Below are 66,301 nucleotides of genomic sequence, written 5' to 3' on the forward strand. Positions count from 1 at the left end.
GAAGAAGAAAAGACTGGAAGGTCACCAGGAAGTCTGCAGGAATATTAATAGAAATCATTTACATATCATAAACCCAGAAAGTGTAGCTGTAAAAAGCTGTTTACCACCAATAGGTAAAGAAATTAGAGGCTTGCATAAATATTCACACCCACTGAGCTTTTTCTTATTTACACAACACACTTTGATACTGGATTTTTAAAATTATTATTAAACCTTTATTTAACCAGAAAAAAAACCTTGATGTCAAGAAAAGCAACAGCACATCATAGACTAGACAAGTAAACAGAAATAACAAAAATACACATTAGAAATATATAAATGCCAACAATTTGACAATAAAAGGCAGTAGTTGTGACAATACTAATTTAAAAATCAATGGCATTTTAAGATTTAAAACACAGGCATTGTTGACAGGATATTGGTTGTCGGTTATTTAAAATTTTGCAAAAAGCATTTTGTATTTGCAATCAACCTTTTTTCATCTTAAATGCTGGAATTCATATAAGATTATCTTTAATTTCTCATTATTATAAGTCCTTAAGTGTCATTTCACTTATTTAGTGTGATTCCACATACAACCGCAAGGGGGCGCCGGTCTCACTGGTCACATAGGGAAGGTTGGGCACACAGAAGAAGAATAAGCTTTCCCGTTGGATGCTAATGGAAGCTCAACTGTGTCTCAACTTTTCTGCATCACAGGTCGGTAAAATGTATTTTGATGCGTATATATTGGTATCCTTTACGAAGTGAAGAGAGTTTTTGAATCGAGTGTCAACTCGTGAGTCACGTTATTCAGTTTTTGATTTGTATTGTGAAGAAAACGGGTCATATTTCTGGAGGCTAATTAATGCTAGTGCTAGCGGACTTTGTTTATGAGCTCGCTGAGAAACAGCTGAAGGACTACTGAATTCACTTTGAATTTATTGTATTTTACACATTTTGAAACGGTTTTCAGACGAATGATATTGTTTTGGTCTCTTTATTTATGGACATTTTGTAATGGGTTATTGGAAAAACATAAGAACCCATTTTATGACGTTTTGTCATAATAGATGTGGTTGTGTTGATTAATGGATTTCACAGATCTGCAATAAATCTCTCCCGTTGGCCATGGCAGTGGGAATCCGAGTCCTGCGTGTTATTTTATATATTTTATGAGTTTGTCACTTTTAATTCTCTGATACTTCACACAAACAGAGCAACGCATAACAGTTTGGAGTCTCAGGAAAATGACGTCATTATGATAAAAATGCTTTGTTTGGTCTGAAGTGTTAATTTGAATAAATAACTGGCTGGTAAGCTAAGTTAGCAGAGACTTTGGTGATGAAAACCTTTGGCAGTTTATGTTATGCTTTTAAAATTGAATCTTTTCCTTAGTTTTAGTAATTTTTTTGCTTTTGCTCTGTACTTTAGTATTTTATTTTGTATTTTATGTTCTGCTGTGTTGCAGATCAATCTCGGACAGCAGTTATTAAGCTCCCTACTTTGTTTTGCCGTTTAGATCTTCCTCTTTTTCTCACTACTGTTTCCCTGTGTTCCTCATAGCATGATCTTTTTTATGTCGGTGATTAAAACAGTGATGCTAGTTGTTAGTATTTAACAGTATTTTTCCCTGAAACTCCTGTCTGTAATTTCACATGACAAAGAATGATCTAAAGTCATTAAAGTGATACTGATACTGTGAATAAGTGACATTCAGTTCAAAATGTTAATTCATCAGCTTCTGAGAAGTTTGTTAGGACAAAGTTTGATCTGACATGACTTCAGAGTCTTTTACATTTGAAATACATTCATAAGTAAATCATCTGTTGAAAACATCAGTTCAAAGTCTTTATTATCCGCCCTAAACAAAACTGTTACTCTGTACAACCTGCCTGTTATCTTATGTCAGTTTTTTTTTTTTTTTTTTTTTTTTTTTGACACAGTCAGAGTACAGAGAATAAAACCCCACATAAAACCCCACACAGTTCTTGGATAGAAAAAGGTCAAGCTACAGGCGCTGCTCTGCAGAAAAAATACTGACATTTAATCAGGATGCGGTTGTTGGTTTTTCTAGAAAAGGATTTATGTATTTAGTCTAGTTCAATCCTGTACAACCAAAATCACTGAAGATTTAAATAACATAATTAGTCGCTCTTTAAAAAATAGGGGATTTTTGTGAACATTTGTCCGTCTTCTGCTTGTTCTGTGCAGAGTATCAGGAATTAGAGGGAACTAGGAAGGAAACAGGTATTTCTCAGTTGAATGAGCCTGCTTCAATGACGTGATATAATCAATGAGTTTTTACTACTAATACAGAGAAGAAATCTGTGGTTTGGTTGATAGTTTCACTGGGGGCAGACCTATTATTTGTAGAAAAGAATAAAAACCTCGGTGTGATATTCAACCACAGAACTGTCTTTCTGCAGGTTGAATTAAATGTCCTTGTATTTGGCAAAACATAAAGAGAGTTGTGAGGTTATTAGCACACTTTTTTCTTGTCAGTAAAACTCTTCCTCCATGCTGACCTAAGAACTTTGTAAGCGAACCAGTAAGCGATGTGTTCTCCATTGTTTGTGACACCCAGTTCCACCTTAATTTTACCAGAATGAGCAGCAGCATCTGCCAACCCTGAATGAGATAATGACTGATATTATTCTGATATCTGACCGACTGTCAGGCTGAGAGACGGCTGCAGATTGGAGTTCAAGTAGGTGTTCAGCTGTCTGCTGCTGATTCTTTTCTGCAACTAAATATTTAGCTGCAAACAAAATATTTAGCTAGGTAGCTTTAGCTTAAATCTAAATATTTAGTTAGGAATGAAAATATTTTGCTAGGAAGCTAAATATTTAGTTAGCCTGCTAAATGGATAGTTTGCAGTTACATATTTGCTAATTAAATATTTAGCTCAGTTCTAAATATTTAGCTCGCTAGCTAAATATTTGGTTGCTATCTAAACACTTACAGTAGTTTGGAGCTAAATATTTAGTTTACACGCTAAATATTAAACAAAACTATTTATCTAAGTATCCTGTTAGAAGCTAAGTGTTTAGTTTGATGCTAAATATTTAGTTTTCTAACTAAATATATATTCTAACTACATATTTAATTTGGAGCTAACTATTTTGTTTGTTAAAAGTAATAAATGTCACAGTTGAATAATATAGTTATAATATTACTTTGAACAATTCTAAATAACCCAAATCATTTCTGTTAATTTCAGTGTAACTTCACAAATGGTTCCCAATATTATAATTATATATGTATATCAATATGTTTGAAATTAAACATACAGTCATGGCCAAATGTTTTGAGAATGATTCAAATGTTAATATTTACAAAGTCTACTGCTTCAGTTTTTATAACGGCAATTTGCATATACTCCAGAATGTTATAAAGAGTGATCAGCGTAACAGCAATTAATTTCAAAGTCAATATTTGCCTAGAAAATGAACTTTATCCCCCAAAACACATTTCAACTTCATTGCAGCCCTGCCTTAAAAGGACCAGCTAACATTGTTTCAGTGATTGCTCCATTAACACAGGTGTGGGTGGTGATGAGGACAGGGCTGGAGATCAATCTGTCATGATTAAGTAAGAATGACACCACTGGACACTTTGAAAAGAGGCTGGTGCTTGGCATCATTGTTTCTCTTCTGTGAACCATGGTTACCTCGAAAGAAACACGTGCAGTCATCATTGCACTGCACATAAATGGCCTAACAGGAAAGAAAATCGCAGCTAGAAAGATTGCACCTCAGTCAACAATCTATCGCATCATCAAGAACTTCAAGGAGAGAGGTTCCATTGTTGCCAAAAAGGCTCCAGGGCGCCCAAGAAAGACCAGCAAGCGCCAGGACCGTCTCTTAAAAGTGTTTCAGCTGCGGGATCGGGCTACCAGCAGTGCAGAGCTTGCTCAGGAATGGCAGCAGGCAGGTGTGAGTGCATCTGCACGCACTGTGAGGAGGAGACTCTTGGAGCAAGGCCTGGTCTCAAGGAGGGCAGCAAAGAAGCCACTTCTCTCCAGGAAAAACATCAGGGACAGACTGATGTTCTGTAAAAGGTACAGGGCACTCCCTGTACCTTTCAGCAGTGGACTGCTGAGGACTGGGGTAAAGTCATTTTCTCTGATGAATCCCCTTTCCGATTGTTTGGGACATCTGGAAAACAGCTTGTTCGGAGAAGACGAGGTGAGCGCTACCACCAGTCTTGTCTCATGCCAACTGTAAAGCATCCTGAAACCATTCATGTGTGGGGTTGCTTCTCAGCCAAGGGAGTCGGCTCTCTCACAGTCTTACCTAAAAACACAGCCATGAATAAAGAATGGTACCAGAATGTCCTCCGAGAGCAACTTCTCCCAACCGTCCAAGAGCAGTTTGGTGATGAACAATGCCTTTTCCAGCATGATGGAGCACCTTGCCATAAAGCAAAGGTGATATCTAACTGGCTCAGGGAACAAAACATAGAGATTTTGGGTCCATGGCCTGGAAACTCCCCTGATCTTAATCCCATTGAAAACTTGTGGTCAATCATCAAGAGACGGGTGGACAAACGAAAACCTAGGAATTCTGACAAAATGCAAGCATTGATTGTGCAAGAATGGACTGCTATCAGTCAGGATTTGGTCCAGAAAGTGATTGAGAGCATGCCAGGGAGAATTGCAGAGGTCCTGAAGAAGAGGGGTCAACACTGCAAATATTGACTTGCTGCATTAACTCATTCTAACTGTCATTAAAAGCTTTTGTTACTCATAATATGATTGCAATTGTATTTCTGTATGTGATGACAACATCTGACATACACACATGAAAACCAGAGGGCAGCAGATCATGTGAAAATATATTTGTGTCATTCTCAATACTTTTGGCCATGACTGTACACGGTCAATCACTATATGTATAAGAACCAAACATGATTTAGAATAATCCATTTTGGCATAGTTTGGAAATTTTTGATTTCATTAATCTTTATTTAAGCTCTTCTTTCATTACCTGCTGCTAAAAGTAAAATGATTTTCTGTTTTGTTTCACACTGCAAAAGATGGTCAGTTAAAATGAACACAATTGATTGTTTACCCAAACCAAACATTAAAATGATGGAAACACCAAACACTCAAAGCTTTTGCTGCATGAATCTGACTGAAGTTTTGCACGACTTTGAAAATAGAGCAACAACCACTGCAGCTCACCTTTCCCCCCTCTGTTGTTCTTTGGTAAGCGTGATGGGGCACATTTACCATCTTTCAGGCATGTGACTCATAGCTGAATCTGTGTGGGAGGGAGATGGACTCTCATTTGGAAATTTTACTGCATTTAGGGACAAAAATTAGGGTACTGATAATCTGCAGATCGCTTAACTGTCATAATGTCATTCTCTGCAGAGACAGTCTCATGCATTGCTTTGATTTTATCTTGCAGAGACAACATGGTTAGCAATGTTCATTTGCTGAGCTTACATTTATTTCTCAGTGCTATAAAAAATACCTAAACTTTGACTGAAAATGTTAATCCCCAACATGATTCCAATTCAGTGCCGGTATTCAGTCCAACAGGACTTGCATGCTGCATTTCCTCGACTCCCTGAAACGTGTTTTTCTGGGCATGTTGGTGGGGAAAAGCCTCCACTGCATCAAAAGCTGGGGAAATTTATGTGGGTGCCACCTGATAACCAGATAAATGAGCTGAAAAGTGAGACATGGTACTTGACGCCCACCCTTCACCCTTTCATTTGCCCCTCAGTGATTGTATAAGTCCAACCACAAGATCTGAATGTCAACTGGTTTTTCAGCTGATGCTTGTGACTGCTAACCGTTTTTATTTCCGCTGCCACCGAGCATGAAAGTTGATCTTGTGGTGACTTCATCCTGCCCACATTCACACCTAACAGTTTCCTCTTACTTTCACTTTCCCTCAAATCTTTTATGTATGTGCTTCACTATGATAGTGGATTGTCCAGTAATTCTAAAAATAGTTAGAAAAATGGCTTTGTGACCCTAACATTGATTACTGCATCGATTACTGCTCGCGTTCTCACTAAAACCAGGAAGATAGAGCACATAAGACCAGTTTTAAAGTCCCTCCACTGGCTCCCTGGAGCTCAAAGAATAGACTTTAAAATACTGTTGTTAATTTATAAATCACTGAACAGCTTAGAACCACAATACATTAAAGATCTGCTTTTATTGTATCAACCTTCCAGACCTCTCAGTTCTTCTGGTTCTGCTCTGCATCCCCAGAACCAGAACCAAACGAGGAGAAGCAGCATTCAGCATCTATGCACCACAAATTTGGAACAAACTTCCAGAAAACTGTAAAACAGCTGAAACATTGAGTGCCTTTAAATTTTGACTAAAAACCCACCTTGATTACTTTTAGAGTTGTATTTGAAACATAATCACGGAGCCCCGTGCAGGAAGAAAAATGGCGAGTGGCTGAGGGTCACTGCGCGTAATGGAAACCCTGTAAATTCTAGACACTAACAGGTTCCATAGAATTGCACAAAAATCCGTGAGGGTCGGCGGAGTCCCTGCTCAAAATTCTGTGAAAAACCAGAATTTTTTGTCAGAAGCCCATTGAAATGCTGTCTACGTCATTTTAAACTGTGTGAGTGGGAATAAAAATAGCAACAGGTATTTTGTTCCATATAACGCAGTAGGAGTGTAACAGGTAAACCTTCTATGGATGCAAACTCGACTAAAAACCCACCTGTTTAGGATTGTATTTGAAACGTAATCAATTACAAATTTATTGATGGAACCTGAATTAATGTCGTGTTTTGATTGTTGATTCTATGTTGCTTTGTGTTTCTGTGTTTGTTACGATGTAAAGCACTTTGAAATGCCTGCTGCTTAAATGTGCTATACAATATGATTGATTGATTGATTTAATTGAACATACTATCTGGACTAGATAAATAATATCTTGAGAATAAAAAGTGAAGAAAAGTCCAACTAAGCGCACAGAAAAGCATCATAATTTTCTTGGTCTTCTTCTGTAATCCCAGTTTTCATCCTAAAGTGAGAATTGGAAATCATGTTGGAGTGTAAATCTCGTTATCTCTGACATCTCAAGGGATTTTTCATAAATTTGGCCATGATAGTTCTGGGTTTAAATTTCTGCGTTCTCCTTGTGAATATAAGAATTTTCTCCTCCTACGGTCCAAAAACATGACTGGTATTTGATCTAAATTTCCTTTAACTGTGAATTCATGTTTATGGTTGTTTGGCTCATGATGAACTGAGCCAAATGCTGCATCTTAAAAAAAATCAATAACAGCAAAACAATAACTTTGACATTTCACATTTTCTTCTTGCATGTTAAAAGAGTAGATGACAAAATAACCTGAGATACAACTCAGTTTAGCAACTACTTTACCGCTTTTTTTTTTTTTTTTTTTTACCTATTTACACCTCCAGTTTCAAAAGAATATAATTTTTTTATTGCAAAAGAACAAAAAGAGGCAAAATGGATACACTTTAGTTTTACTGTGCCATAATCAATCTGCATCCTGTTATTTTTGTATTAATTTGATTTGTGGTTTTACTTTATTTATGTGAATCTGTTTGACTTTCCCATATTTTAAAAATAAAATACAATTTATAATTTTTTCCTGCATCTAAGAATTTTCAAATTCAGTTAATATAGAAAATGTTTTTAGAATATATACTGTATGTGTTGTGTTGTTTTTTATCCTGAAATTTGTAAAGTTATAGATATTAAAAGGGCTTATATGTCTATTTGTCTCTCATTACTCAATGATCCTAGACTTTTTCATTTTTGTGTTTGCTGATATTTTTTGATAGAAATTTCTTTACCCTGGCTTCTTTCTGCTTCAAGTTTGCATGTTCTTCCCATGCATGCTTGTGCCTCTTTTGGTTACATTTGATTTCCAGATGTTTGCTTTTTCAGTTTTTGATTGGATAGTTTTGAAGTGGCATAAATTTGAAATGAATTAAAAATTGTTCTAAAATATGCAGAAAATAAAACAAAAAGGGAAAAAAGGAAAGGAGACATTGTGTTTTCTGTACTTTATTGAATATTAGGCTGGTTTTTTTTACAAGAAAATGTGCATAATGGAGATAAATGTGGTTATTGCTACTCCATCTTATATATTTGGTAGCACATCATTCTCCTTTTTCTGCTGTAAACAAAGTGAGAATCTCTTAAATGTCTAAACAGGAGATTCACATGTTAATTCAACATTCAGCTGCAGATATATTCAGGACATTAATGTGAAAGTGCCTGATGAAAGCAATAGAAAATATGGCAAAGATGAAGACATCAGTGATGCTTTAAAAGTTCAAAGTCCCTTAGTGAAATTAAGTGAGACATAATTCAACTTCTAGATCCGTCATTTTGGACGCTGTGCAAAAAGAATACATGGCATAAAAATGAGGGAGAAACCGTTTTCTGCCTAAATTTAAAGGTTTAGCAGTACATTACCATTTCTTACCCTTTTTACATCAAACATATAGCAGAAATTCAAATTCCTTCATCTGAAGCCAAGAACACTTTCAGCCTGTTCTGACTAGATTAAATGGAGTCAGAGTAAACTCAACATTTGCATTGGATGGTACAAATAAAAATAAAGTTTCCTATGAGTCCACACTAAAATATTTCAACACTGGCAAAAATATATTGAAAATAATGCATCAGAAAGCTATTGTTACCTATAAACTCTGATAAATGATTCGTTCTTTTCCTTTAGCTGAAGTAAAAAAGCAGTCTGTTGCCAAGAACAAGTGTAACCTTCACATTCTCAGACAGGTCACAGATACCCTGCAGGTCTATTACAATCTTTTTGCTTCTACCAGCTAAAGGTAATTCAGCTACTTTTTTACAAATGCATACTGATAAGTTTCACCAGGGATGGGAAACATGGCAGGTTTGTTGACTTGCATTGAGAATCAATGCAACGACTTGCATTGAGCCCTTGAGGCCTCAATAAAAGCCTCAATGGCTTTCAGTGGGGAAATGAAAGCCATTTTCCTCTAAATGAACAAACAGAAGAAGTTTTCATCCTTCTGACTTCAGAGAATGGTCGGGAACATCTGCAGGACGTTCCTTGGACAGCAACACAGGAACGACTCCCTGAGCGGTCTTGTTGAGGATGCAGTAGTCGTTACAGTGACTGGCCATCGGGATCTCATCCACAGGACTGCATGGCAAGCTGCACTCTGGGCTTTGGGTCAGATCCTCGCAGCTGCAACCAGAATCAGAACGGCTTATCTCTAGGAAACCTTTTGGATCGGAGCAGACAACCTCTACGTTTTGGATGCAGGGACCCCAAACGGAGCAGGGGAGCTGAGTGTACGGCGTGTCTCCTGGACAGGGAGGAGCGGAGGCTTTCTCCATCCCTGGAAAGCCAACGTAGAAGGTGTGACTCAGAGGGAAGACCAGCTGCGTTCCTGGAGCGACGAGGAAGACTTGATTCTCCTCTAAATCCTCTGGGCTGGACTTTGGCACAACAGTCACGGCATCGGTGATCAGGTCCTCCTCGGTTTTGTATTTCAGAACATACTTGCCATGAGGAGAGAGCCACTCCTACAAGTTCAACAGAAGAGTGTGATGAGGTGGTGTGTCTTTAGGAGCTGGGTCTCTTTAAATGGTTTTTCTGTTTGCTCCTTCAACTTTTTTCTCAAAGGTTTATTCCTGATGATAAACTATTTTGCCCTCTGATATAACCTGGTAGATGTTCATGAAGAGCACTCTAAGTTGATACAATAATCTTAAATTGTTCTCTGAAATAAGCCAAAAGTCAGTAGCTGTGTTTTCATTCACTATATAATTGCGCAATTTGACATTTCGAAAATAAATTTGCTGAATGGAAACGCACCAATTTTGATCAAAGGTTTTGGTGCTATGATGTTTTGATTGGTTGATTTCACAAAAATTCAATGGAAACCCTTTTTTGCATCACATGATCAATAACCAGATGTTGCCACTGGCGCAAACCATGAAGAAGAAGATGACAGGAAGTAGTTGGAGGATGATGGCGCAGCATGTTTTTTCACGACTTATTATGTGAACAAACTTATTTACGTGCAGGTTTCTTTGCATTTCTTATTTACACTGCAACTGCGAAATAATTTTTTCGACATTAGTGTAATGTTGATAAAAGTTTTTCACACATTTGTATTGGAAATGCAACATCTGATTAATTTATTATCTCAATTTTTTTGCCTCATAATTTTGTGTACTGTGTGACAGATTATGTCTTGGTCCTTAAATTGGTCTCTTTTATATTGTAGTCAATTAGCTAGCTGCCATTTCTTTGGGTCTACTAACTCTTGCATATTGTATTGATCCTTTTAGATAATTGCACTTGCTTATAATTCAAATATTATTTTCCTTTTATGTCTCCTCAGCTAAGGCGCCATAGCGACCAGGTATACTGTTGTAGAGGTACTGCTTTGCAAACATACTCTTACACACAGAAATGTACTAACTGGATAGTGATATTGATATTTTAAAAAGCTGTTTTAAAAGTGTGAAAACATCAAATTATTGAAACTTAAATTATTAGCTATAATTGTAGACACATAATATAGATAACAAAAATAACATAAAAATACATCGATTTTAATATGGGTCACTTTTCACTCGCTATTGAAGGACTCAGGTATGTAAGGCTAAATATATTACAAACAGTAGAGGCACCAAAACAGAGCCTTGATGTACACCAAAATAAACTATATTTAAATATTTCCAATAATTATGGAGGAAGGTCTGAATGATCTAGAACATATATTTTTTCCAAATGATTTTCTTTTCTATATAATATAAATTGTGGGATTCCTATCATTTCTTACCAGAAACATTTCCTACCATGCAAACAAATAAAACTGTCATGTGTAAATTCTCTGAAGTTAAGAGAGGCAGAATGAGACATTTCACAGTTAAAAAGTCATCTGAAGATCTCACCTGTAGATTTCCGTCATGTTGCTGAAACAGAGGCTTAAAGAAAGGGGCTGGTGTTGGTGTGTGGCCCAGAGTTTTTATCTTCATTCTGTCAGGTCAAAATACATTCAGATACATATTCTGAGGTAATTAAATATTCTGACATGTAATTGGAGGAACAGCTGAGTTACCTTGTAGCAGGATTGTAGAAAACAAACAGGAGGATTCCAATAATTAAACAGATGGGGCCCAGAGATTTGAGTAAAATAGGAACTATGTGTTCTTGTTCTGAGAAGATTTGTGAAATAAGACAGAGTTAGTGAGTCAGGCTGAAAGTGCACAAGGTGGCTGATGTCTGAATTATCTGCACAGTTCTGCGTAAGCTGTGGGGGAAATGTCTGACACTCATACTTCAGCTGATAATACAGTCTGATGTGTGTTTCTATGTCGAATAAATCTTTATCTAAATTGCAAAACAGGAAAAAAATCTTTGACTAATAACTTTTAAAACCTTAGAATTCAGTGAGTTACTGTTTGTCATCTTTTTGATTGTGTGCAAAAGTTAAAAACGTAAAAATTGTCAGTTTACCTCTCATTTGTTCATTTGTCCAACATACTGGTTCACCCCACTCACTCCAAGTAGAGCGCAATTTCTGTTCGTCTGTAACCTTAAATCTGGCTTTCACGCAGTACTCTGTGTTTTGTTTGAGCAATGATTTACTATGAACTGCATGAACATTTCCAAATGTGAGGCGAAACGTCTGAGGAAAAACACAGTGTTAGCAGTTAGCACCTGGAGGTCAGAAGTGATTATGGATTATATTATGATTGTTCATATTAATGGGTCTTACTATGTTCCAGCTGCTGTGGGATTCTTGAAGCAAAGCTTCATATACGAGTTTCTTTGAAAAGTACATGTGTGTTTTATACCTGTTACTCTTACAGGTTATGTTGATATAATCTGTTAATTTTTGGAGATCCACTACAGGAGGCGGGGTCAGCTTAACTGTTCAGAAAAATGGTCTCAATCAGATTTTCAAATGTACTTTTACATTCTTTAAAGACGTATTTTAAAACATGTTTTACATGACAATAACAATAGCAAACAAACCAAGTCAAGAGAAATGTGGATTATAGAGCAATTATTTCACACTTACTGCTTAATTTTGGTGTGAAGTTGCTTTGGAGAACTTCGCAGAAAGATGCCTTACAAAGATTTATTTCATATTTGTGATAGGATGCCATATGTGAATCTGAAACTTGACAGTTACAGAAGTAACCCTGATCGGTCGCCACGAGCGGACACGTGTTTCTGCTAAAAAACAAAAACAGCAAAAAAACCATTAAACTTTCTTATAGATTTATTGAAAATACACACATTTAGGAACAGCCCAGTGCTTTTATGTGCAGATAGTTCAGTTCAGAATACATTATTTGTCCTAAAATTGTTATTCATTTTCGTAGCTCGTCTATATAATACGACATATTTGTTCACATTAGATGTTATAAAACAACAACCATTCAGTTCACTGCATAACGACTGCTAGAGACAATGGGTCAAATGCACTTTACATTCTCACAGCTACATGCTGATGTATTTTATTTTTTACACTTTCATATTCTTTTTTTTAACTTATCACTGATGGCAGCAGTGCAATTTAGTTATGTTTAGCAACATAACAATGAAAAATCTTGTGTTTTATTCACACACTCCATTGCACATCGCTTTATGATTTTATGTCTGTGAAAAGCACTTTATAAGTAAACTTTACTTACTTACACACACACACACACATGCCTTTTTCTTAAAGTGAACATTTCTTTATAAGTATACTTTACTTACACACACACACACACACACATACCTTTCTCTAGAAGTGAACTTCAGGCTGTAGTTGTCAGGATTGATGTTGTTCACCACACAGGTTATGTTTTGGATGTAGTCACTCACACATGAAACTGAACAAGCAAAATTGAGAAGAAAAACATTCATATACAAAAAAAAATTCAATTTGAAGTAAAAGGAACAACTGAATTAAACCAAAGAACTGCCTGAGAACTGCTGCTGCTGATTTTGTTTGCATTTATATCCAGTTATTTTTCATACAGATATATATTTTTAATCTGGTGGTATTATGGATGTTTATGTGAGACTATGTTGTAATTTACCTAATCTGACACTTAATCTCTCATAGCGATTAAATATAAACAGTTACAGATCTTTACAAATGTCTTGTGTTTCTTAACACAAGCAGCGAAACCTTCCAGTTTTCTCTTAAAAGTTTCTTGATCTGAAGGTCTGTCGATGTAATGTTCTTTTAATTTACCTGTTTTTTGTCCTGACTAATGTTTAGTCCAGTTTCATCAGAAAATAACAGAAAGCTCAACAAGAATATTTCCATACTGGGAACCTTCCACAAAAATAACCAAAGCAACAAAAACATGTTTCCTTTGCTTTGGTTGAATCTATGGAAAACACCTCATTTTAATGAGTCTTAAAAATGTTTTTTAAAGCTGGAAACTATAAATAGACTAATTATGAACTAAGCAGTCATAGCTTTAGGTGATTTCTGTTCAGAAAAGTGTAAATTACCATGTAACTGTACTTCAGTGAATTGTTCATTCATATCAAAACCAGATGAGTCTCACATGTGAAAGAAACAAAACGATAACACACACACGTGATATAAAACACAGATAATATAAGTTTTTGACATTTCAACACATTAAAATCTGTGGTTGATGACTGGAATGTGGTACGTAAAGGTTATCTGTAGTCATCTCTTTAATTCATCTTGAGAGGAGCAGTGATATGATGTATGAACTCCACTTAAAGCTGCATTTTGTGTCCATGGATCTGAACGGTACCTGTGATGCTGCGGGCCGCTGCCAGGATGCTGAAGCACCAGAGCACAAACAGGAGCCGCCCTCTCATCATGGCTTATTGGATCATAAGCATCACTCTGTCAGCATCAACAAGACATTCAAATACAAAAACATTAAAGGATTTATTCCGTAGACTATCAAAATTTAAAATTACAGACACATTTAACTATGGAGACATAAAATGAGACCGATTTGTTATAGAATGAATGAGCAGTTGTTGGCGTAGAGGAAAGTCTTATTACCTCAGAGCTGCGGTGCTGCTGATGTCTCAGTGTGTGAATGAGAAGTCTCTCTGAGGTTTGAACTATCAATCATCACCTAAACAGGAAGTGACGGGGCTTTCTTTTACCTTTTTGATTTGGTTTTGTCTGTTTCTCTCCTTCAAACACCTTCGTAATGTTCCACTATATTTAGCTCCGTTTGTGTATTTTTTTAAAACTTTGAACAAGGTGCTTAAAACTGTTTTAATTTCAAAATTTCTTCCTTGACATATATGGCCATAAATGTAATTATGTAAATGAAAAAACAAGTTTAAAACAAAAAATATCAAACATTTTAATAGCGTCCATATGTTGTACACAGACTCGTATCCCAGCCGAGTCGCAGGGTTTTGATGCTTTCGTTCAGCGGCTGCCAATAAAAGACTTTCACTACAGCCAGAGTAAATGATTTCTCTAATTTCTACATCAATCATAATTAACTAAAGCTGTGGATTTCTTCTGTTCTGATTCATATTTTTCAACAACAAAAATGTGAGAAATGCTTTAATTTACTGTTGATTTGGCTAATATATATTTACAATCATGATTTTAGAAAAATAGAACATAAATATCTCCCAACTGGACATTTTTGATGCAATAACAGCAAAGCAAGTTGGTTCAGGTAAGAAAATAAAAACGGAATACAGAATAGAATACAGTATGGGTATAATTTCAACATAAAAACTGTGTTGTTGTTAAAATTATTGTATCCTGGTCCAAAGGAATGTGCAGCTGACGAGGTACACTGAGCATTAAGACAAACTATTTCCATAAATGTCAATAAAACCTTTGCAACAGCAGAGCTGTGCAGATACCAATGGAAATGTCTAAAATGAGATAAAACTTTACATCTAGGTCTGCCCTGAGAACAACACATTCATTCAGAACTGTGACACAATCGCTATTAATAAGTTACAACCACTTATTAATTTATTCAAACTGTCAGATTTCTCAGATAGATAATAATGCATTTCACAATCATTCTTACCTTCAACCCAGAATGAGGTTAACCAGAGCTGAGCTCCTCTTTCTGTAAAGAGCAGTTCATTAATCTGTCATTTAATCTGAGGGGAGAATAAAACTTAGTCTCACTTTTCAGACGTAAATGCTCTCCACACAGTCACATGATGTTTGGTGTCTTCAGGTTTTCTTTCTACTTGTAGGTAGGTAGGTTTGATGCTCTACAGTATATTCTCCAAAATATCACAAATACAAATGATACCATAGCAAGCATTTGTTTAAAAAAAATCCAAAACCGTAGCACCGTGATTGTGCAGCAGTGAAGTGCGCTGTTCGTAAACGGAGACCTTAGTCCTCAACGAGTCATCACAAGTTCAAACAACAAATACTGAACAAAAGTCAGTATAATATCAGAACTAATGTAACAAACAAAGCTGCTCCAACATGCTGCCAGCAGAGCTGTGCTACTCTAGAAAAGCATAATATATTTAATGGGTTGTTCTGCTTCTCTACATGACCATAAATCATCTTTTTTGTACTTCATAGTACAAAAATGATTGTACTATTTTTTCCCCAGGATTATCTGTCCCTTACCATATTGTCACCATATAGTGACAATTGTAACAAATATGTAAAGAAAATATTTTTCTAGATGCAGCTTTAACAGTGTAAACCTTTGAAAGGATGACATGTTTTTTTTCCTGTTTTTTTTAAACCAAATGCTGTGTCTGTCAGTCCTCAAAGATTCAACATTGAGTTAAAATTCTTTTGTTTTACACCAAGCAGAATTTGACTGAGGGTGGAAGCTGACAAACATCAGATTACATCAGAGTAGATATTCACATCCAGCCTGTATTTACTGTTTTTATCTCTTGGTTAACCTAAAACCGTTTGCTCTTTTGCATTTCTGAGGAAAATGCCATGCATGCTAATGAACCTTAGTGAAAAAAAAACGACCAAAGTCAGTGTGAGGCTCCATTGCTGCTCTGGTGCAACCAAAAGGGATTCTGTGTAGACTTTCTGTACTGTAAAGACTGCGACAAACTGTACCAAAATATGACTAATATGACTTTGTTCTTATTCTGTTGTATGTTTTTAACTTCTTTGTACAAGCACTTTGAATTGTCTTTGGCTGAAAGGTGCTATATAAATAAAGTTACCTTACCTTACCTAAATGTATCACTTTTTTCATGCCTGAAATTAAGATTAGAATCAACTGACACAGTGGTAACTGTTAGGGAAACTGTGGACTAATCTTGAAAAGTAAATGAACATCCCCCTCCCACAACATATACCACCAGAATCCCTTTTTAAGAAAACACGCCACCCTCACACACCAAAAGATTCGAGAGGAAATGAGTAAATCCAGTGAAAACCTGCAGTTTGGTGCATAAAATGTTTTCAATTTCACGTTTACATACCAAGTTTAACACTAAAGGTTTTAGAGTTGGTTTTTTACAAAGATGTGGAAAAAATATTTGGTGATACTGACGTTTAGAAATCCCAAAACTAGCAAGATTTTCCTTTTCATACAAAAGTTAAAAAAGGAAACACATTAATGCAGAATGGCTTCTGCTCTGGACTATGCTTTAGTCATAAATCTTCCACAAAATCAAGTGCTCTTCATTTTGGTCTAATATCTTCAAGTTAGCATTACTTATGGAGTTCCACAAGGATCAAGTCTGGGTCCTCTGCTCATTTTGTATATTCTACTCATCCGGTTTTAAACCTTTAACATATCTGCTCTCCTTTATTCTGATTATCCACACTTATACATTTAGGTTTCCTGGAAATCTCAACTTCTCAATGATTTTATCCAATGCATCACTGATGTTAAAAGAAAAACAGAATGTCTAAAACTTGCTGACTCAGTATGCTGTGCAACAGTTCACTGTGATTTTATGTGAACCTCTTTAATGGACTCAACACTCGGGGAGCGACAAATGACTGAAAAGTGAAAATATTGTTTTCTGCCACTTGGAGTGAACCCAATACACGAGATGCGATGGTAACGACAGCAACAAAAATTGCTGCATACTTACCATCTTTAACATTTAATCTGCTGAGTCTAAAATGCTCAATAATTCATTTGGTTCAAGTCTTGATGTTCAGATGAATCATCAAAAAAAATGGCTTCTGGAGTTCTCCAGGGATCAGTTCTTGTCCTGCTTCGGTTTACCTGCTTCCACATGGAATCAAACATATATTTTGGTAATGTATGCAGCCGTTCAAATATTGATGATACCAGATCATTTTCTTGCTGAATGATCCAACGACTCATCTTGAGTCTATTCCACCTGATATTTTATTAAAATGTCCTGCTAGGTGATTCAGGCCCACACCATCACAGGCCCACTCAGTGTTTTTTCACTCATTCGTTATTTATTTAACATCAGAGCCACATCAAGTCTTTGTTTTCAAAATCCTGAATATTAGGCTCATTTAAGAAAACATAGTTCCAGGGAAAGTTGAGCAATTTCCATGTGTTAATGTTTCTTTGGTCGGAGAGAAGAGTTTTCTCCTGTCATGGCTCTGATCCTAACTTTGGGGATCCATGACTTAATTAACTTTATTAGTTAGATCTGATGTGGGTGTTGTTGAGGAAAATGATTATTCTTAGTGTTTAATACAGTTAATCTCACGGCATGTGGAAAAAAGGTATATTTGACACTCTTATTTTGAATCAGACAAACAGGGGTAAAAATGCAGATCACTCAAATGGGGCCTCTCGCTGAGGCCAGAGCACAGAGCCATAAAATTAGCATTCTTGCAGGCAGTGGGGGAGACCTGCCAGAGGCCAGCATTTGGGATGGTGTAAAATTAATGCAAAATAGAAGATTGAAACCCCTAACATTTAATTTCTAAATATTAATACCATGTTTTTACTGAAGATTGTATTATTCCATTTTTAAACTACAAAATGATGAATGTATTTGAAAACTGTATTATCTGTGACAATATTAGAAGCAAATGGAAATTGTTACAATGAAATGTTTTGTTTACTATTAGAAAATTGCTCAGGATTTATGCTAAATGGGGTTTTGTGAAGATAACCTTTCCTTGAACCAAATTACTGGATTTAAGTTTGTCCTGAGAATTTATGTAAGGAGAGATAACGGGAGAGACTCCGGATTCCACAGGTATCTGTGAAATCTTATCTTATGTTTTTCTTTACCCAAATGACCGTAGAAACCAGGAGGCCAGGATGCAGCTGTTGGCTCTTTTGTTGAACCAGAGAGCAAATGGCCTTTGATCTTTGGCGTAAATTAGGGGGAGTTCTAAGTTTTTCTGAGTGTCCAAGGTAGCTTCCAGTTGGTCAACCAGAGGTACGCCTTCTTTGCATATATTAAAGTAAGGAAACACCCACTCAGTATAAAATTTCAAGTAGCGCTAAAAAATAGAGAGAGCGGGGCCCCTATTTTTTGCCTTTTTGTCTGTGTTTCGTGTTTTGTCTGTCTTCCCCTTGTCTGTCTTTATTTTTATGAGAAAAATGCATATCTTTGTATCTCTGCAGCTTTGTTAACTGATTCATGCGTTGTTTGTATGGATTAAACTCTGTGATCTGTGACGTCAATGCGCTTTGTTATGGTTTTACTTTCTAGCTGCAGCGCGGCTTGCCGAGAGGACCCGGGTTTTAAGGAAGAGACGAGCCAAACGTTTTGTTCAAAGTTAATAATAATATTTCTTCCTTTACAGTGTTTTCACTTTCCCTGGAACAAATTAGTTTTCTTATCTCATTTCTAGAAGATCTCTGTCATCAGTCTGTTTATTCAAATGCCTGAGTTTCCTGGCATGTTTTGCTTTTTCATATATTTGGGGTTACATAGCTCTATATCTATATCACTGATTTAACTCTGGCTTCCTTCAAAAACATAAGTGATAGGCAAATTTGTTGCTCTCTGACAATAATGTGTGTGCCTGGCTGTTTTGTCCTGTTTGTGGTTTTGTTACTCTGATGAACTGGAGATCTGTCCAGGTTGTACCCACCACTCCCCCAATGACTGCTGGAGATAGTGTTGGGCCTCCAACCATCTGAACTACAGCAAACAAAGACTGACATAAGAACTATTAATTACACAATGCATGGCATTAGCGTACCAAAAGCGATCCATTAAAGAAAGTCTGTGTCTTTGGCGTCCCATCCTGGATAAGGGTAACGTTGGAGACGGCTTGTGGGCTCCTCCCTCTGTCTTGCTGGAGAAAGGACGACTGCTTCCTACCAGAAGGCCTGGATGCAAATATAAATACAGTCTGCTGTCTGTCTATCTGGTGTCTGCATACCGGATAAAGGAATAAACCTTGACCTTGGCTTATAATTCTGCAGGAGGAATCTGAATTACAGATTCTCCAAAACAAGATGTCTCTGTTGTTGCTGCTATCATTCTTCTGAACGCCATGCTTGCTCCAGTCCTGAGAAGAAGCACATCCTTCCCCCATGTTGGCTGCACGAGTACTCTATAGAATATTTTTATGATTATCCAAGAAATCGGATCTCTCTCTCTCTCTCTCAGCGCCATTCCTACCGTTCGCTCCAAAACCGTGACGACACCATTCCGACGCCACAACAGCTGTCGTAGTCCAACCATCACAACGCAAAATTCTACAATCCTTATTCCTCCCCAAACCCTTGCAAAACCCGCACAGTTCAACGCCAAGCTGCTAGCACTTCAGAACAACTCCTGGGCGGAAGTAAGAGCGCTGCCCACCACAAATAATGATCCGGCCGGAACACCGTGCGCTACATAATTTAACGAAGCTTCGAGGCAGATCAATTTTCCTCGAGGAATTTTAATAATCGAAGTAATCGAATCATTCGAGGAATTGTTTCAGCCCTCGTGCCAATCAAGCTGACGGCCATGACAGGAGGAACCACAAGTACGCCGTTAGCTGAAGCTACTTTCCCCTTTTATTTATTCCAGCCGCCAATCACACTTCGTTTCCCTTTTGCTGTCGCTGCCGTCCTGATTGAGACCGAATCGCAGCGACCTGATTGCATCATTTTATTGGTTCCCTTCTTATTTGTACATTTTTACTGGTTTACATTTAGTAGTTTATTCGTTTTGTTTCATCTTTTACTTGGTAGGTTTGTTGATTAAAGTATTTTAACTGGAAGGTGGAATTATTTTGCTAATTAACTTTTGTCTGTTGTAGAAAAGTTGTGTTTATTCCATATGTCTGTAATGCCTTGCTGTTCAAAAGCACCTAACAAAAACAACTGAGCCTCATCAGACAGGTACTTGGAAACAATAACTGAGACTAAATTGTTTGGCTATTATTTTGCTAATAATCAGGTTGAGTCCCAATTTAGTAGTTTTGACTTAAATTACTAGTTTAAAAAAATTGCCAAAGTTATTGTTGCACAACAATGGAAATGGACAACGGGTTCCTTCAGGTATAAGCGGATGGATGGATAATCTTTTCTAATAATTCCATTATTTAAAGCATTAAATAATGGTTGAGAATAAGAGAATAAGTTCAGATTTGTGTTGGTTGGGAGCAGTTTTATGGAGTTGACCTGGTCATGAATTGCTACATAAACAAACTGGTTGCTGAGTTTGCTGAATATTAGAAATATTTCCAATGCATAGTTTGTGTCAGATGTTAATCAGTTAAATTTTTTTCCACCTGACTGTTTGACCTGCAGCTTAAATTCACATATTTACCCAAATATGTGAGTAAATATTTGAGTAATATTTTTACTCAAATATTTTTGAGTGCATTCTGTATTCTGTACAGTTCAGAATTATCCTTTCACATGCCAACATCTATAGTTTCTATAGAATAGCCAAACATGGGAAGAAACTAAGTGGACTGCATGCAACAATTGCCTTTATATGGAAATATCAGCATCAAAAATCAAGTTAGCCTTTTTGCTATTTTGCTTTTTTTTCATGTACACTGCACAAACAGGACGGTTGGTTACAGTGGTTACAGAAAAATGTGCAAACGCAAGGAAATAAGCATTATCAGACATCTTGATAAGGGAGCCTACATGCTGTTGCTACAACTGTAGCATGCATGACCTTAACACCTGAGCAAGATGGAGGCAGAGTCACTGAACAGAACTGCTAAAACACACCAACATGTTTCATTTGACTTGTCCAGGGTTGTTTGCTGTCTTCATACATTGGCTTTGTGGATCAGAAGGTTACTGATGTATCTTAGCATCTTTATGCTCATGACACCATTTTATTATTTTTTTATTGTTGTGCAAACTTAGCTGCCCTGCTCCTTTATCTTCTACAGTTTGTATCTGATGTTTCTCGGTTGCATTTTTTTCCTCCTGTTTGACCTGCAGCTTAAATTCACATCAAATACGTCTTATAAAATCGCCTTATGAAAGGGTTTTTTAATATTGATCCATTTACTTACATATATACATATTTAAACATTTGCATTCTGTACAGTTAAGAACAGATCTTTATTGAGACAAACTACATCTTATTACCTGTACAAATAAAGGTGAAGCTAAAAAAAGTGTCTCATTCAAATCATACAAGAATCTCAGTTCCATTAAATTAACAATAAACAGACATCAGTAAAACTCTTTTTAGTAGAGAGATTTTAAAAAAATAAACGTTTACTTGGCTCATTCAAAATAACAAATACGTGAGGATGCACATATTGTTCATGCAGCATTATGATTCTTCCTCTGTTTGCAGTTATTGTGGCTGTGAGTCAGAAGCTGCAGTCACCGTCTCATCGAGTTCATTGTTCACAGTGCTGGTGTCTTCCTGAATTGTGCTACATATCATCCATTGCTTGACATAGTTTGAATTGAAGTGTTTTTCCTCAGGAAATGAGTTAGAGTTTGAGTCTGAGGCTCCAGGGCTGCCGCACTCTCCGAAGCCGCTGTCGATGGTGTCCAAGTCCACATGAGGGTATCCGTCCTCCGACTGTTCATTTGATGCGAACGAGTTGAGCGACACCCGCTCTGCCTCGTTGAACTCGCCATCCGGCAGAAAGTTTTGGTTCTCCAGTATCAAATCATTGGCGATCTGGTTTTCCCGTAGTGATATCCCACTGTGCCGCTCCATCCGGGACGCATGCGATTCCCCCAAATTGTAAGCAACGCGCTCCCTGTTGTCGTCGTCAAACGAGCCAAAGCTTTCTGCGTCCTGGAAGCTCTTCAGCGAGCTCTGTGACGTCACGTCCGCCTCGAACTCCTCTCCGGACAGGGTGACGGTGTGGATGGAGATGTGTCCCGTGGAGTGGATGGTGCCCTGCGAGGTGCTGCTGTCCTGAAACGTCATCAGCAGGCTGTTGGGAAGCTGCTGGGCTTGCAGGAAGTCGTCAGCAGCTTTCACCTCGGTGACCTCGCTGTAGCTCTGCTTCTCGTTGCTCCAGTTGAGGATTTCGCTCTGCTTCTCGCTCAGCATGACGCAGGTGGTGATCTTTAGGTAATCGTACTCGTTGAACACCGGCTTCACCCACTCCTACGGGAAAAAAGCAGAAAAACATCACATTAGATTACTGCAGACAGTTACTGTGTCATATAAGCTGCTGTTAGCATGTTCAGCCATGAAAGAAACTGCATTTTAATTCTGAACACAAATTTAAATTCTAAGATTAAAAAAAAAAGTGTGACATTTCGCCCACTTTGTACCAGTTTGTGTGAAATCAGAGCATCTTTTACCAAGTATCCCTACAATGGCAAAGAAAAACAAAATGTAGCCCATGACTTGTACGCAACGTTCAGCAGCAATAACTCGATATTGAGCTTCATCATTGTGGAGGAATTTTCATCCACCTTAATTTACATCTTTGATAACTTAGTGGCTATCAGGTGACCAGATCCTGTGGCTGAAAAACAAAATGTTTTTTCTCTTTTGAATAATCTTTCTCCATGTTCGATAATGGATTTTAAATATTTTGGAAATGGCATTGCAACCCAGCAGGAACAGTTTCAGGCCACTGCTGATGGATTAAAGCAGCAAAATGACAAATCATCTGCAATTCAGTGGAAGCAGCCAGGATTTATTGATATACAGATCATGCTGAGATGTGCGTCACATTAGCACAACATTTCTTTGAAATGTCCACCTAATCTCAAGAGTTATATCTGTCATTTATTCTGTAAAAATATACATTTTTAGATTTCCTCTTTTACTTTCTCTCAAATCATTGTAAGAAAATAAAAAAAAAGTTTGAGAAACTTTCTGCATTTTAGAGGAATCTCTGATTCAACATAAAACCACGTTCTTGGTGCAGGTTATGATAATCAGTGACTTCCTTTGCAGCGGCTCTTCAGGTGACACGTCATCTCTGTATATTATCCACTTATCTTGTTTTTGAGTCTCTGTTGCTGCCAGCAAGGCCAGAATATAATCGGTTACTTTCACAATCTCGGATCAGATTGTTCTCATTTTTCATTGTTAAGTTATGGCATGTTTTTCCACATGTGCAGAGGTGCTCCTCTAATCTGACAGAGAAAGATTTCATGTCGCATCCAGACTCTCTATATCTCCAGATTTGGACTAAATGGTATTTGTTACTTACTGCATGCAACAAGTCTTCCTAATCTGAAGAATATTACTCTATTTCCTTGAAGAAGTTGATGCTAATTTTAAATGTGCAGATATCAATCTGTAGTGTCCAAATGTGACTCTGACGACTATTTGAAAGAAATGTGATATTCACTTTGATTTAGTGCACAGACGTTCATCTAATTGACGGGTTTTAAAGCAGTTGAAAGACTTCAGAGAAGAGTAAAAAATGTGCAGCCACCTAAAGCCTGAGATGTCCAGATAAGCTTGAATCATGAGCTTTGACGCCCAGGCCACCACATCCTGTCTACAAAGCTCCTGAACGGAACCTGTAAATCGAGAAAGACGCAAGCAGTCTGCACCACAAGGACGTGAGATACTGCAGGAGAACAGAAGCCGCTTCGCAAAGAGAGCTGCGCCGCAGGCGGTGGGAAGTCACCAAACTAAAGAAAGCAGCACCTAAAATATACGAGCAGTTTCACTTCTACACCCTTACATGCTGGCCAACTGGCAAAGGATTCTGTTCTGGTTTAAAAAACGTATTTTATTTTTTTTAAACTAAAAGTAGTTTAAAGTTAATAGATTTTCCAAGTTTCTTTACTAATTTAATCACTTTCCAAAACTTTGCTCTTAAGATCCTCACAAACACCTGAGGTGACAAAGTAAATCTTTTCTTCATTCCTTTTTTACATCTGCGTCACTTCCTTCAAGGCGACGCTTCAGTACTCATAAATACTCCAGTAGCGCCCTCTGCTGTAGAAGGTATGTAATTGCATGTTAATCTCAAAAATCCTTCAAAAGGAAAACATTTTTTTTTCTCTGACTGAACTAAATTTTAACTTTGACTAATACAATGGCGTCACAACCAATAAAAACAACGAGTCACATTCTTAAAAAGTCTAAAGAAAAACGGCTAAGGGTGATTTTATTCACTCAGTCATAAAATCCTTTATAAGTTCCTATTTGATAGATGATTTTTCTGATCAGTTTGGGACACATTGGGGTTTTTCTTTCATAGCAATCTAACTAATTATGACCAAAGATAACAAAGTCATAAGTTTTAGTGTGAAATTTTTTTATCTTTGTGGAAATGCAAAGCCTTGCAGTGAAGTAATTATTCTGGCTCACATGATGGCTGGATTTAATCCTGTTTATGCAACATAATTAGAATGTCTATGTCTACCTGCTCAATCTACTCTTTGTGGGAACATTTTGAGCATTCTGTCCCACCTGGATGCAAAAAAAGAGCTAGACTAGGATTTCCTGGATGTAATTTCATCTAATTAAAAAGACGTAGTTCCTCTCCACTGTTGCTGTTTGTTTGATCATGTGTAAAGTGGAGAGATAGCGCCATCTGCTGGGATTGATAGCATTTTAACAAGTTTAGTGACAGTTTGAGATGAACTCAATCTGAATTTTGTTGCATTAAATAGGTTTGGATCGCCTTGAGTCCTGACCTACAGATTAAGTGCTCCAGACTCGATTAATTCTTGTTGCTATATATCTATCTTTTCTGAAAATGTCTTCACCTTTTATTTGTTTGAAGGACACGACAATGGAAGGAAATAATTTTGGTCTTTGTGTTTAGAGCAGCTTTTCTGCATCTTCTTCAATTCAAAGAACTACAACATGAAATTTGGCAAGAGCTGCAAAAAACGATTTTCTAAATATGTGTGAAATGCTTTGTTATAAAAACTAACAAAAATTAACCTAAATTTTATTCCTATTGTCAGATTTTAGAAGTGAATCCTCTATTACAAAAGAAAAAAAAATAATTTCATAGAATGAGGTGAAAGTTATTTTTTTTGTATATATATATCTGGAAAATGATGAAAGTCTGTTGTTATTAAAAGCAGATTTTGCACAATAACTTGCGTATTAACTCCTAAAATGACAATTTCTTGTTGCATCCTTTATTAAAACATTTTCTTTTTGGTTTGGAGCAACAAGCAGGTTGCAGAACAAATCTAAACTTGTTGCTTAACAACTTTTCCAGGTGCAGCTACAGTATTTTCACGTGATTCATTAAAATTCATATGTGACGCTGGATGTGGTTATGTTCTGCTGTATGCCGTAAAACCTTTCATACGGTTGTTGAATGACTATCATTGATGGAAATGGAGTCTAAAACGATTTGGAGATTGCTGCCTGCACAAACATGATCTGTGCTAAAAATAGCAGATATGAGAAGAGTAAATTTACATTAGGGGAAAAGACAAATGCTGAAAAAGACAAAGGGCAGAGAGAAACCGTGCAACATTTGTGAAAGAATTTAAACAAAATACGAAAACCGTAAACCACAACGTTCTCATTATGTGTCTCCATCAGGTAGAAAACAGGCCGTTTTTACTGTGACACCATGGCAAATCAAAGAGCTGAAACAACCTCTGGGGTGATTTCCACCGAGGTGGAACAGGTCTGCCTGACTGAGACAAATATCCTCCCACAGCATGTGAGGCTCGTGAAGCCCCTGCTGACTGAGTCATGAACATCAGAGTCCCTTCAGTCTGCCGTCAAAGGGAAAGTCCCAGCCGGCAGAGCCAGCAGGGTCCAGATGTGACGTGAGTCCCCTCTTCTGCAGCACCTGCTGGCCCGAGTTGGAAACTACAAACAATGCGAAAAGCTACTTTTGCTTTCTCTTACCTTAAAGTTCCCACCGTGGCTGTGGTAGAGCGGCTTGAAATAGTCGTTGGGTCTGGGGATGAACGTCATCATTTTGAGTTTTTTCTGCCAGGACCTGAAAGAAAAGCAGAATAAAAGTCAGGAGAGGCAGAAGACAGAAACAGTGACCTTTAGTCAGTGTGTGGCGGCAACAGCCAACCTGTAGAGCAGAGGTCTTCAACATGTGCTGATGGGGACATTTTTAGCTCCCTAGAATGATTGTGTGTCAATTTACTGCAAACTCTTAAAAAAGTCATTGTAATCTAGCTTCTAGTGCAAATATCTAAATACTCTTCAAATAAGACTAAACTAACTTACAAGAAACTGTTTAGCAAGAAATAGGATCTTGTTTTAAGTCCATAATTCCTTAATAATGAGGAAAACTAGTTCCACTGGTAGATTATCTCACTGTTGTAAGTGAACAGTCTTCCAGTGGAATTAGTCATTTTTCATCAATTTTAAGGTGTAAAACAAGCTCCTATTTCTTGCTAAAAAGTTTCTTGTAAGCTAGTTTTGTCTTATTTCAAGTGATCTAAGATATTTCCACTAGAAACTAGACCAAGAATACTTGGTAAGATTTGTGTTTGGGACATTGCAGAAAGAGCGACCCGTTTCCTGTTCATGTCGCTGAGAATAACCGAAGACAACTAACCCAAACATTTTAGAAATTAGACATTTTTTTAAATTAAATACGTTGACAGACCTTAACTATTTAACATAAAAAACATTCAAAATTACATTAGTTAATTCATTATTGATCATGTTTATTAAAAAATAAAAATTGTCAGGCCTGCAAGAATTTTTACATTTTAAAACGTTTGGACATCCTGGTTTGTGGCTTCGCCTGCTGAATCAGCAGCTTGTTAGCTGCTCCCTGCAAACACAACAAACTGTTGTTCTCTTGTCTGTTTTTGCACATAAAAGTACAGATTTATTTTAAAATATTTTTTACACTTACATTTTTTGCAATAAGTATCTGCTATTTTTCATAGCTTTCTAGATGTTTTATGTTGTATGTTTAGGTTTTGCCACTACTAGCATAGCTTATCTGTATGTACTTCCATTAGTTTCTTACTGCTAATTTTCCCAATAGAGGTAGAATAAAGGATGTTTCTATTCTTTGCTCATGTTTTTATCTGGATCGTTGCTGATTTACGGTAGATGAGCTGAGCAGAGGCGAAGCTTTGACCTGAAATCAAAGGTTTTAAGATCATAACCAGTAATCCTGGTAAAACAACACGGCTTTCATGTGAATGATTACGCAGCAATTTACTGAATTATTGAGTCAAAGCTTGATCTTAGCTTTTGATAATAAAAGATCCCACGCTGCGACTCTCAGAACAGAAGGATTATTTTCATCATGAGGAGACAGTGATTGACAACAAAACTTCTCAACTGGAGGTTGTTTCAGAAAAACTTTGCTGCGTCTAAATACTTTAACACTGAGACTCTTTTAATTCATAGCAGCTGAATGAATCTTGAATTTAAAAAACAATAAAAATATTTTCAGATTTGGTTCATCTCTGGCTTTTTTCAAAGAAAAAGAGAAAAAAAACTCTTTCAGTTCAGGTTATTCCTTAAATTACTCTTATATTGTCCTCAACATAAAAACCTAAATTCATTCTGGTTTGAACTCTGATTCATGCTGGTTTTAACACAGAACATGTGAAAAACGGCTCTTTTTAACACTCTGAGATGAGTCATAATGGCTGCTGTTAAGCAGGTTAATTCAAATCAAACCAAGAATTAAAAGGAAAAACTGAATTTAACCATCTCATTTGAATAAAACCATAGAGAAAAGGTGAGAAAACCTTTATGATTTGTGTGTTCTGTGATACCACTGGTGTTTCCTTCACTTTAAAATGACTTTAGAAACAAACCATGCAGTTAATTATCTAAATTAACAACTTAAAACATGACAAACATGAAAAAAATAAAACAGCTTTGTGGAGTTAATGTTGGTCTGTCTGATGAAACAGACAGAATACAACATTTGTTCAGGTGAAATACTGACTGCTAAAAACCTATGGATGACAATAATAGTAGTAATAATGACAACTGTAAATAACCGTTTTTAAATCTCTACACAAGAATTATTGCCTGGAAACAAGTTTATAAATGTTGCTGAAAAGTTATTTTTAAGTTTTGTCTTATTTCAGGTGTTCTAAGATATTTGCATTTATCGTATCGTTTATCATTTATTGGAATAAATTTCTGATTTATCATATCCAAACTGTTACCTAAAAAAGTAAGTTCTTATTCTCACTTTTATTGTTAAATCCAAATTGCTCACTAGAACTTGGACTAGAAACCAAAACCACTTGGTGATATTTTGGGTTTTTGCAGTGAATTAGGCTTCGTGTGTCAACCGCCAGTGAGAATACCAAAACTAAAACTTCTGTTCACACATTAGACGTGTTACATCATCCTTCAGCAGCGACAGCAGAGTGTCTGATGGGTTAATCTTGTGTTTTCTTGCTGAAACCGTGGAGACCTACAGGGAGCTGTTCTCAGCTCTCTGACGCTCTGCTGCAGGACTTCCTATGCCTGTGAGCCATTCAGTGCACAGCGCTGCTGCATGTACTGCTGCCGTGGTTTCTACATATGTAGGAGGTGATGCCAGGAATCAACAGATGCGGTGAGTTGTGTTGCTAATCATTTACTGGAAGGCAGCATGATGGTGACCTTCAACCCTTCACTCCTCTTTATCAGCTTAGGTTTACTGACTGGTTAATTGGGATGGGATTGAACAAGGAGTAAAAAGTTCAGTAAAGTTGTTTAGCCTCTTTGTTTTGGTAATAACTAAAATCAGGTCTGAGTTGATGGGAAAATCCAGTTTAAAACAGGAAAGTGAGATGTTGGAAAATACTCACGGTTTTTGTAGGTATCCCAGTAACAGGAGGGCGAGGATGAGGATGATGGGCGTCGAGATGTAAAGCCAGTAAAAATTCACTCCTGGAAAAGCGACAAAGATCAGATGAATATGATTTGAACTGTGAATATTTATGAACATCCAGGTTTATTGGGCATGTTATGTGATCCCACCTTTTTCATCTGGAGGGTCAGCCGGTGAGCTCCACTCAGCATCGGAGCTCCATTCACTCCACGGACCCACAATGAACTCATCGTCACAGATTTTTGCCTGAACGTTCACAACGTAGGAAGCACCGGGCCGCAGCTTTTTCTGATCCAGCTCAAAGTACATCCGGTTTGGTAAAAGCTTAAAGATTAAATCCTGTTTCGAAGAAATGAGAAAATACAACTTATCAGCAAAAAGTGGTTAACAGTTACAGTCTCGTTCATGTTTCTGTGACAACTCAGCATTACCTCAGATGGCTTTTTTGTATTTCTTATGCGGACTTTGTTTATGACGCAGGACGTGTATTCACTTTTGTTTCTCCAGGCGATGTTGTAGATTCCAGCAGCCTTTTTCACTGTGACATTATGAGGAGCTTCAAGTTTTACTGTAAAAAAAAGTCAAGAGGAGTCAGAGCAGGCATGAGCTTTATTCCAGCAAAGGAGACACGTGGTTGGAGTGAACTCTGCACTTTTCATTAAAAACCCTAAACACTCTCTAACTGCCAGAGTGCTGACCTTAAAGCAGCTCTCAGTTGCATTTTTTGTGCGTGGTTTTTACGTCAGCCGGTCAGATATGAAACTGAAATGAGAGATTATATGTTGAACCTACCCACAGAATAGAGCTCCCATTGGTGTGACTCACTGAGAACCACCGGGCCTCGGCCGCCAGGCTGGCTGGCGGTGGCGTTGCACAGCGTTTCGGTGGATGCGACGTAGGTGAGGTCCGTTTTGATTATGCACCAGGACTGAGGCGGTTCGGTCTCACAGCTCACAGTAAGATGTGTGTCCTCAGAGCTGGAACAGAATCATTTGGTGTTATGATGAATGAAAAGACTTTAAAGACAAATCATATTTCTGCATTTTGGTAAGAACAATGAAAAACATGGTCCCTGATAATGTTCTCCAATGTTCAAATAGCACAAGAAATTATTGTAAAAACACATTTTCAGATGTTTACGTTTTCAAGCCTCATTGTGACAAAAACATTTTTATATGCAAATAGCTCATTCATTTAATGTTTCTTTAATTTTTAACCCACTTTTGGGTTTTTAAACATGCCATCTTATTTTGAGATGCATTATGGGTAGGTTAGTTATTGCATTTTAGGGCCACTTATGAATATAGCCATTAAGATAATTTCATATTTATACAGTTTTGGTGTAATAAACTAAGCAATCAAGCATCATGATGCCAAACAATGCAGAGTTTAGATTTAAATTAAATAAAAATAGTTTCAGTTGCAACAAACTTGGGTCCTCTAAGTGAGTTATTTGCAAACTTTTCAGATTCCTCATATGAAAACATTTAAAAATTACAGCATTTTACCAGTATAACAACATTTTTATCCTTGTCATTTAGACTTCTTTCTGTCTGAATTGTGACTGTGATGTTGGGAACTATTATCTGTAGGCTGTTTTCACACATGAAATATGGAATAAGCAGCTTGTCTGTTTATGTGAATGATGCAAAGAGGAACTGAGGGAATTCATAAATACATCTTTCACTCTTTTAGAAGGAGTTAACTCTACTGCAGACTGTTTTATTCATTACTTCAAATAAAAAGTTAAATAATATAATGCAAAGACATAATTATATTTCATGTTAAAAATATAATTCTTGAGGAAAAGATTAAAATGCCCCTGCTTATGCAGTAGCGTGATAAAGACATTTATCAATTTAGTAACAATGACAGGACAACTTTTACCTGCAAGCCACAGTGAGACGAACAGGAAGTGTTGGCACAGAGCCTTGGCAGGAGCAGTTTAGCATCTTTACATAGTCAGTGGTGCAGGTGACATTGCAGACAGATGCAGCTGCTGCAGAGGAGAAAAAAGAGGTCAGCTGCAAAGGCTGCACTATCTAGAGTTTCTAATCCTGAATGTCAACTTCAATGACTGTTGACTCAAAAAGACGTTTCACTTGATTTTAAGAAGCAAAAACCAAATTATAAAATTTGAGATTAATGATCTGCAGCCATTAAGACAAGATTACAATGAATTTCCAACGAAGTGAAATATTTTAAAAGAGATCTTCAGCAAACAACAGGACAGAGGAATCCAATAAGTCATCTTACCTCCACCAAAGAATAAAGTGAGACCCCACAGCAGCGACAGGGCTGGAGGTGGAGGAGCCATGGAGATGACTCACTGGTGTCAGAAGCCGGGCAGGCAGGGGAAAACACAGCAGGCCAGACTGCAGGCACAAATAGAGCTTTCTAATTCAGGTCTGAGGTTAAAGAAGAGACATTTAGAAGAAAAACGCTTCGGCTTTCTGTCACCCGCTGCTACTCTGGACCAAAGGTTCATCGTTACAGCAACAGATAAGAAAGATTTAAACAGTCTGGGAAGATATACTGACACATTTTTATCAGTAAAATGGTATGACCACAAATTAATGGATTTACATCATTATAAAAGTAAAGGTAATTTTATTTATTTAGCACATTTTCAGCAACAAGGCAATACAAAGTGCTTATTATACAACAATGTTAAATCGTATTAAACAAAATTAATAATCTAAGCCCATCGTGTCTTCAGATCAGGATATTTTAAGTATAAATACAGAGAAGGTTGAAATTTTTTTACCTTTTTTAATGTGAAATTCTACAACTTGAAGAGTGAAGCGGTGCCGGAGACACTAATGTGTTAACGTCTGAAGACTGAGTGGAAGAATAATCAGGCAGCAAGTTAAAGGCGTCACTGTCAGCATGGTGACTCAGGATGTGGTTGCAGAAGGGTGTAATGTGGTGCCTTCCCACCACTTCCACTTTTAAGCTATGAATATGCATCAGCTACACCACCTAAAAAAAGTCAACAGGAAACAGAAAATGTTTTGTGCAAAACAATTGAGACGTCAAATTTGGTTCACCTACTTTACCCAAAGAGGAAAACGAACATGGACCCTTTCAGTTGCATATGGAAAGTAGACAGAGTCCCTTAAGGTTTGATTATGTATAAGCTTCTGCTGCGACCGCAGATGTTCTGCATCAGCGCTCAAATCTACATGTTGCCGCTTGGTTTTACTAGAAATAAGCCTCAATATCACGTTCAGTCAGGCTCAGTTCAGCTCCAACAGGACGTCTTCAAAGTTTGGCCAAAATCTGACCTTTCTGGTAGAAGCCACATCCACTTCCTGTTTGGTGCTGAAGAATTAACGAAGACTTCCTTTAGTATTTTGGAAATGTTGCCTGAAATTTTCATCTATTATTAAAGAAGGTTCAACAGTGGGCCATTCACCACAGAAACCTGTGACTTTATTCTCAGTGGATAGAGCTAAAGTGATGTCATCAGATTTGTAGATCAGAATGATCTACAAAATAAGCACAAATTTTGGTGTGAATTGTGTAATGCATCAGGGAAATAATGCTGTTTGAAATATGCCATGTGGTACATTTGATTCAAATTTCAATGTAATTTAAATAAATCACATGTTTTTCCTGTTGAAAAGTATAAATCATGTGAAGTTTGGAGCAAATCGGATCATGCGTCTGTGATGTAGAGCCAGTCATAGCAAACAGCGAGATACACGCCATGAACACACAGTTCAGTTAACAGCAGCTGCAGGATTCAACATCAACTTGATCTGTGTCATTAGACACAACTTAAAAGCTTGAAACAAGTCACTTCCTGTTTTTAGGGGGTGGAACTAAAGTGATGCCATCAAATGCCCATGGGAACGTGTTGAGTATTGGTACATGTCCGACTGTGTCGTAGAGATCAAACCTTCGTATTTTATGGAGTCAGATTTTGAAGCTTGGCCACACTCACCTGCTTCAAGGCAGAAAAAAGCTTTTGATAACTTTTGATCCCCAGTTCCTGACTGTTAAACTGGCTCATTTTGAAGTCTGTAAGTGGAAAGCTCTAGGAGGAGTTTGGTCAGATACATCGGGTTTAAAAGAGTCAAAATGGCCGACGTCCTGTGGGATTTGAACCGCGGCTTCAAGAGTTACAGTAGCTCTTCAGAAGTTACATCTGCATGCTGGATTTCATAATCCTCAGTCCAAGCATGGTGGCATGGTGTGAGGTTGATTGTTTTATTGTTTGCATCCTTCATTCATTTTGTCGTAGATCAGACGATATATGTGGAAATTAAACGTTTGGCTACAGCGTGATCCTACCACAGACACGCCATGTTAGCAAAAGCCTTAATACTGGAGACTCTGTTAAACTTGTCTTCTCTCTAGAGACACAGATTCACACTGATTAGGTCAAGGGGGTCAAGTATGGGCCTTTTAAAGCGTTACTTTAGACTTCCTGTTCTTAGATGCGGGGCTCAGATGATTGAGTTTTATTGTGGATTTATTGTGACTTTATTTGTAGCAGATAATAATAAAAAAATTTCTTGGTGACTAGTCAAGCTTTGAGGTCTGGCCACACAACTTAGACCAGCGGTTCTTAACCTGGGTTCGGTGAGTCGGTCTCAGGGGTTCGGCGGAGCCTCTGCCGCGGAGGTAAAGACACACCTGTGTAAAGTCGTGATGACGCGCCCCGCTTGGCCATCACTTGCTGCAGAGGATCATGTTGCATTGCTCAGCCAATCAGGGCTGCGGGGAATTTAGTGCGCTCAGTATCAGCGGCTGTCGTAGTTGTACGTCGCGTGGTTTCTTTCTTAATATTTTAATCCATACTGAATATGTCGAGCAAAAAAAGAAGAAAATGAACAGACTTTGCTCTGAAGATGCACCTGTGAAGCCACGCCTCTCTGAACTGGTCTCCCAAAGACAACAGCAGAAGTCTCACTGATTTTCAGGTATGTCATTTGTGCAATACTTTATTCTGACCCCAAAAAAGTATTTTGTGGATTCAAAACGACAAAAAACAAATTAAATTTAAAATTAAAAAAATTAAGTTATTAAAAATTTTTTAATTCTTTGAAAAAAAATCCAAATTTATTTTTAATTAGTAAAATAGTAAAAAAATATTTTGGGGGCTGAAATTCTTTTATGGGGCTGAAATATTTTTTGGGGGCCAGAATAAAGTAACACTATAACTTGCTGTGAGTTCATGTTTTTGTTCTTTGAGCAAAGTGACGTTCATGCACGGCTCATTTTGTGCACCAGCAAAAAAACATATACTTATGTCTTGAATTTTGAAAAAAAAATAATTTATTTATCACTAAAGAAGGGTTCGGTGAATGCGCATATGAAGCTGATGGGTTCGGTACCTCAAAAAAGGTTAAGAACCACCGACTTAGACACACATGAAAAGTCAGGAGTTTTAAAAACTTTAGATCATGTCTTAGGAGCAAACTCACCAAATGTGAAGCTGTTCGGTCAAAACATCTAGGTGAAGAACTTCTTGATCTAAAGTTCAACAAGTGAACCAAATTTACTACTTCTACAATAAAGTAAGGTCAGTAAGGAGGATATAGAGCTGATTTCTGTTCTGACTTTTGCGAAACCCTTAAAATATGTACAGCATTTGTTGAGGAAGATCTGAGGTGGTCTGTCTGACATGTTGTAAGGATCAAAAGTGATGTTTTGATGTTTGTACAACAATCTAGTTTGGAAATGATGAGTCCAACTTTTTTAGTTTTTAACCCAAGCCCCATCTCAGGTGGTCTAATAAAAGGCATCTACTATTTTTTGTAACTTTTACAAATAGAATGAATGTTCCTCAAACCAGAAGCTGTAGAATCAGGATATGACCAATTTAAGTTTTGTTTTGCATTTAGAATGACTATAAAGCAGTTTTGGTTTTACTGAAGTCTTTTGCTCTCTAATGAGAACAACAGGCTGGATGTAGAAAGATAAAATCGCTGTTTCTGTCAGAATTTTTATTAGTCACAAATTGTTGTTGAAAATATGTTAGTGCAGAATGAGAACAATCCAGGTACAAGTAGTATATAGCAGATTTTGGTGCTTTTCTCAAATTTGAAATGTCTAGATTTCAAATTCTTTAAAGACTCGACAAGTTTATGTATGATCAGATGAGTTGGAGATGACAAAATGCAGTCCAGACAAAAAACACAAAATGGAGCCTTGTGGTTAACGCTAAATCAAACGTTAGATACCAATTTTAGGGCCACTAGCCAACAGAGATCTAAAGTAATACATCTGATGGTGTTCTCTTACTGTACAATAATATTGGGTGCCCATTCTTTATTGAGAAGAGATTAAAATAAACAGAAAACATATTGAGGGCAAATGTGTTGCTCTTGTATCCCTATAGGTCATACAGCCTGTGTGGTAAACATATTAAAATTTGTTCCGGATGACAATGTTAGTTTGAGGAAGGAAACCAAAATCTGTAACGTCCTTCATGCAAACTTCCTTCATTTATATGTAATCTGTCAGATTCAGATGCTGGAAGGCAGACATGTGGTACTGGACCACTGTGATGCCCCTAAAACTTGTTTTTGGGTGATATTAAGAACTATTCTTTCTTCAAAACATCCAAAGATTTCAACTTTGACCTCATACGACCACTCGACATGTTCCCTGTATTTCACTGGTTAGTCCAAATCTCCTGCAGTAAACCTTAAAGAAGCTTTAACATTGCTTTTCTTCATCAGTGGAGTCTTGTGTCCTGAAATGCTTAGAGACCTTTGAGATTGAGCGAATTTCTTATTGTTTTCGTGGGAGAAACTGTGCCTGTTATTCCCTGGTCTTTGGGAAGCTCTTTGGGAAAACTCTTGCATTCTCGTTTTTCACTTATTTTTATGTCAGGGTTGTTGGCAAAAAGCAGCTGGCAGTGGTTGATCAATGATTTCTGGGTCTTTCCAAATGCAGGGAAGTATGAGTATGGCTCCAATGTCTCTCATTGGAATATTTAGAGTTTTACCAACTTTTTACAGGTGCAGAGCTGATGTTAGCTGGTTTATTGTCTTTCTGTGAGGTTCTGCTCATCCTTTTTTCATGTGTTCATGTGCTCATTTCAGCTGCTTGTATCCAGAATGTCCTTCCTTCTGTGGCGGTTTGTGTCTCATGACCATGAATTGGGTCTGGAGTCTGGAGATCAACCAGTAAATAAAGAACTACTCCTTTCAGCTTCGCTGCTTTTAATCAAAAACTGGGACTGCATCCTCATTAATCACTTATTCATGTATCCATCATCTCACTTTAAGCAAGAATCAAATTGTTATTTGATAAATTAAAACAAGATACAGAGAAAAAAAAACCTGTATTCATTTGATTTGCATGTGAAAAGCTGATTGATGTGCAAGGAAGCAGAAAAATAAATCCAGGAATTTCCTCACTTTATCTGACGACATTCTTCAGAAACACCCGATGTTAACTTTTCTCACTCAGTACCGGATTTCTGCGTACAGAATAAACGAGAAGATATTGGTAACCCACTGTATTTGCATTTCATTACTTATCTTTGACATAGTTTAGCATTCTGACACATGCTAAGATATTTATCAAAACCAAGAAGAATTTCCACCAGAACAGTGTAAATTTTCTACGCCGCCTTGCCAACAGATCCGTCAGCACCCAGATTTACTTAAACAAATAGTTTTGATCTTCCTATTGGATAATTACTGCATCTTTCAGCTGCAAATAAGTTATTTAGCCTCAGCTGATGCAATAAGTATTTTCCAACCATGTGGAAAAGACGCTAGTCTGCTTAAGAAGGGTCAAATAATCGGCAGAGAAGAAACATCGAAGGAGAAAAATCCTGAATGATTGTAATCTGTCTACTGAAAATGATCATTTAATTTTCATTTTATTTTAAGATTTTGACCTTACCATAGAGTATAATATTGTTTATTCTGTTTTTATGTATTCTGTATTTGTATCTTGGTGTGAATCTGTGCTTCATCACTTTACTGCTGTTGCAGTGGAGTTTCCCCATAATAATGGGTATTTCTTAATATTCAACTCACACAATCTGAACAGAGAATCCACATCACGCCATCACACATTGAGCAGACGGAAACGTAACATTTTCTCTGCAGTAATAAAAAAATACTGACTGTGGCTCCAGAGTCTATTTATACAACATGAACATAAATGATTGGACTTAAATTATGAAGGATTAACCAGCTGTGGCCTGAAAGCAAAGTCTCAGAATGGGTACCTGATTGTGTGTAATCAAATGTCTTCAGTGGGATTTCTGCAGAGTTTGTTGTCATAGAATTACAAGCACCACTTCCACCAAAGTTTTGAAATTAGGGAACATTTCACCACTTGAGGTGATGAGACCTGTGACCCGCGCTGTCAGCTCCCAGATATTGAGATGCATTGGATTCGGTGTGCAGGTCAGAGATGATGGGAGTCGGGGTCTTAGCACTGTTAATCACCCTAGTGTATCAGCTGCTCTCTGCTACGCTACAGCTGGTTCACCACAACAGTCTGCCAGGAATGCTCGGGCCAGTTAGCACGGCCACAGCGGATAAACAGTTTTCCTGAAATGGCGAGTTGCTTCTCCGTCATTAGCACATTGAGCAACGTGTACAGGCGGATGATAGACAGCGCTAAGACACTCCTCCCGGCTCTGATTGGTTGTTTTTGACTGGGAGCAGTGCATTTATGCAGACAGCAATAGTAGCACTTGGAAAAAATGGAGGATATCCTTTTATTTTGCACAGATTAAATGTCTCATTCTGTCACAGCATGGTGACAGTTTTAACAAATATGTAAAAAGCATATTTTTGTAGAAGTTACAGACTGCAGCTTTACGTTGGAGTAGATGTACATGGATGGATAGATTTCATGTAATATATCTGCATTATGTTGTGAATACATCTCTCTTGTTTGAAAACCAAAATGATCCTCATAATAATTTTGATTTACAGAACTCTCCAAAACTTCCTCGCTCATATTGTTTTACTCAAAACACAGAAGAAGTTCTATTTCAGAACTAAAACAAATGAATGGTGAAGTCACAGATGTTGTTTTGACACATTTCGAAAGACCCTAGTTGTTCACCCTCTGTAAATTTTCTATCAGGGGATTTTAGTAGAATCCAGCAGAATGAAGGTGTCTGGACTCTGTGAGTCATAATCATCCTGCTGTGAAGCCCCTCCACACTGTTTTTGAATTAATCAAAGCTATTTTAAACATTATTACATAAATCATGTATCATGAATTTGAATCAAGTCTTAAGAGTGAGACAAATATGTTGGATTGCCATGTAGATGACAGAAAGTGGGACGGCTTTTATTGGGTTCAAATCATCTTGTAGGTGTGAGCTGACGCGGTCAAATGTCACGATACCAAACTTAGTCAAATCGAAATATTTTCCAATTGCAGGAAATTACACAAAGCATAGCACCTGTACTCAACTGCACTTCAATGTACATAAAAATGTAAAACAGTCTCAACCTGAGCCAGAAATTCTGATGTGTAAACATAAAATTACTGCAACGCAAAAATCAAATCTGAGCGAAGGATCCAGGCACGCTCATTTAAATTTTAGAAATTATATCGATAGCATGAAAACTCAATCCGAGAACAGAAAAAACTCCTTTTGACTGTTCCACAAAAAGTTTACCTGACTGTAAAGACAGGACAAAACTTTATTATCAGTTTGATGCAATGTAGTGAAACAGCTTTCTAAAGATAATCTGCACAAGACGGTGAAGGTTCATGGAAACATTCAACAAGAACATTCATTTCATCACCGTGTAGGTGTTACAAGAAAGCTAGATAGTTATTTTAACATGGTAGTGTCTGCCGATGTGGGTATCTGGTGAGACTATATTATCACCCACTGTCTCTGGAACAGCCATGCAAGCAGTTTTAAGCTTTTTTCTACGCGATTTTTGAAACCTGCATTGAGAGGTTTTTTAATACGCTGCTGATGCAACATTTGGCAGCCGGTTGGAGGTGAAAGTTACTCGAAAAAGAGTTAAATCCCAAGGCGTTCCCAGGCCAGCAGAGAAACGTTTGTCCCTACAGCGTGTCCTGGGTCTTCCTCTGGGTTTCCTCCCTGTGGGACGAGCCCTGAACCCCTCACCAGGGAGACGTCTAGACTAACCAGATCAACTGGCTCCTCTCTATGTGGAGAAGCAGCGGCTCTATATGACCGAGCTCACACAGTTTGTGAATTTGTTCACAATTTAGTTTAACAAGAAGGCACCATTTTATAGATTCATTTCTGCTACCGGTGGGTTACTAAATAAAAGAAAATAAGCTGCAATACCCCAAAACGGCCACCAGAGGCCACTGCGTATAAAGTTCCACTAAAGCGCATTGTATTTTCTCTTTTTTTCCCCTATTATCACATTCCTATAATTGACACCATAATACTTTCAAACTGTAACAGTGATTGTTTTAAAGAGCAGCAATTTAGGAATGAGAAAAAACAAAACTTTTGGCTGAGCAAGTTTTAAAAGTCAGAGCAATAATGGTGACAATACTTAAAACTTTTAACCTGCACTTTCTATGCAAGTTCATCAATGTTGAACTATGAGACTCCAATAAAAGTAAGACAAAGAAATAAAAGAATAAGTGTTTCAGGACTTTTTTTATATGAATAAAATATTAGTGATGATAAATAACTTGGGTTAAAAAATCTGATGTTTAAAACAACTTAAATCAAAATTCTATGAATGAAATTCAAAAGTTGAGGAGTTGCAGGAATAAAGTATCACCATTTCTGATGGTTTGTATGTCACAAAGCTAAGGGCACACCTGTCACTTTACACCCGCACGAAAGCAGGTTAGGTGGATATGAGAGTGATGCTAACCTTTCAACACGTTTGATCTTTCCTTTCTAAGGGGCAAACCCAGAACGAGAAAAAGAAACAGTAAATGTAAAGAGCTTTGAACATTGGGAACATAGATCCATTTCTAAACATTTTCTTTTCCTGCCTGATGCATGAAGTTACAAATTTTTACAGGTTGATATTGCTTCAGACGGCAATAGTCTGTCAGCTATTATTAAATAAATCGTTTAGAAAACAGAAGTTTTAGAGACAAAACCGAAACATCCTGCGGACTTTTTCAGTTCAGGTTAGATAAAACACAGATTTAGAAAACTCAGGAAATTGCATCATGAACTTTGCAGGAAATCTTTTACATAATTCCTCATAAAATCACTAAAATGAGCCGGAGGATTGCTGTCTCCTGCGTAAGCCCAGGTTTTCCTGACAGCAGAAATCCCAGTTGAAGGAACTGATTATCCCAAACAGAGACTGATTACAGCTACATCGATTCTGACCTGCTAAGAACGGGGAAGAAATGTTAATCTTCCTTTTAATAAAGATTTCTGAGTCCTGCAGCGTTTAATTTACCTCCACTGAATCAATCTGCCTGTTTTGGTTCAGTGGGTGGATTAGTTGTCTTGCAACCTGAAAGTTGTCGGTTCAAGTCCAACTTCCTCCTGCCAGGCGTTGCCGTGGCTCTTGGACACTTAACCCCAGGCTGCCCACCGACATGCAAATCCCTTTATGAAATTGCTTATGAGCTCCATAAATTATAATTTTAACAAATATGTAAAAAACATATGTTTTATAAAAGCTACATGCTGCTTTTGTCATTTCCTTAAAATGCCAGAAGAGACACATGATTTGTTTGTCTGATGACATCAGTTTTACAAATAGAAAGACAGAAGGAAACATTTTAGAAATCATGTAAAACTTCTGATTTTGTGTCTGGTGAAATATTACTCTGTAGATTTGGCCATGTAAACTGATCACAATCAGGCTGAAATATTCAGTTATGACCCGCTTTTACATATTTTAACTTGTATATATTAAGGAAAAACTCATTTGCAAATTTGTCCTGGCCAAAACATGAAGCAACATACAGCACAGATTAAAAAGTAAAATGTTCTTTTGAAATGTTTGCATTACAAACAGAGATGCTCAGTAAAATGTTATGCTCTCATTTGGTCTTTTGGAAACAAACAGGCCCAAAGCATCATTTGACCTCCACCATGCTTTACAGCAGGCATGAGGTGCTTTTCCAAAAATGCACATACACACGTTTATTTTTACAGAGCAGAAACAAAACTACTTTTACTATGACATCATTGTTCAGGAGGGCCAGTTTTTTGCTCTCTAAACTACCGACAATCGACGGTTACCTCAGATTTTTCTTCTACTTATATAAACGTCTGTTAAAGTATCAGAGTGAGGCATCCTGTCACTCGTTATCACTGCTGTGCTGCATATAGAGCAGCTTTTTATTAATAACACAACAGTTCTGGAACCGGTCAGTAAACCCTGATTTTTATTTACCTTTTTGCTCTGCAGATGGAGACTGGAACAGAAGCCTGATGTTGTTCTCTTAGGAGCGTCGCTGTCAGACCCCCATGACTATAATGCTGCAAAAAGATGAAGCAGCTCCTGGGTTGTATGAAGTGAGACTTCCTCAAACTGAAGGTTAATATGGAAGGTCGGTAACTAAAAACGAGATTTTAAACATGTTTGGAAAAGAAACGCATCTGAACATGGAGCTGAACTCCGGAGGTCTTGTGAGGCCGTCGTGGTCTGTTGTGAGGTTTTTTGGCTTGAATAATCTGGGATTTTTCTGAACACCAAACATAGAAGAAAAAACAAAACAGGAATTATTTTTATAAACGGGAACCAGACCAGAACGTTACTCGGGCCTGAGCAGACGGGGAAGTCCGTCACGTTTTATTTTGGCTTGTTTCATTTTCATATTGCAAACATCTACAGCTCAATTTAGCTGAAAGATTCAGATGAAACTCCTGCAGAAAAAAACAAAGTAAATCAATCATTTTGGTCATCTTCTTTTTTTGTAATAAAAAATGGTCTAATACTTAGGTGCAAATGCAAATAAAATGTGCACAGCAAAACCTAAGTGTTGGTCCTGCAGCAGCAGAGTTGTCTTATCAGTGTCATCTCAGGTTTTTAGAAATCTGTTTTGGAAAATAACTCGACAGAGATGACATGAAGTGAAACGCGCTGACGGTTTCCTCTGCAGATTCACGACTGAAGCGTTGCTCTGTGTTCTGTTTTCACACTTTTATTTCTTTTTATTTCCCGTCTTACATAAAAACATGACCTGGTTCAGATACAGTGAGTCCAAAATGAATGGGCAGAAGTTTAGCGCAGGAAACCGTTCAATGCAGGCCAGAGAGAGACGCTCAGTAAATGTTTTACATATTTTAAACTGCAAACATGAGCAGACATTTGAAATGATGCATTATTTGTATTACACGTTTAGAAAGATAGTAAATAAAAGTGAGTAATAATATGTATTGTTCCAAGACATATTTAGTCTGTTGAGAGGCGATGGAAACATGAATGCAGGTTAAAGCGTTATCACACAGGATGTGGTAATAAGACTGGTGGTCTGCTCAGAGTCAAACTGTGAAGGAAGAACGTTCAGAGTGACGTTAATCCAGATCCTAATCTCACCTCTTATAATAACGACGATGCAGAAAATGTCATGGAACATTTGGTTCTGAAACGCTCCAATCAGAAGCAGGTAAACTTCGCTGCTTCCTTCAAAATCTGGAGCACAAAGCTCCATTTTATTACTGCTTCTGACTCGAAGCTTTTTGTGAAAGTTTGAATCAAAACATCAGTCAGGCTTCGTTTGCTGAGCGGGCCTCGCCGCGCTGAACTGGGTTTTTTCCTGAGTGGGTAAAAAGTCATGCAGGGTCACACGCTGGATGTCTGCTGTTGAAGTTTGTTTTCCGCCTCCGTCTCTTCCAGCCCCCCAACAAACGGTTTTATAATGAATTTAATTCTTACGAATCAACCATAGTTGCAGAGTAATTGGTGCTATTTACGGTAAAAGTAGAGGTTGAATTATTAATGAGTAAAAGGAACGTATGTTATGCAGAAACTAGTCAATGATATTATAAAAAGTTTAAAGTATGAAGTTGTTAAAACTTGTAAATGTTTGATCAACCTGTTTTAAAAAGTGCAATAAAATATTTTAAAACTGAAAATATGTTTTTATTTGTTAACAATAAACAAAAGATAATAAGTTCAATCAGCAGCCAGAAATTAAACCTTCACAAACATTTAACTTTTTCATTTTTATTTTTTATAAAATTAATTTTCTATTACTTACCTTTATTTTTGCAGTTGTTGAATACACTTAAAAAAAACGACTTAATCACTTAAATTCTTGACTTAAATTTAAGTTATAAATCATATAGTTATTTTTATGGAAAATAAAGCTGATCCTATTTTTTTTGCATTGTTTTGGAACTTTATTTGCAACTTTACAACAAAACTTTGGTTTTATTTTGAAAGTGTCATGAAATTAATCTGCATTAATAATATTTCCACATTTAAAAAAAGTAAATGAAGTGAATAAATAAATAAAATGTCACTGCAAGGTTTTAATTCTAGAAATTAAGCAGCTAAATCTGTAGTTACTGTTTATGCAAATTGCTCTCAGTAATGGTTCATCTTTTATAGTTAAAAAATATGATTATGAAAATTAACAATAATATTAAAACTCCTGAAAAAAAATGAATCTTACAAAAATAGAAGAACAGAAAACTGAATAGTTTTTATTTACTGATTAATAATAACATTTTATGAATATGTTTGAGGTTTTCTCAAAATGTTTGATTTAGTTTCAAGCAAATTATCAGATTGTTAGACGTTGGTTTCATTAGCTGGAAAAAAATGTTTCAGTTTGTTTAATTGTTTATTTTAAAGACTAAATAAATAAACTTTGAAATGAATGAAACCTTTTCCACCCAGAACGAGCTCTGATTGGCTGAATGGGACCGGATCCCTTAAAGCCGGTTTGGTTTCCATGTTTTACTAAGTTTGTTTTCAACAAGTGTTCACTATGGATTTAATCTATTTAGATGTGAAACATTTTCATATAAAAATTAGGTTTTATAATTTTTCCAATCTGAAAATTTGATTGTTTTTGTTTTTCATGTTGATTTTCTCACTTTCCCACTTTTTAAAACAAACCAATGTTATTTTTTCTAGAATATTTACATGCTGTCAATTTTTTAAGAATGAAATATGTCTTTAATCTATTTCTGCTGTATGTATTTCTTATTTTGTATTTTTTCTTTCAGTTGGCTAATAAAGCCATTAAGTACTTTGTGAATAATGCATTTGAAATTATTTCCTAATTAAAAATTTAAAGCAGTTTTTAAACATAAATACCATTTTTGATGAAATGTAGTATTTATAAACTCTTTAAATCATAAATGTAATTTATTTCTGGACCAAAAGTACAGAATATTTTCTGTTAATATTTTCATACATTGTTTAACAATAAAGCTCTGTGTACTCATGTTTGAAGCAATGCAGCCAAAGCACCAAGAGGGGGCGCTAAAGATCATCGTTACCGATCAGCCACGGTCTTCTGATGACTGATGTTTTCTTTCACTGGAGTAAAAATTACAAATCTTTCTGCGCCTGATGTGACACTTTCTCTGCTGCTGTTGCAGTGATTCAGGCTTTATTATTTATGCCTTTGAACATTGGTCAGATCCTCCAGGGTTGATGCACCCTGCGCACAAAATGAGCTGCAGGATGCAAAAATGTCCTTTCAATAATCTGGCACATGACTGACCTTTGGTGAGTAATTAGAAAGGCTCCTTGTGCAGCACTTTAACTAGGACATGTATTCTCATTAAACATTTCAACAATGACAGCGATGTCCAAACTATTTAATCTGCCTTTGATTGATTCCGTTTGCTTGCTTTACCTATCAGAAGTTCAACTAATACAAGGCAAGGAATAGAATAGAATAGAATAGAGTGAACCAACTGCATATTGAAGGTAAATTGAAGCTTGCAAATTCAAACTAAGGTAAAAACACAGGAATGTATATATAATAACAGAAAAATGAGAATAAGAGACTGTACAGAAGGGGTAAATTTGCATAACAGGGAAAATAAAACTGCAGTCATTTGAAATAATTCACTCAGATTTAAATACATGTGCTACTGAGTATGATAATTTTAAAAAACAAACAAGATGTGTATATTTGTAAACAGAAAACAACAATGGAATAAAGTCAAAATGATTTTGCTGTTTGTCTTCTGACTGTTTTCATATTCATATTCAGTCACCATTTGCAGAGAAATGTTTGTTTCTAAAGTCACTGATCTCTGAACTGGAAGTCATTCTGGCATAAAAACAATCCTGAACTTCAAGGTTTGATTTGGAGCTGGGGTGACACGTTGGTGGCCATCTTGGATTTTGAACTCAAAATGCTCATTCACCTCCAACTTTCCAAGTCTGAAATCTGACCGTAGGGAGAAATCTTATTGGAAATTCCTGCCAGGAACCTAAAAATTTACATTTCTGAGTGAAAACAGAGATAAAATTTATGTTCAATACTTTTGTTGAACCTTGAAAATCCCCAAGAAGAAGATCCAGTCTGACTGACAGAAAGTAAGATCTTCGTCCCGAGAATATTTCTCCCAAATAGTTTCCAGTTGAAGATCTGACTCACTGTGGATGAGTGAGGGAGTCGGTTTTAGGGAAACATGTAATTACAGTAGTGCTGTTGCTTCTTCTGTTGCAGAGGAACTGTCAGCCATTTGGTGCTGCAGCTCTATCTGCTGGAGGATTCTGAGTCATTGTGCAAATGTTGATAACATACAGATTCATGTAAAAAATCCAAATATCCATGCCACACACTGAAGCAGTAATTCATGCAAAAGGAGCCCCAACCCAATATTGAGTACATAGAAAGGATCTTACTTTTCAGAAACCTGACATTTATGTTTTAAAGTATTCGGTTTTGTTGATCTTATGCAATATTCACATTTTCTGAGACAAAGTTTTCAATTTTCATTATCTGGAAGATAAAATAATCAAAATTACAATAAATGAAGGTTTGCACATTTCCAAGGAATACATTTTTTTAGATGTACTTGTATGTCTGTGTTGACACGGTTAGGTACAGTGTGGCTCCCAGAATTGTTGCCTGAGTGCCAAAATGAGGCCAAACAGATTTACTTTCACAAGTGGAGCATTACAGCTTTCACTACAAACAGGTGAACGAGAGGGTAGGATCCCTCCGCCTACGGGTGGGGGGACGGGTTCTGACTGTCGTTTGTGCTTACGGGCCGAACGACAGTTCAGATTACCCACCCTTTTTGGAGTCCTTAGAGGGGGTACTGGAGAGTGCTCCTCCTGGGGACTCCCTTGTTCTGCTGGGGGACTTCAACGCTCACGTGGGCAACGACAGTGAGACCTGGAGGGGCGTGGTTGGGAGGAACGGCCCACCCGACCTGAACTCGAGCGGTGTTCTGTTGCTGGACTTCTGTGCTCGCCATGGATTGTCCATAACGAACACCATGTTCAAGCATAAGGGTGTCCATATGTGCACTTGGCACCAGGACACCCTAGGCCGCAGTTCGATGATCGACTTTGTCATCGTTTCATCGGATCTGCGGCCGTATGTCTTGGACACTCGGGTGAAGAGAGGTGCGGAGCTGTCCACTGACCACTACCTGGTGGTGAGTTGGCTCCGGTGGCGGGGGCGAAAGCCGGTCAGACCTGGCAGGCCCAAACGTGTTGTGAGGGTCTGCTGGGAACGTCTGGCGGAATCCCCTGTGAGACGGAGCTTTAACTCCCATCTCCGGCAAAACTTCGAACACGTCCCGGGGGAGGTGGGGGACATGGAGTCTGAGTGGACCGTGTTCCGTGCCTCCATTGTCGAGGCGGCCGATCGGAGCTGTGGCCGCAAGGTTGTCGGTGCCTGTCGCGGCGGCAACCCTCGAACCCGTTGGTGGACACCTTCGGTGAGGGATGCCGTCAGGCTGAAGAAGGAGTCCTATCGAGCCTTTTTGGCCTGTGGGACTCCGGAAGCAGCTGATGGGTACCGGCGGGCGAAGCGGCATGCGGCTCGGGCGGTTGCTGAGGCAAAAACTCGGGTGTGGGAGGAGTTTGGAGAGGCCATGGAGAAAGACTTCCGCACGGCTTCGAGGCGATTCTGGTCCTCCATCCGGCGTCTCAGGGGGGGGAAGCGGTGCAGCACCAACACTGTTTATAGTGGGGATGGTGTGCTGCTGACCTCTACTCGGGACGTTGTGGGCCGGTGGGCAGAGTACTTCGAAGACCTCCTCAATCCCACCAACATGCCTTCCACTGAGGAAGCGGAGCCTGGGGACTCTGGGTTGGGCTCTCCAATCTCTGGGGGCGAGGTCGCCGAGGTGGTTAAAAAGCTCCTCGGTGGCAAGGCCCCGGGGGTGGATGAGATCCGCCCGGAGTTCCTTAAGGCTCTGGATGTTGTAGGGTTGTGTTGGTTGACGCGACTCTGCAATATCGCATGGACATCGGGGGCAGTTCCCCTGGATTGGCAGACTGGGGTGGTGGTCCCCCTGTTCAAAAAGGGGGACCGGAGGGTGTGCTCCAATTATAGAGGGGTCACACTCTTAAGCCTCCCTGGCAAGGTCTATTCAGGGGTCCTGGAGAGGAGGGTCCGTCGGATAGTCGAACCTCGGATTCAGGAAGAGCAGTGTGGTTTTCGTCCTGGTCGTGGAACACTGGACCAGCTCTACACCCTCAGCAGGGTCCTGGAGGGTGCATGGGAGTTCGCCCAACCAGTCTACATGTGTTTTGTGGACTTGGAGAAGGCGTTCGACCGTGTCCCTCGGGGAGCCCTGTGGGGGGTTCTCCGGGAGTATGGGGTACCGGGCCCTTTGATACGGGCTGTCAGGTCCCTGTATGACCGGTGTCAGAGTCTGGTCCGCATTGCCGGCAGTAAGTCGGGCTCGTTTCCGGTGAGAGTTGGACTCCGCCAGGGCTGCCCTTTGTCACCGATTCTGTTCATCGCTTTCATGGACAGAATTTCTAGGCGCAGCCAAGGTGTTGAGGGGATCCGATTTGGTGGCCTCAGGATCTCATCTCTGCTTTTCGCAGACGATGTGGTCCTTTTGGCTTCATCAGATCGTGATCTGCAGCTCTCGCTGGATCGGTTCGCAGCCGAGTGTGAAGCGGCCGGGATGGGGATCAGTGCCTCCAAATCCGAGGCCATGGTCTTGAGCCGGAAAAGGGTAGAGTGCCTTCTCCGGGTCAGGGGGGGTGTCCTGCCCCAAGTGGAGGAGTTTAAGTATCTCGGGATCTTGTTCACGAATGGGGGAAGAAGGGAGCGGGAGATCGACAGGCGGATTGGCGCAGCGTCTGCTGTCAAGCGGGCGCTGTACCGGTCCGTCGTGGTGAAGAGAGAGCTGAGCCAAAAAGCGAAGCTCTCGATTTACCGGTCGATCTACGTTCCCACCCTCATCTATGGTCATGAGCTTTGGGTCATGACCGAAAGAACGAGATCGCGGATACAAGCGGCCGAAATGGGTTTTCTCCGTAGGGTGGCTGGGCTCTCCCTTAGAGATAGGGTGAGAAGCTCAGTCATCCGGGAGGGACTCAGAGTAGAGCCGCTGCTCCTTCACATCGAGAGGAGCCAGTTGAGGTGGCTTGGGCATCTGGTCAGGATGCCTCCTGGACGCCTCCCTGGTGAGGTGTTCCGGGCACGTCCCACCGGGAGGAGGCCCCGGGGAAGACCCAGGACACGCTGGAGGGACTATGTCTCTCGGCTGGCCTGGGAACGCCTCGGGATTCCCCCGGAGGAGCTGGAAGAAGTGGCTGGGGAGAGGGAAGTCTGGGCCTCCCTTCTGAAGCTGCTACCCCCGCGGCCCGACCTCGGATAAGCGGAAGAAGATGGATGGATGGATGGATGGACTACAAACATGTCACTGTTTAAAGGAAAAGAAGGAATGAAGAGTAGAGGAGAAAAAGAAGGATAGAAAGAATGCAGGTCAGTACCCTTCAGGTCTGCTTCTACACCTGCAAGAAGAAAAAAAAAGAGAAACCATAGCAACAAAAACATATTGTCACTTTCCCAGAAATTGTGACACAAGTCATGTTTTAGGCAAAAGAAAAAAGAAAACTGAATTTGGTCATTTTGTTAGGAAGGTGATACAATTTATGCTTAGTGGCAACCGCAGCCCAACATGGTAAAATGAACACGAAGAACTACTAAGACCCCTTTAATAAAAATAAATAAATAAAATGTGCTTAATTTGACTATTTATTGAACTTTTGAACAGTATAGCTGGGTTGTGCCTGCAGAAACATCTTGTTTTCTGTTTGCTGGGTTGATTTTTTTTTCTCCTTGGGTTGGTCATGTTGAATTTCCTAATGAATCATTTTACTTAATAAATCTTGTCAGACTCATAATAATTCCCACTAAATCACAAGAAAAAAAAAATTATAAAACAAAATTTTCTAATAAATACTTTTGTGATACCTGTCAGAGAAAACAAAAGCAAATTAAATATGTAAAAAAAAAACCCTGAAGTCTAATTTAGTCCAGCCAGCTGACTTAAACTGGAGTGCAGGTTTAAATGGAGGAAGTCGCAGCAGGTGAAATGCATTGTGGGACCTCATGGTGACGCCACACCGCGAGCAAACACACACCTGACTGTCAACACCACGCGGCACCTGCTGGCTCACAGGACGGACACAACAGGGTGAATACGGAGCCTAACAAGTTCAAAAATGCTCACAACGCGTCTGTGTGACCTTTGCCAGTTTTAGTCACATCTTTTCCTCTGGGCGCAGCAGGACGCGGGGCTTTGCTCTTTTTGTGGAGGTGGCGGGAACAGCTCTCCTCAGGTTCAGAAGGGGTTTTTATCCCTCCTCAGAGGCTGCAGGCTCTCGCCGACTTGTTCTGTCAAGTGACCCGCGCTTTGAAGCAAAGTGATGGAGGTGTGTTTACTGAGAGGGCGGCGAAGGCTGTGGTGTTGCGCGGCGCTGCCGGCGCAGAGGGCGCTGCGCTGGGGGAAGGTGTCTGGCTCAGAGGGCAGAGACGCAGCGCTGCAGCTGCGCCTGTCCGTGTCTGACTGGATAAGAGGAGGGAGCAGGAGGGGAAGACTCAGGTTCAGAAGTGTTGAAGCATAAAATCTGTCTCTCTCTCGCCCTCTTACCCTGTCTCCCTCCCCACTCTGTTGCTGGGCCAGACGCAAAGCAACAGCAATTTGTGCGATTTCACAGCTCGCCGAGTCCCTAAAACTCTGACAGCCTTGTGCTGGGTGGTTCATTCACGGAGGGAGAGATGAAGGGAATGTGGAAGAATGCATAGATGGATGGTCGGAGCAGAGCAGCAGATGAATGTGAGTAACAATGGAAAGAGAAGCTGGACCGAGACCAGAGGCTGTTTCTCCTTAAAGGCTGAATCTGTTGTCTTCTTCCTTTGTTATCAGTTCATTTTCAGCCAACAGCTTGAATAAGAAAAAGTAATCAGAAGTAAGATATGCAGGATAAAATAAATCCATGAGATGATTGCAAAACATTTTCTGCAGGATTTGGTATTATTTACTCCTCTTTTTCATTTGAATAGAATGAAAAAGTCTACAAACAGATCACATGTGGGGTTCCTCAGGGCTCCATTCTCAGCCCACTTTATCTTAATATCTACACGTCCCTTCATGATCATTTTATAAGGTTTTACTGCTCCTCCTGCCATAACTATATTGATGAGACATTATTATATTTCAGTGCAGCCAGGTTACCAGATATTTACAGTGTTTGAGTTTATCCATATAAATAAGGAGTAGATGTTCCAGAATGTTCCGAACCTTAACGTTTAGCTCGACTCAATGAGGCAAAGAGTCAGAGGAATCCAGATCTGATCCAGGTTACTGGCCTGGATTATTCGTCGAGGTTTTTAAAATTATAAGGATTAGTGATTGTAACTAAATTCAGTTATTACCTCTTTCTGGTGTCCTGACTCTGACTTTGTGTGTTGCATCCTATCAAGCCATGCAGCCATGTTTTGCAACTCCAGGTTTTTAAACTTATGACCTTTTTGCAAGGCTTGCAAAACTATATTACCGGTCAATACAGATTATTTCTAATCTGGATATTTCTCAATATAAGGCTACTTTCACCGAACTTGAACGCAACTTCAGGCTATTTGTGTCTATTTGTAAATTCTTTGTAGAGCTTGTCTAAAATAGTCAAAAGAAATTGCAAGACTGATGCTAGCTTCTACTGTAGAGCTAATGTGATTTTTTTTTTTAATTGTACCAATGCATTTTAAGGTATATTTAATGTCTGAAGTATTAAAACAGGCAGTTAAACTCGGTGTCAAACAGAAGTTTGACAAACAAACGTTAAAATTTGAGCTAAAGATCAAAATGTCCAACTTTTCCTCCTAAGTCGTGTGAACCAGTCAGGATGTGCTCATTTCTTTCCAAACAGCTTTTGGTTTCACTGTTTTTTAATAATGACATGTAGATGTCATTATGGTGGAGTCTGTTATGATTTAGTAAAATTACTGGAATCAAACCATTTTTAGGGGTTTTCTGTTTTTGGGAATCATCTGCAACAACACAAGAAGACAGAAATACAGAAAATGATCCTCAGATTAACCAAACTCACACATTTGATCTTAGATCTTAAGACTTTGCTGATTAAGAATAATCTTGGATTCTCCCGCTCCCTCCTGTGGAGCTTTAATCCATTCATTGTTCATCTTGTCCTTCTTTGCCTTAAATGAGGACCCAGTTGGGTGGCCATCAGATTGGATAAGATTTTTAACCCCACAGAAGGTCACAACCTTAAAAGCCCACCGCCGTTCTCTCAAGGGCCACTCAGTCATCTGCATATAAAGCATTTATTTCCCCTTTTGAGTGAAACATGTCTTTCACAATTGCTTCTGCCGTTGCCTTTTGACCTTGCTTTCTGTTTGCAACCACAGGGCAGCAGAGTATTGAAACTGACAGACTCATTTCCATGCTAAGGTCACTGAGGAATCTGACCACGCTTGGTGTCAGCGCACAGCTGATACGGGGCAGTCCTCTCTGGACCAGAGGGCTGACAGCCAGGGCAAGAATAAAGGAGGGAAAACTGTACAAGATAGGAGCTGAGGTAGCAGAGATGTGGAGTCAAAGGGAGGCTGAGTGCTCTTGTGATAAGACGCGTCACCTGAGTGCTTTGTTTTGGCTGCGAGGTCGAGGGAGAGTTCGAGAAGGGTGGCATGGGGGTGTTTGAATGTGTGTTAGCAGCGGGTGGATGTGTGGAGGGGGATCAGGACATCTGCACAGGCTTTGAAGAGGTCAGCCACAGGACAGGAACCATTCTTAATCCCCCAGCTGGGCCTGCAGGAGAGGATTTGGACCTCTGCTCTCTCTCCGCCCCCACCCACAACAGTAGCTAATTGCAGATCTCTGATCGCAGCACTTCCATGTAAAGTGCTGCGTGCTTTCCCAGGGCTTTGGAGCCCGACCAGGAAATCCCTTTTTTTACTGTCTACCTGCCATCATTAGTAACTTGGCTTGGGATTATCCTCATTCTCACATGCACAGGATGCATATGGATGTCTTTTATTTATAGCCAGACAGAGAAAGAGGAAATGGTTATGGTCAGAACAACAATTTTTAGGCTCTATAATCATTTAAAACATGTCTCAGAAATAAAGCACATAACCGATTCCTCTACACTAGTATTTGCTACAACGCCAGAGTTAAAATAGAAACATTTTTGAATAAATCAATACATCTCAAAATGCTTTATATGTCCAATTATGCAAAAGCCATGGAACCAAAGGGGGTGGGTTTCAATTCTCCCATGATTTTAATGATCTACTGTAAAGTTCAGGTTCAGGTGCGTCAAGGCCACCCACTCGTTATACAAACTGCAACAGGTTTGTCCCTGCTGCTCTCCTGACCACAGAGCAACGCAGAGGTATCCTATCTGCATTTATCCATTCTGTAAATACAGGAGGATTTACACCATTTTCAGCCTTGATGTGGGAAAAGAGACCATCAATTTAACTCAAATAAAACATGTATAATAAGAATTACTAGGCTGCATTTTCACTAAGAAACCATAACTTTCTGGGCTCTAACTGATTAATTGAGAAACTGTTCTTATGACACAGAGGTTGCAGGAAAGACATGAGTGTTTTAAGTAGTAGCACCGATTACCGGCGCAGATTTCCTTGATTTTTGGGAGATCGGTGATCAGCCAGTACTTACATGTGAAGCTGATCTTATTTACCTCAGAAAAGGTCTAAAGATCAGCTGCTGTCCTCTTCAGTGTCAAACCTCTGTCCTTGTACAGTGACAGAGGTTTGACTGACAGACCGGCCCACCGGATCACATTTGCAGTCAAAAGTAGTCACTCTAATGTTGCCAACTCAGCAATTTTGTTATATTTAGCAACATTTCAGACAAAAAAAAAGGTATTGGCCAAAGTCGGAATTGGTAGGTGAGCTATTTTAAAGATCCGTAATCAGCGATCGACCAGAAAACTGCAATCAGTGCAGCCAAAGTTTTAAAGGTTCTTATCTGATCAGCAACACAGTTATTCTTCACAGGTCTTGTTTGAAGAAAAGTGAGTTTCTGCAAAGTCTTCTTGTCAGACATTTTTGAAGCAGTGATGTCATTGGAAGAAGCTGTGGTATGTTTGACAAAAATATTCCCAACAAATGGAGGGAAACTCATTTGTGTATTCAGATCAGACAGATAATAAGTAACTGTTACTAATATTCCATATCCATTATTAATTGTATAGTCCTGTGCTGAGGTTAACTCACTGCTGAGCCAAGTTAAAGAGTAGGTGTGAAGTGGGGGTGACTCTTGACTAATGTCGGCGTATTTCATTGTGGAGTGCAGCTAGCAAGACTGAAAAGCGGCACATTTTTAAAAACGTCTTAAGGAGTTAAAATCCAACATCCATGTAAAATGAGCTTATAAAAGTTAATCAGTTGATTTTTAGAAGATGATTTTCCAACAGATTTCTGCTCCTTTTTCTCCGTCCTCCATGATTTTATCAGACCAGATGAAAAGAGGCGGCTGTCCTTGAGCACCTGCTGCAACGTTGCAGTTTGATCAGCGCCGCTCCCCACTGAGCTCTGACATTAGCATACAGGCTGAGGAGGGTCAAGTGAAGGTTCCTGCACTGATCAGCCAACTGGAAAACTCCCAGGTTCAGGGGTCATCCATACGCCACGGTGGTGGCTGATTGGTCAGACAAATCAAATTAGCATCTGTATGTGATCCCTTATTAAATCACCACCCATGTATTTAAGCAGGTGGAAATGGATAGCTAGGTGAGATTTAAAAAAATAAGAAGGTGATTTTTATCATTTTATCTCTTCTGCCTTCATGTATAATAATTATCTCCCTGCTGCTCTTCCTGTTTTAGGATCAAACCAGCTTGAAACGAGGTAAAATGCTCTGCCATTCGTTTTTGTCATTTTACCAAAGATATTTCACCATATTCACCAAAATATAGCTGTAGCCCTGGCAACTACTTCTGTTACTACTAAGAGTAACAGAATCATTAAAAGATGCAAACCTTAAGACAAATCAGAATAAAATCCATCTCACTTCAATTTTGACCAAACAGGAAACAAATTGGATAAAAACTGTCAAAACTTTGGTTCAGTTTAACATAAAGTTTACTAGAAGTGACATCAAAATGTGCCGTTTGCCGTTTTTACCCGCACAGATATAAAGAGATGCATCTGCTGCTCATCTTTTATTGCCGCTGCTAAAACTACAGCCATATTTAGAAGTAGTGTGAAAAGAGCCGGAGGGTCTGAAGCTGATGCACGTGTTAGCTTAACGCTGATGGGAAACGACTGATTCTCTAATTACTGTTTGGTGGGAGCAAATGAATAGTGGTCAAACAGTGTTGAATCTGTTGAGTCAAGAAAAGGTTCTGGACACAATTAAATGTTCTAATTATGTTTACATTTTCACATAAAACAGGTTCTGTCAACCAAATCTAAAGCAGGACATTCATTTAGCTGCTCTGACTCCCTGTCTCAATAATCTCATTTTTATCCTTTTCCCAACTGTGACCTTGCACCAACCTGCGTTTGGTAAGCAGTGATTTATCTGCCCAAATAAATTGCTGGCTCCACTGGAATGCATTTAAGGTGTGTGTGTGTGTGTGTGTATGAGGGGGGAGGGGGCTCAGTAGGTCAAAAATGGCAGCTCATAAATTAAAGTAAAAACAGAAGTGAGATTGGGGACTTTTGCATCCAACAAGTTTCATAATGAAAAATTAGGCAACCTTTTTTAAAATAAAATCAGTAAATGGTGGAACAATCTGGAGCTGCTTAGAAAGCCGAGGTGCAGAGGATGCCATCATTAGACGCCGTCATTAGACGCCTTACCTTGAGTCAGCTCTGGAGTTAAGATGATACATCAGTCATCCTGGCAGCGTGAGGTTAGAGGCCTCATTTAGGAAGTGAAGGCCAGAGTCCCGCTCAGCGACGTCGGATCATCAAGCTTTAGTTGCGCCTCAACTGCTCAGAAAATCTCCTTTTAACATTGAAGTCTCAGGAAAGTGATACCTAAAGCCTTAACGTTAAGTATCAGTGTGTGCTTCAAAGAACTGCCTCCAGTTTTGTATGGAAACAAAGATGTTTCTAAACATTAGGACCATGTGAAAAGCTCATGCAGAATGGCTCCATAGTACCACACTAACAGATATTATATTAGTTTGAACTGTGAGAGATTTCGTTGTAATAAACTGCCTGTTTTATTTCCAAACACCATAATTTGCTGTTCATAACCCTCCAATATTCTTCAAATTTTGCCACATTAACAAAAACACAACACATAATTGTTGGGATTTTGGGGGAAAAAAATGATTGGTTTTGAAAATATTTTACAAAACAAAATCTGAAAAGTGTGGCATGCACATATACAGTAGTTAGCTCCTTTTAATCTTGTACCTCAAAATAAAATGCAGATTGAAACAATATATGAAGCTTTAAAAATCTCACCAAACATCATCTGGATATTGAGAGATTGGACCAACAGCAGACCAGGATCTTCTGGAGGAGCTGCAGAGAGAAACCAAGAAAATGGCTAAATGTTACTGTAGTTTCGTTGACACTTCCAAATAAGCCATGTAGGTGGAAATGAGAACTATGCGGAGGACGGTGCTCTGTTCCGCTGAGACCAAACTAAACGCTGTGGCCATGTGGGGTGGAAAACTAAAACCCTAAACTCAACATCTTCACTGTCTCTGCCTGCATTATCTGAAACACTTTGAGTCCGGAGTCTGCTCAGCAACTGCACAACTGTAACTTTTACAATTAGGAAGAACAACGGGATCAATAAATTATTTGGCAGTTTTCCCAGCTTGTATTTCACTCATTTTCAATTTTGCATGTGTTGCAACTAAGTAATACTTCTATTCCGTTCTCTTCAGCAGCCTGAGACACTTTGCAGGGGTAAGCACAAATATCCTGCATGAGGCAAGAGGCTGCACCTGCAGGCAGCATGCAGGGGCAAACTGTACAACTTTCATCTCTAACTGATTTATTTTACTATTTTGCTGCTGCACCAATAAAACTTAAATCTACATTTTAAGGGCCAGTGTCAGGTATTTTTTACATAAAGCCATTTTATGGCAAAATCAAGTAATTATGTTGCTTCATTTGTTAAACATTACTGTATATATCGGACATGACTTTAAATACAATTTTTACTTTAAGAAAATTAATAATATTAATTATTATTACTATTAATAATTAATATTATTATTAATTATATTATAAATAATATCATTTAATATTATTATTATTTCAATTGGATGGAGATCCATCCAATTGAAATTGGACCTCTGTCTCTTTAAGAAGTTCTGCCCTTTTCTACACTCTGCATTCAGCATGTTGGGCCGTTTTCAGACGATGTTCTTTGGAGAAATAGTTAAAGTAATAATCTGAGCAGACTCACATTTCCACCAGGTGAAAAGCAGCTAATTGCTGCTGCTAGTCTGGAGGAGCTGAGTGGGGAAGGGGCAGTAGAACATTTTCTCTATATTTTTCTAAAACTTATCTCCAAGAAATTCCAGCTGAGTCTGTAGACAAACTCTTAAAAGAAAACAGAACTAAACTTTGCTGTATTTGTTTAGAAAATTATTTTTATTTATTTGTTTTAAAGATTGAAAAGCTCAACAATTATTCCACACTTGAATTTGAATATTGCAAATATTTAGTATGTAGTTCCTTTAACGTTTTATTTTTAAATCTCCAGCCTATGTTGGACTAAATTTCTCTGCATTGGCATTTTAAACAGCAGAGAAGCTGTTTAAACTTTGGAAACAACACAAAAGGCAAAGTGTTTTCAGTGCATCAGGGTTTTGGCAGGAGCAGAGCTCCAGTCCGTCTGCAGGCAGCCCTTTGTTTGGTCTAATTTGCCACCTGCAGTCGGGCCACATCAGAGGTGGCTGTTTCTGGTGCCAGCACTTGATTCCCCACAGTTCCAGCCAGTCAACGTCGTGCCGCTGGGAGATGTGAGAAAGCACAAGTGGTCGGAGCTTGCAGCAGATGTTGTCTGATCAACATTAACAACGTCTAATCACCAATCAGCGCTGGTTCTAATGAGGCTCCGCAACAGGCAGAAGGCCTGAAGAGGAGGGTGGAATGAAAAACAGCTTTAATCATTCAGAAATAATTAGCTGCACATAAAAACTAACATGCACTCACATTTACCTTATGCTAAAATCTCACTGAACAATATGCAGAGTCACTGTAACAGATGGAAGGAAACCAAGGGAAAGAAAATAAAGCTAATGCTCTCCATTGTTGTCTTTGGGTTGAGTCATGGGTGCAGTGACTGGTGGGGATTTGAACTGTATCTGACCCGAGGGTCAGTCTCAGTGTTTGTTTGTACTGGAATATGACTGACTTTGGTCTGATGATGCATTTGCCCTGTGGACCGTTCGCAGCGAAGGAAATCAAAAGCGGGGAGAGTGCAAGAGAGACTGAGGACCAGATGGGAGACGGAGATGGATTGGCCGGACAAACAGGCAGATGTTTATGGGCCATTATTTACAAGCTCTTTAATCTGGGCTATTTCCTCGCCCTTGGCCATGGATAGTTTGGTGGGTCATGCTGCGTGAACCTCTCCACCAGTGGTCATCCATCTCCCCCCTGTGAAGCTCAGGGAGTCTGAGAAGGACGGATGGCTTTGCAGAAGAAAAAAGGAAAAAACTGCAGCTCCTTTTTATGGATGATTGATGGTTTTCGTTAAGAACGGTCCAAGTAACATAAAAGATAATTAACAGAATGTGACTGATTTAAAGAATAAATTTGATGCTTTCAGAGGGACTCTGGTGCAGTAAGCTGTTATGACCCAGATATGAAGGTGACTGCTTTAAGCTTCACACTGTGTTAAATCTGCATTTGAGAATCTTATTTTGAAGTAATGAGGTAAATATGCAATTGTAGAATTTCTCTATTGTGTTAACAGAGTAGGCTATGAAGAACTTCATGCTGAGCTGACCTAAATACACTGAAGATGTTGGGCAATATTTACTGAATGGGAAAAGAAGAGGGCATAAAAATACAGCGATAATGAGGCACTGGCTCCCTTAAAAACCAACATCCATTTACAGTCAAGGCAAGGCAAGTTTTTCAGCAAAAGGACAATTCAAAGTGCTTTATAATGAAAATACAAAACAACAAACAAGCAAGAAGCTTTGCATTTTTATCAAATGGCACCAACAAAATAAAAAATCATCTTAAATATCAGAAAGGTTCAAACATAACTCCAGAAAGTTATGTCACTTCCACGCATTGATCTGCTCTAAGCATCTGTTCAATGCTTGAATGGGATGAAATAAATTTATAGTTTCTATTAAGAATGAAATTGCTCAAATTGAAATTACAAAAATAAATTGGCTTAACGGAAACATTCGAAAAAATGTTTACATTTTTCAATAAAATGTTTTTGTGCTAGTATGAGTTGGTTCTTCAGCTGCTTCGCAAAGCTTTTCTGCGTCATGAGTCATGTGATCAATAGTTGGATGTTACTACTGGTGAAAATGACAAAGAAGAAGACAGGAAGTTGTAGAAGGATGATGGTTTCCCTAAATTGCCACATACATAGCCGCTCGGGCTGCACAGTGACGCAGTTGGTGGAGCTGTTGCCTTGGAGCAAGAAGGTCCTGGGTTCGATTCTCGGCCCGGGGTCTTTCTGCACGGAGTTTGCATGTTCTCCCTGTGCATGGTGGGTTCTCTCCGGGTACTCTGGCTTCCTCCCACAGTCCAAAAACATGACTGTTAGGTTATTTGGTCTCTCTAAATTCTCCCTAGGTGTGAATGTGTGTGTGCATGGTTGTGTGTCCTGTCTGTTTCTGTGTTGCCCTGCGACAGACTGGCGACCTGTCCAGGGTGACCCCGCCTCTCGCCCGGAACGTTAGCAGCACCTCCTAATCCCACCGGGGATAAGGGTGTTTGAAGATGGATGGATGGATGGATGGATGGATGGGTGGATGGATGGACGGATGGATGGACGGATGGATGGGTGGATGGATGGACGGATGGATGGATGGACGTAGCCGCTCCCAACTATAAAGGGTTTGTATAATAAGAAGCTGATGTTTCGTCTGATGGCCGATAAAAAGCGCTAGCTGAATTATGAATATATCTCATGTAACTATTTACATCCGTCGCTGTTATGATTTTTAATGACTTATCATGTGAACAATTTATTGTTTAATGGAATCACCGCAATTGCGAAATAATGTTCTTCTAACATTAGCAGAATATAGACAAAGATTCCTGCACATTTCTAATAGAAGCGCAGTTACTGAAACTTTAATCTCATGCTACGTTAGCCAGGTGCTTCATTCAACTCGGCATGCTGGATGCTTGAAACTGAAAGTAAAAGTGGCATGATGTCCTTTCTGATTATTATGGCACAGAGTGATGACATCACCACAAAAATAACGTATCCAGGCTTGACCCAGCCACACCGTTCATCTCAAAACAGATCAATAGTGACACACATACAGACATGACAGGACATTTGCCCCTGTTTGGTCCAACATTGTTATTATTTCATATTTAATTCAAACGCATTCGTGACCAGGAAGGAATCATAGTTTTAGTAGCTTAAAATTGGCAATAACTACATATGCTATAAAACACAGTTTGAGTTTTTTAAAACCTTTATGCTCTTTTGCTGGTACGACCACCTTACATTTACTGAAAGAAGAATTAAACATGCGCAGTATGGACAAATCGCACCATACTGGACTAATTAGAGATTCTTTATATCACAGTGTTTGATTTCTGAAGCCTTTAATCCATTCTGGATAAACAGTGCTCTTAATTTACTGCCAGAATCTCGCCTTGTCTCACTTTCATGAAGCCAGTAATGCGCATCATTTCGTCCGGTAATTAGCATCATTAGAGCCAGATTATTAGTTCCTAATAAAGGGTGGAAAAGTTCATAAAAAACAAGCAGGAAAAACAAAAACGTCCCTAGTGACAAGCAGAAAAATATTACAGCAGCCACACGATGCACCTCGACATGACAAGATGTTTCCCCACTTGTCACCGCAATTTTCCTTTTCTCCTTGCTGTGCATACATCCAATTAGAGTCCTGTGAGTGATGCTGCGACCGTAAGGCCAGCAGCGTCTCTCCGTCTCTCCTGTCTCCTGCAGGCACACTTGTGCCTAATTTTCCCATCTGCTCGATGAATATTAGCCCAATTGAAGCTCATATCGATTCGCTCTAAGGTTAAAAGCTTGTGAGACCTTGTCTTGAATATGGGTTGCCTGGCAACCACTCCATCTGACCTGGCCGTACTGTTTGGGTTCACACTGAGAGCTCGGTGTGGGATGCGGGTGAGGCTGGAGGTGATGAGGATGGGGGTCCGGCTCGGCAGAACTCCGGGCCTTAATTTGGAGCTTCATCAGTGATTAAAAGCTCCCCCGTCTGCCTGACATTGTGACCTTAACCCCTGAACCCCTGCGCTCCAGGGTCACTTAACCTTGAACCCAATTACAAGATAAGGTTACTTAAGTGTGACCCTCACTGAGCTGCTCACTCAGTTAATAGGACAGGCTGTAGGAGAAAAGGGCCAGCGCAGCTGATACGCCTCTAGGTTAATTCGCCGGGCTGACAAAGGTCGCAGTCGGCGGCCATAAAGAACGGGACGGCGCTTCGATTTCTCATGCAAAGTGAGACTCAGCAATACGATATCATGGCGGGAGCCAAAGAGCGGAGGCAGCAGAGCCGGCGATCTGATAAGATGCTTTCATCTGCATCACCAGGTGTTACAGCGAGACTCTGGCTTCATTTTTACACAAAACGTTCAGACATCCATGTCTGAAAACGGTCGATCCAAAGGAGCGAGAGCATTTATTCAAAATTAAACCAACCGACTGACCAGTGGAGCATCACAGCGAGCCGGAGATTAAAAAGGATCAACCTGATAAAGAAGCTTTGGTTCTATTCTGGTTCTGTCCTGGTTCTGTTTGGTTCTGTTCTGATTCTGTTCTAGTTCTGTTCTGGTTCTGTTTGGTTCTGTCTGGTTTGGTTTGATTCTGTTTTGGTTCTGTTTGGTTCTGTTTTGGTCATGTCCTGGTTCTGATTAGTTCTGTTTGGTTCTGTTTGGTTCTGTCCTGGTACTGATCTGGTTCAGTTCTGGGAACGACTGTGGAACCTCTGGAGCTGATGATCCAAAGAAGGATTCTCCCTAAAACCAACTCTGTCTAAAAACAGAGTATCTTCAGTCAGAAGCTCCTTCAGATTGGCTGTAATACAGACTGCTACAAGAAATCTTTCCTGCCAACAGCCATCACCATCGATAATAATCCTCTGAAGTTCTAAAGAATATTTAAGTTCTCTTTGGGTTTAATAAAATATTTTGTCTTGATTACCAAAGTAACTGTTAGCTGCAGGTAACAAAGGAGAAAATTATAGATATTTTGCTGCTGATCACAGATCAGAGCTAATCAAGAAAAAAAACCTCTGATGAAATACTTGATCTCTCCTCACAGTTCACTTTGTCAATAAATGCTCACATCAGTACTGAAAGTGCAAAGAAATGCTCTTCGCATTTTCATTTCAGAAACTTAGTATGAGAAAAGCTTTAACTAAGCCAATAACGTTGGAGAGGTTTGATTTGTCTGTTGTCGCGTCCGGGCTGTATCATGTGGTAAACTCTTACCCTGCCTCTCACCCCTTCAGTCTGGCATTATCCCTGTTGGGTCAGAGCCAGCGGAGTGGCTTAACAAGCTGGGCTACATCAGCGCCGACGGCAGGGCAGCGAGGCGGTGAGGCGAAGGGTGAGCACGGCTCCGCTCGCTGTGACGCTGGCGGGGATTTGGTGAACTTCCTGCAGAGAAACGGACGTGAATTAGTTTGTTCTTTATTAAACTGCTCTTCAGAAAGAGAGTCTTTGTTGTAAAATATGTTGGAAAAGCAAAACACGGAGGTCGGGGTGGCGCAGAGAAAAGAGCAGATGACGTATGAAATGTCATGAAATTAACAGTTAATCTGCAAATGGCGTTGCATCCATGTGGAGTTAATTCATTTATCTGGTCAATTAAAGCGATTGAACTGGATCCTCTCCATCACCTTTTGCTCTCTTTTTATCCTCAACAAAGCTTTACCTTCATTCAGCATTTTGTTCTTAGAAAATAGGATTTGAGCAAAGAATGTAAGGTCACACTGGAAACAGCTGCTTGGGAATTTGAACGTTTGTTTTGTTGGCCACAGCGAGGGAAGTGTTAACTTTTACAGAATAATTCAGTTTGTGCTAAATGGATAAGTGCTATCAAGTTGTTTATAAGGGTCAGATTTCTGTTCCCACTAAGGGGAAACCCTGTTTTCTACTGCTGGTCCTGTTGGGGCAAATAATGCTTTAGAGGTGAAATGAATTTTGCTCCGTTGGGTTTCAAACCCTCCGTCCAGCTCAGGTCGGCTGCCGTACGTGTCTCCGTCCCCAGTCGAGTCCCGCCGGTCCTCAGCAGCACTTTGCTGGAGGTCAGCTGCTGCTTCGTGGGACAAAGAGGGTTTCTGAATCATGGCGCCTGGCGAAGCAGAGGAGTGTTGTATGTCCTCATCAAAATTCCAATCATAAAACCAAAACAAAAGCTTTCAGGTTCATTTAAATGGTGCTGAGAAATAACCCGAGAAAAACAGGATTAATGCTGAGTCAGTTCAAGCTAACAATCGTATGAACCTGATGACGCCGCTCAGAAAGGACGCCTGCAAGGGTTTGCACTCGATTTTCACAATTTTACAGATTTTACTTTATCGGTATAACAAGGTATTTTCACCTCAGATGCCTTGTCTGAATATCTCTGATTAAAATGAAATGTTTCACTGCAACTGCTGAAAAAATGTCTTTGGTGGAGAAATGTTTTATTTTTAACTAAATAATCACTAATGCAGTCATTTAATCCCTTAAAGCAAATATGATTCATAGTTTCATTAGGCTGTGATGTAAATATGATATTTAGACACTCTTCATAAGAGGAAAAACAAAAGAAAATGTAATTTAAACAGAAAAGATTCACAAGTTGTGAAATGTTGCAGGTTTAAATTTGGCCTCGTCTCCAATCAAAGCAATATTTAAAAACAGTTGGAAGACAAACCAGACAAACCAGGATTTGAGTTTATTTTGCTTCTGTGCAGAGGAGACAAGGCTAGTGGAGGTAAAAACATCTTAAAACTCAATGTGAGAAAACAGAAACACTTTAAGAAAAGTTAAGAAAATGTCTGTTAGATGATGTTTACATGGCAGTCAGACTCTTGGCTCAGATTTTTCAGTGTAATTCCAAATTATCTGTGGAAAATCTGCATATTTACAGATTTTGTTTAGTAGAGAATATCAACAATATTCTACAGAAAATCCAGCTTGAGAAACTATAACAAAAAAGATACAGTACCTGATGTACTATTGGCTGTCATTTGCATTGTACCCAATCAAAGAGAGCCGTTCCTTTTACTTGCTGCTGATTGGCTGTTTCCACCAAGAGTGGATTTTAGGAAGACTGTAGATGCTACTTTCTGCTGAATATTGACATATACTTGATATTTGAACTATTAAAATAAATAGTTACAAACGTTTTTAGAGGAGATTTGAAGTATTTGCAGATTTTGGAGATTCACAAACACTTGTGCCCCCTAACCACCATGAATACCAGGGATCAATTGCCAATAAAAAGAGTTTCCTGTTTTCTCATCACAAATGAAAATGTAAACTTTGTGAAGCACCAATGAATTTTGCAAAAATAACTTATTATGTACGGTGGAGGATCTGTGAGGCTGTGGGACTGTTTCTGCTGCAAACAACCTGGGAGTCATGAACTCTTTAAGGCGGTGACCTCATAATGGGTCATCATTGGGTAGGGTTGGGACTTTATCTTTTCTATTTATTGTTGTCACAATAAATTCCAATTAATGACGTTTCAAATCCCCAAAACTTATTGTTGGGATTGTTAGTTTTAGTCGTTTCTCAATGAGAGTATCAATAAAAATGATTAGAAACAGTTACTGTGTGCAGAATCAAATCAAACTGGTGTCAGAAAGAAGCGGATTACAAATGGGTTTGTTTGTGAGGCCATGGTTGCTGATTCAGGCCATAAAGAGGTAATAAATAAATCTTATTGCCACTTTTGTTGTTTTCACAATAGTACAACAAAATGTTATGATAAAACTCTAAGTCCATATTAGTCTTCACTATCATAAGGTTTTCAGCAGGATAATGATCCAACTAAACCCAGAAATGTTTCAATCGTCTCCTGAGGCCAGCTAGGTTCCAGAACATAATCCAGTAGAATATAGTTTCCTAAATGATCAATTATTGGTAAAATATTGGGCCAATAAACATCCACACTGTATTACTTAAATGAACAAGATGGACAATCTTGAATGTGAACCAAACACAGTAAATGTCTGTAAATTAAACTGCAGATGCAACGGATCAGACTGGACCTTTTCAGGGAGGTTTGGTCCAACAGGACCAGACTGGGTCAGCAGCATCAGAACCAGGGATAAAAAAACTCAGCAATCTGGTGAGGAAGGCCGGAGATGATGATGCAAAGACTGAAATAACATTACAAACAACCCTTAGCATCATCTTCATCAGCAGTCAGAAGCTGCTTCAGATGTGTTGTAACACAGACTGCTACAGGAGATCCTGCCTGCCTACAGCCACAGTTTTAAAACACTTGGATGATTTGCTTCTTTAAAACATGAAATTTTTTTCTCTTGGATTGAATTTTATGAGAAACATTTAACTGGAGCGTAGAAATATTCTCCAATTAAATGTAAGATTTTCTAAATTTTTCTGTGTGAGATTTTTCTGCTGTAACCACAAACCTAAATTAATTTCCAGGCTTTTTGCACATTTTTACCAGGGGTGATAATAAAAGTCAGGCCATCTTGTCTGCGTGGCGTGAGTCTGCCAGCTGATTGTTCCGTTACGCAGGTCAAACCCAGGGCAAAAGATCAGCTGAGGGGAAGAATTTGAATAAAATAGAGAGCTGTATGTAAAGGCAGGAAGGGTGAACTAGAGTGTGTGAGTGTGTGTGGAGGAGGTGGGGGGAGGTATTAGAGAATCCGACTGCAGAGAGGGAGAGAATGAAGCTGCTCTAACAGTGGCCTGCTGACCGCCGGTTGAACCTCTCGCTGAACTGAAGATGAACCCTAAACTTGAGGATCACGGTCACGGATCTCCCTGGGAGCTACAAACTGTGGCAGCTAGCCACAGAATGATGCTCACTCACTCACACACAATAACACACACACATCCCAGCTAACAATCTGCACACACACTCTGCCAACGTTACACAAACATAATTCCATCATCATCACTGTAGCGTAAACAAATCCACTTAAAACAATTCCACTGGTGTGAAATTCACACACACACACACACCAAACACTCACGCACTCAAACACACACATCGATCCTTTGAACGCGCATGCTAACCTTCCCACTCACCCTTTGTTTTTAGCAGACACATGCTAATCCACCGAGCTTTGAAATCATGTAGAAAAGTAACAACCTGAAGGTGTGCACGCATTCAAAACACACACACACACACACACACACACACTTCTGTGAATACAGCACAACACTCCACTCGACATGTCGGAGGTTGTGATAGCTCTTTAAACGCCCCCCCTGTGGCACACCCGCGAGGGCACCGCTGAATGCACTCTGGGGTCATGGACAGTTCACCACAACATCTAATGTCCTGGTTCTGTCTTGTGCTCAGCAGACAGACAGACAGACAGACAGCTGTGTGTGTGTGGGTGTGTGTGTGTGTGTGTGTGTGTGTGTGTGTGTGGGTGTGTGTGTGTGTGTGTGTGTGTGTGTGGTGATGATGGTTGAGGTTAAAGCTTTGGAACCTGTTGGTCTCATTTAAATGGATCTTGCTTGTTTTAAAGCTGATTTAACGGCCAATCCTTCAATGCGAGGTCCCGTTTAGGACCGGATAAGCCGACAAAATACCAC

General features: G+C 39.0%; 2 protein-coding genes across 2 annotated transcripts; both read right to left on the minus strand.

Moving 5' to 3' along the window:
• Positions 1 to 8,025: 8,025 nt before the first annotated feature.
• On the minus strand, positions 8,026 to 14,039 carry LOC114139708 (interleukin-21 receptor-like). Its single transcript, XM_028009780.1, has 9 exons — positions 14,006 to 14,039; positions 13,746 to 13,840; positions 12,743 to 12,836; positions 12,035 to 12,192; positions 11,729 to 11,883; positions 11,467 to 11,638; positions 11,069 to 11,165; positions 10,902 to 10,986; positions 8,026 to 9,521 (listed from the first exon to the last, which is right to left on the minus strand). The coding sequence occupies exons 2-9, from the start codon at positions 13,813 to 13,815 to the stop codon at positions 8,994 to 8,996; spliced, it is 1,359 nt and encodes a 452-aa protein (XP_027865581.1). The 5' UTR covers positions 13,816 to 13,840; positions 14,006 to 14,039; the 3' UTR covers positions 8,026 to 8,993.
• Positions 14,040 to 21,304: 7,265 nt separating this feature from the next.
• On the minus strand, positions 21,305 to 41,625 carry il21r.1 (interleukin 21 receptor, tandem duplicate 1). Its single transcript, XM_028007506.1, has 10 exons — positions 41,338 to 41,625; positions 31,794 to 32,008; positions 31,283 to 31,401; positions 30,914 to 31,025; positions 29,819 to 30,003; positions 29,458 to 29,594; positions 29,176 to 29,365; positions 29,004 to 29,085; positions 26,113 to 26,206; positions 21,305 to 22,419 (listed from the first exon to the last, which is right to left on the minus strand). Exons 3-10 carry the CDS (start codon positions 31,341 to 31,343, stop codon positions 21,646 to 21,648), a joined length of 1,635 nt encoding a protein of 544 aa, XP_027863307.1. The 5' UTR covers positions 31,344 to 31,401; positions 31,794 to 32,008; positions 41,338 to 41,625; the 3' UTR covers positions 21,305 to 21,645.
• Positions 41,626 to 66,301: the final 24,676 nt, after the last annotated feature.

Source organism: Xiphophorus couchianus, chromosome 3 (assembly GCF_001444195.1).
Source record: "Xiphophorus couchianus chromosome 3, X_couchianus-1.0, whole genome shotgun sequence".
In the NCBI taxonomy this organism is placed as follows: domain Eukaryota; kingdom Metazoa; phylum Chordata; class Actinopteri; order Cyprinodontiformes; family Poeciliidae; genus Xiphophorus; species Xiphophorus couchianus.

Excerpts from the sequence above, each read along its gene's own strand:
- il21r.1 (XM_028007506.1), bottom strand. The coding sequence starts at position 31,343 with ATGGCTCCTCCACCTCCAGCCCTGTCGCTGCTGTGGGGTCTCACTTTA. Across the intron at positions 29,366-29,457 it reads ATACAAAAAAGCCATCTGAG|GATTTAATCTTTAAGCTTTT; the intron begins GTAATGCTGAGT and ends TCTTCGAAACAG. Across the intron at positions 29,086-29,175 it reads TGACCCTCCAGATGAAAAAG|GAGTGAATTTTTACTGGCTT; the intron begins GTGGGATCACAT and ends TCGCTTTTCCAG.
- LOC114139708 (XM_028009780.1), bottom strand. The coding sequence starts at position 13,815 with ATGATGAGAGGGCGGCTCCTGTTTGTGCTCTGGTGCTTCAGCATCCTG. Across the intron at positions 11,639-11,728 it reads CCCACAGCAGCTGGAACATA|ACGTTTCGCCTCACATTTGG; the intron begins GTAAGACCCATT and ends GTTTTTCCTCAG. Across the intron at positions 11,166-11,466 it reads GACAAATGAACAAATGAGAG|AACAAGAACACATAGTTCCT; the intron begins GTAAACTGACAA and ends AAATCTTCTCAG.